General features: G+C 46.3%; 1 protein-coding gene across 1 annotated transcript; it reads right to left on the bottom strand.

Moving 5' to 3' along the window:
- Positions 1-25,037: 25,037 nt before the first annotated feature.
- On the bottom strand, positions 25,038-47,779 carry ASRGL1 (asparaginase and isoaspartyl peptidase 1). Its single transcript, XM_047070450.1, has 7 exons — positions 47,663-47,779; positions 46,343-46,543; positions 37,163-37,305; positions 35,924-36,081; positions 27,731-27,849; positions 26,982-27,092; positions 25,038-26,339 (listed from the first exon to the last, which is right to left on the bottom strand). The coding sequence occupies exons 2-7, from the start codon at positions 46,530-46,532 to the stop codon at positions 26,134-26,136; spliced, it is 927 nt and encodes a 308-aa protein (XP_046926406.1). The 5' UTR covers positions 46,533-46,543; positions 47,663-47,779; the 3' UTR covers positions 25,038-26,133.
- Between the last annotated feature and the right edge of the window lie 23,783 nt (positions 47,780-71,562).

The following is a 71,562-nucleotide window of genomic DNA, read 5'->3' as shown; positions in this document are numbered from 1 at the left end:
GGGGGCACAGAGCAGATCAGAGAAAGGTAGAGAATGGATGCGTGGGGTGAGTGTCAAACAGAGAATAACCTGCACATAATGGTCTCATTCTATACATACAGCTCTGGATCTTGCTTTTTTCACTTAATATTATCTGTCAGATTGGGGCACCTGCGTGGCTCCGTCCATTAGGCGTCCGACTCTTGGTTTTGGCTCAGGTCATGATCTCATGGTTCATGAGTTCAAGCCTCGAGTCGTCGGGTTCTGCTCTGGCATTGTGGAGCCTGTTTGGGATTCTGTCTCTCTGTCCCTCTCATTCTCCCCTTCCTTGCTCCCGCTCTCTCTCAAAATAAAGAAATAAACATTTGAAAACAAAAATGTTATGTCTTGGATATCTTTTGAAACTCTGGCACTTACAGATGCACTTGATGTTTTTTTTCAAATTATAGAATATCCCTCTGTAGGATGCAGTTCAATTTGAGCTACCAGTACCTTATTGATGGATGCCTGTAATTTTCGCAGTTTTTCCCATACAAACCACAAGCATACCTCCTTCTGTCCTGGGGGCTCCCCCCCCCCCATAGGACAGATGCCTGGATTCAGATTTGCTGCCATTCTCTAGAGGCGCCGACTCCCCAGGCTGGAGTCTGTCTGTTCCAGCGGCAGAGGGGTGGTTGGTGAGTGTTCAGACTGCGGTGGTGAGAGCAAGAGGGTATGTGTGGGTCAGCAACTGTTCTGATTCTCCATGGGGATCTCGGTCACTTTCCTGGTGCAAGTTGTCCCTCAGCCCCAGGCCTGGGCAGGGGCCAGCAGAAATGTCTCCTGGACTGCTGAAAGCATCCTGTGGGTGCAAATCGCCCACTCCTGCTGGAAGGGATCGGGTGTTAGCGGTTTCTGGAGGCTGAACCTGAGAGTTTCAGGGAGGGGTGAGGGTGAGTCAGGCCATGACCTGCTGAGCATCAGAGCGCCTTCTTGGGGTGCTGGGGACGGCCAGGCAGGCAGATGTGCTGAAACTTGGGGGGTGGGAAGGTGGAGCAGGGCTGAGAGCTGGGGCTTTTCCCACGGAGCCTGGGAGAACCTTGCTCTGGGACAAGCTCCCCTGAGGGGCGGGGACCATCAAGTTGATGGAAGTCCCTGTTCTGCGGGGTGGTAACCGGTTCCCCTTCACTTAGACTCTGGGGATTTGGGGGGTTAACACAACATGTAACACGATTCACTTCTTGACATTTCCCAGCAAGCTTGCTCCCTTTCTTGCTTAATTCTGCAGGTTCTTTGTTCTGGACTGAGTCACGCAAATCCTGCCTTTTGTGTGTGTTCTCTCTCACCTTCCCTGCCCTGTGACTGTTCCCACCGCAAAGTTGGCGTGTCACCGCTCAGGCCCCTCTGGGTGGGTCATGCGGCCCTGTTCTCCGCTGTCATGGGGGACAGGCGCCAATGTGGTCAGCAGACATGGTTGGCCAGCTGCGTGGCTCTGCAGGGCTGCAGCTGTCCTAGATGCACAGGGACGGGGGTGGGGGGTGGGGGGGAGTGGGAAGGAAGGCCACCTTGAGCTCCTTCTGGCTCCTAGTCTGAGGCAAGTGATGTCCCGCCCAGAGGAGCCTGGGGAGCTCCTGGTCTCTGTCCCCCAGACATGGCCTGTGCTGTCCCGTCTGGGCACCACACCACTTTTGGTCCAGCGGGGTTATGCAGGGTTCTCAGACACAGGTGTTCGTGAGATGCAATACCTTCCCCTTGGGACGCCCGGGTGGCTCAGTCAGTTTAGCGTCCAAATCGATTTTGGCTCAGCTCAGGATCCCAGTGTCATGGGATTGAGCGCTGAGTGTGGAGCCTGCTTGGGATTCTCTCTCTCTCTCTCTCTCTCTCTTTAGGTCTATAGAGTCTACAGGACTTTCCTATATCCATCAACATCTTTTTCTACTTTTATAACTAAAATAGTTATATTCTATATTTATGCTTTATATTTTATGTAATATATATTCTGTAATGTATATTTATCTCACATACATATATAAACATGTTATATATTGCAAATGATACATAATATCTATCATATTTATATTCTAATTAATATGATGTGTAATTTCATTCTCAAGCTTTCATTCTGCTAAGGGGATGAAAACTCAGTCCCCGTCATTTTGGGGCTCCCTGTCCCCACGGTTGTGCCTAACTTCCAGGGGCTTGTGCAGGACCAAGGCATTGGTGGGGTTTGTGTTGGTGAGGACATCTGGTGCTTGATGTCACCATCATCAGCCTGTCCTTTGTCATTGGCCATCAACCCATGCAGGCCTCCTCCTGAGCCGGCCCCTGACACCGTCTGTAGGCCTCCAGTCTTTCTTTCCGCTGACTTTCTCTGTCACCTCGGCACCACTCGTGGGTGCACAGGAACCGGCTGCTGTCCCCGTGCTGTCCCTGGGCCGGGAAGTTCTGCTGTGACACCACCCAAGGCCTGTCTACCTAGATGCATCACACATTTCTTCTCTGGGGGTTCTGCTGTCTGTTCCCGGATTCGTCAAAGCCATCTGGGGTCTCTGTCACTCTGCCATCTCACTAAGGGCAGTGTCTGCAGTGGCTTAGCCGGTAGATTTGACATTCGAAGAGGATCATTTCTTAACACCGCCCTACTCTAGCCAACAAAAATTATTCTCAGCAATCACCGTGAAATAAAATGAATAAGAAAAAAGGCCAGAGAAGAAATTCAGACAGTGATGATTTATTTATTTATCCATCCAGATCAGTTTTTTCTTTTTTTTTTTAATTTTTAAAATTATGTTTATTTATTTTGAGAGAGAGAGAGAAAGAGAGCATGAGTGGGGGAGGGACAGAGAGAGAGGGAAGAGACACAGAATCTGAAGTGGGCTCAAGGCTCTGAGCTGTCAGTGCAGAGCTCGTCTCAGGGCTTGAACCTACAAGCCACGAGATCATGACCTGAGCCCAAGCCAGACGCTTAACTGACTGAACCACCCAGGCGCTCCATTATAATCTGACATATTAATAGTTTAAGTAAATACTTATCCAATTAAAAGTCACCAAGAAGTGGGTTAAAAAAATGTTTATTTATTTATTGTGAGAGAGGGGTGCAGAGACAGAAAAGGAGAGAGAGAATCCCAAGCAGGCTCCATGCTGTCCGTGCAGAGCCTGACTTGGGGTTTGATGCCACGAACTGTGAGATCATGACCTGAGTGGATATCAAGAGACACAAGCTTAACTGACCCAGGCGCCCCAAGAAGTGAGTTTTTATAAAAACTGAAATATATGTCAAAAAAGTACAAAAAAGTAACACAAAAGGATGTCAGACAGTTCATTAATAAAAGATATTATGATTCTTTGTGATGCGGTTTTGGAGTGGTGGTGGGGGTCCGGAGCCAAAGGCCAAAATAGGATTCTAGAGACGTCTTTGGTGCAAAGAGGTGATTTTATTAAAGCAAGGGGACAGGACCCGTGGGCAGAAGGAGCTGCGCTGGGGCTGTGAGGAGTGACTGATGGCATACCTGGGAGCTGGGGGAGGTAAAGGCAAGGGGAGTTTCCAAAAGAACTATCATGTGCTAAAGAAGACTCACAACAAACTAGAGGCCTTGCTACTGTTGAGCTAAAGTTATTTTTCCCTCTAGCAAAGCATTAACAAGAAGACAGTGGGAAGTCCCTGGAGGAATGTTTTATCCTGCCTGCCCCAAGTATTTGTCAATGGGCTGCAGGTTACAAAGAAATTTAATTTTATCTGTATTTTCTCCTTGCCTTTGTTCCGGTATCAGTACGGAGGGGAGGGGGATGTTAGGGCCCCGGGAAATTGAGTCCATAGGTTTCTGGAGATTGCCTTTTTTCTTGCACATCATTAAGACAGTTGCAAGCTGGTGGAGACTCTAGTCCTTCAGGACTGTGATCTGTATCAGTTAACCATTTGTTTTTCCTTTTCCTTTGTTCTTGGGCAGCCTGGAGTGCCTGAGGAATGTCACATAGATCCCACCTGGGGGTGTGGAGGGTGGTGGGGCTTTAGTTTGTATTTTGCCCTCAGCTTGCCTTAGCTCTCTCATCATTTGGGGAAAAAAAACCCTGAAATACCCACAAAAGGTCAAATTTAGGCACCCACTGAATCGTACCACTGCTGTCACGTTTTATTTATTTTTTGAGTCGTTCTTCTAAAACAATCGACAATTGAAAAAAATACATTTTGACTTCAAAGATATTAGAATCCAGTAAAACATTTCGTGTACGGACTAACACTTTCACTTCCCCAACAGAAATATTATACTTTACACTTGTTTACTGTTGTGTTACCCCCCCCCCCCCAAAAGCTCCCAGGTGGTCTCATAGGATGATGGAAAGGAAGCCACTCAGGTTCTATTTCATGGTCTTTACCATCAGTGTTTTGTGGTTCACTTTGAATTCACTGTTTATTTTATTCTATTTTAAAAAAATGTTTATTTGAGAGAGAGCTTGTGGGGAAGGAGCAGAGAGAAAGGGAGAGAGAATCCCAAGCAGGCTCCATGCTGTCAGCACACAGCCTGATGCGGGGCTCAAACTCGCGAACCCCATGAGATCATGATCTGAGCCAAAGTCGGACGCTTAACTGACTGAGCCACCTGAGCGCCCCTGAGTTTATTGCTTAAATGCAGGGAGGATGTAGCCCCTGAGTTTATTGCTTAAACGCAGGGAGGATGTAGCCCCTGAGTTTATTGCTTAAACGCAGGGAGGATGTAGCCCTCGGGAGTTGGAGACAAGAATCTGACTCTGAAGCCTGTTCCAAGGATTCTGAACCTTCGCAAACTTGGTCTTTTTTTTTTTTTTATTTTTTTTTCAACGTTTATTAATTTTTGGGACAGAGAGAGACAGAGCATGAACGGGGGAGGGGCAGAGAGAGAGGGAGACACAGAATCGGAAACAGGCTCCAGGCTCCGAGCCATCAGCCTGACGCGGGGCTTGAACTCTCGGACCGCGAGATCGTGACCTGGCTGAAGTCGGACGCTTAACCGACTGCGCCACCCAGGCGCCCCCGCAAACTTGGTCTTGACACGCTTGTGTCATCGGAGACCAACTGTACAACTGGGAGCTCTTAGAAATGACTCCCACGTGGAATACAGTGTTTATTAACAGACAAGCAATACACACGTGCTAACTCGGAGCTCACGCACGCGTTCGGAACACTCAGTAGTGACCCTAGCCAATCCTCACCACGAGGCTTAGAAGAGTTTTTCAGGTAGCCGTATTTTATCCCTGACATTGTTTAGAGCTGCTGGTGCATGGGGGTGCCTGGGTGGCTCAGTTGGTTGAGCATCCGACTTCAGCTCACGTCATGACCTCACGGTTCGTGAGTTCGAGTCCCCAGTCGGAATCTGGGCTAAGACCTTGGAATCTGTTCAGAGTCTATGTCTGCCCCTCCCCCACTTGCTCTCTCTCTCTCTTTCTCTCAACAATAAACAAACATCGAAAAAAAAATTATTGGGACTTATGGTGCACGGTGTTAACACTTGCTTTTAGTGGTGTTACCGTGGTGTTTGAATCCTTCTTACTGCGCACACCTGGAGTGGGTGGCTGCCCCTGGTCTCGGCCAGGGACCACCAAAGCTTGGTAATACTTGCTCTTTGCTTCCCAGCCAATCCTTCTCTAGGTGGGAATATTCTGGAAGCCGGGCTCTTTACACAAAATGAGTGCCTGAAGTTCTTTTCATTTGCCTTCCTCTGTCTCAGCCCTTCCTGGGGCCGCCTGAGTCAGGGGAAAAGCCAAAAGAGGAAAGGAAAATGAGAAAAAGAGTACAGGTTAATGCTTCAAAAACTATCCACCGCAAGCAGCCGGCCTGTGCCCCTGGGGAGCCGGGCGGGCACAGGGTGGCTGGTATCCTGCCGTGGTGGTGAGCCCCCGGGTGAGGTTCTCGCTGCCTCTTCAGCATAACACAGGCTGCCCAGGCCCCCGGGCTCAGAGATTCCAGGTGGTTCTCCGCAGCTGTCTCTGGCTCACCCCAAATTTGAACTCCAGGGAAATTCTGCCTCTGTGATCTGGAAGGGCCGCAGGGAACATCGGCTCCATCTGGAGAAGGGGTCTCTGGATGAGGGAGAGACTATAAGTTATGAGAGGTTGCAAACGTGAGGGGCAGAGATGGGACTTGAACCTGAGCACTGTGATGCTCTCTGCTGGGGGGCTGGGGGAGCTCCGCCGCTCTGAACCGCACAGCAGAGCTCGGCCTCCGTGGTTTATGCACCCAGATGCCTAGGAACAGACAGGGTTCTACGCATTTATGCTCTGAATCTCACGGACCCTTGGGGCCTGTAAAAATGCCGAAAAACCAGCATTGCTGGTTGTAATTCACTTTCCTCTAAAGTCATTGGTGGGTCTTTTCCGGATAGATTCAGAATGCCAGGAAACAGAGTAACTAGAGAGCTGCATCCCTCAGTCCCAGAGACTGGAGTTGGAGAGACACCCGTTGGGCAAGGGACAACTGCCAGCGCCTGTCCCATGGTGGCCCTGGAGAGGCTGTGTCTGATATGCTGCCTGGTCTGCGGGGACAGAAAGTGTGGGGGCTGCTTTCTTGGACCCCGGGCTCAGCATGGGGTTCATGTCCAAGGTGAGGGTCACTGCCTGGAGTGCCCCGCTGTGGTCCATTCTGCCCACAGCAGCCAGACTGACCTTTTAAAAATGTAAATTAGAGGTGCCTGTGTGGCTCAGTTGGTTAAGCATCCAACTTTGGCTCAGGTCATGATCTCGTGTTTCGTGAGTTCGAGCCACACCTTGGGCTCGCTGCTGTCATCACAGAGCCCACTTCGGATCCTCTGTACTCCCCCTCTCTCTACCCCTCCCCTGTTCGTGCACACACTCTCTCTCTCTCTCTCAAAAATAAAGAAACATTAAAAAAAAAATTTAAGATATACATCAGAGACCCTGTCACTCTTCTGTGTAAATTGGCTTCACACAACATTTAGGATTAAATCCAAACTCTCCCCTAGTCCACGTGACCCTGCATGACCTGTCTCTGCCTGTCCCTCCAGTCCCAGCTTGTGTCACTGCCCCTCTGACTCAGTACCTTGTGACAAACTGGCCTCCTTACCCACAAGGTACATGAGCCCTGGCTGCCACCGGACCTTTGCTCTTGCTTTCCCTCTGTCAGGAACTCCACCCCGGATTATAACTTGATCACACTCTCTGTCATTGCCACAGAGGTGTCACCCCATACACCCTCTCTGCTGATAAGATCACCGTGTGCCCTTCCCCAGTCACTCTGGATCCCAGGGTCCGGCTTTCTTTCCTTCAGAGCCTAATCCCCGTCTGAAATGATGCTGTTTATTATCTGTCTTCCTAGGACGTAGGTTCCATGCTCACCTAGGACTCCCTGGGGCCCGGCACATAGTAGGTGCTTATTAAGTATTTGTTGACTGAATGAACAGGACCCTGAGCCTTTTGCCCTGTAGTCAGGTGTCCAGTGAGCATCAGTGGGGAGGATGTGGGTAGCACTCAGAGGCACGGCCGGTGCATACTAAAGTATTCGGTGTTTTTTTTTTAAATTTTTTTTTTCAACGTTTATTTATTTTTGGGACAGAGAGAGACAGAGCATGAACGGGGGAGGGGCAGAGAGAGAGGGAGACACAGAATCGGAAACAGGCTCCAGGCTCCGAGCCATCAGCCCAGAGCCTGACGCGGGGCTCGAACTCACGGACCGCGAGATCGTGACCTGGCTAAAGTCGGACGCTTAACCGACTGCGCCACCCAGGCGCCCCAGTATTCGGTGTTTTCTAGGACAGTGATGGCACCCAGGTTCACCCAGAGACCTAGCCTCAGTCACTTCTCCATTTCCTGAAATGCACTCAGCTGTCGTCCCCCATGTCCACGACATCCTCACTGGCTGCAATCCTTCTTACCTTCAAGACCAGGGTGAAAGGCGACCTCCCACTGTCTCCTCTCACCCCTGCAGGGAAAATAGGTCATGTCGTTAGTGACAGTCACAGCACTCACCCACACCTCCCTTCTGCAGGCAGGGCGCTCAGTGTGTTCTCTCACTGAACTCGTGTAACAATCCTCCCAGGAAGGTGCTAGGCCCGTCCCCATTTCAAAGATGGGGACACTGAGGCTCAGAGAATCGCCCAAGGTTATTAGTCAGCAAGCGGGGGAGGCAGGATCTCAACCTGGGGAGGGCTGACCGCAACCTGCTGAGCCCCTTTCTGCTGGGCCCGCCTTCACTCCCCTTGTTTGTTGTGCTGGTTTCAGTTACCTGCCTGCGGGGTCTCACGGACTGTCCCCATCCCTGGGCTCTGTATCTTCCTTGAGGCTTCTGGAACTTCAGCACATCGTGAGTCTCCATAACCATCGCTGGTGGGATCGAACCTAATTCTAGCCCTTCTTCCCTACCCCAAGCACATGTTCTTCCGGTCTCTGTTCTGAGGGGGTGGTGGAGGAGACACCCTAACTTTCTTATCTTTTATTCTATACGTGGGTTATTTACTTATGTAGGTCTAAGTGACCTACGGCATTATGTTAGTTTCAGGTGGACAACATAACGATTCAATATCTGTATATGTTGTGAAATGATCACCCCGAGAAGTCTAGTTAACCTCTGTCACCACACAGAATTAAACACTTTTTTTTCTTGTGATGAGAACTTATTTTTTTTTATTAAAAATTTTTTTTTTTTTTAACATTTGTTTGTTAACAAGAGAGACAGAGCATGAGCAGGGGAGGGGCACTGAGAGAGAGAGGGAGACACAGGATCTGAAGCTGTTTCCAGGCTCTGAGCTGTCAGCCCAGAGCCCGATGCGGGGCTCGAACTCACAAACTGCGAGATCATGACCTGAGCCGAAGTCGGACGCTTAACTGATTGAGTCACCGAGGCGCCCCTGAGAGCTTATGTTTTAAGTTGATTTGTTTTGAGAGAGAGACAGAGAGCGTGCACAAGCAGGGGAGGGGTGGAGAGAGAAGGAGAGAGAGAATCCCAAGCAGGCTCTGAGGCTGTAATCCCAGAGCCCGACTTGGAGCTCAATCTCACAGACCATGAGGTCATGACCTGAGCCGAAATCGAAAGTCGGATGCTTGGCTGACTGAGCCACCCGGGTGCCCTGAGAACTTTGAAGTTCTTGTAGCAACTTTCAAATATACAGTACAATATTATTATTAAACCAAGTTTTTTTTAAAATTTGATTTTAGAGAAAGAGAGAGAGCATGAGTGGGGGAGAGCGGCAGAGGGAGAGAGAGAGAATCCCAAGCAGGCTCCAAGATTTCACACCCAGCAGGGAGCCCGACGTGGGGCTCAATCCCATGACCCTGGGATCATGACCCGAGCCGAAATCAAGAGTTGGACACTCAACCGACTGAGCCACCCAGGTGCCCCAATGTTTTCGTTTTCTTTGAATATATCCAGAAATGGGATTGCTGGACCACATGGCAATTCTATTTGTAAGTTTTTTGGAGGAACCTCCATGTTGTTTTCCCCAGGGGCTGCACCAGTTCCCACCAACAGTGCACGAGGGTTCCCTTTTCTCCACATCCTCGCCCATACTTACTGTTTCTTGTTGTTTTGCTTTTAGCCATTCTGACGGGCGTGAGGGGGTATCTCATTGTGGGTTTGGTCTGTGTCTCCCTGATGATGAGTGATGTTGAGCGTCTTTTATTACAGTAACTATTTTTGCCAATAAAAATTGGTTCATAGAATTAGACCTGACAGTTCTGAAGGGAGAGAAGATTCTGTGCTGGGAAGGGGTTGACAGAACTCTGGCAAATAGGAAGTAAATTCGGTAAATGTCACCTTAATGTTTTCGGGGAGTAACATCCTTCTCGGTGGTCCTAACTGCTAAAGAGTAAATTTTAATTAAAAAACATTTTTTTAATGTGTATTTATTTGTGACAGAGACAGAGAGAGAGAGAGAGAGCGCGAGCATGAGTGGAAGAGGGGAGGAGAGAGAGGGAGACACAGAATCCGAATCTGGCTACAGGCTTGGGAGCTGTCGGCACAGAGCCCTTCGTGAGGCTCGAACTCACGAACCATGAGATCATGACCTGAGCTGAAATCGGAATCTTAACCGACTGAACCACCTAGGAGCCCCAGTTTCAATTTTTTTGAAGTTTCTTTGTTTATTTTTGAGAGAGAGAGAGAGAGAGGAAGACGGAGTGCGTGCGAGTGGAGGAGGGGCAGGGAGAGGGGGACAGAGGATCCAAAGTGGGCCCTGTGCTGTTAGCCCAGAGCCTGATGTGGGGCTTGAACTTACAAACTTCGAGATCATGACCTGAGCGGAAGTCAGAAGCTTAACTCACTGAGCCACCCAGCTGCCCTGAGAGTAAGTTTTTTAAATTAATTAATTAATAAAGTTTATTTACTTATTTTGAGAGAGAGAGAGAGTGCAGAAAGGGTAGAGACAGAAGGAGAGAGACAGAATTCCAAGCAGGCTCCATGCCATGAGCACAGAGCCCTACACGGGGCTTGAACTCACGAACTGTTAGCTCATGACCTGAGCCGAAATCAAGAATGGAATGCTTAACCGACTGAGCCACCCAGGCACCCCAAAAGTAAGTTTTAAAATGCAATCCTGACTGAAGTGATTAAGTCCTCTCTTTTTCTCTCTCTTCTGGAGGGTTGGACCCTTGTGTGCAAAGGCGGGTGCTTCTGGGGCTCCTTCCTCTCAGCAGGCCCCACGGCGCTGAGTGTGCGGGTGTTTAGAATCATGCAGAACTTTGAGCCTTTTCCCTCTTAGCCTCAGAGGTCTCCCCTGTGAGTTAGGGCTAATGGAGGCCACCAGCCCTGCCTCTCAGAGGCTGTTGGAGTTCAGTCAGTGATGAGAAAAAGCCAAGGCTTTCCTGAGGACGCGGCTTGTGTGGGAAGAGGGGTGCAGTGGGCAACTTGGTTGGCCGGGCCTAGGGCGCCACCTCGAGGGTCTCCCAACCGTGTGAGGAGGCAGATGGACAAAGGTGACCACGATTCATGGGCAGTCCTCAGAGGAGGAAAAGACGAGATCCGAGTGGGAGCAGAGAGGCTTCCTGGAGGAGGTGTCTTTGCGCTGGATCTGGGGGGCACTGGGGGCAAACAAGGTCAGAGCCGGGGGAGGCCGGCAACTGCATCACCGTTCTTTCATTCAGCCCTCATGTGTGAAGGCCCTGCCGGGTGCCAGCCAGGTACCGGTTCTGGGGACCGTGTCTAGAGTGACACACAGATGTTAATCCCCAGGATGACAATTTCCACGAAGGAGAGATTTGGGTGTGCCAGAAGAGAAGAATCTCCGGGTCGGGTGCTGGAGGAGGCGTCCCTTGGGTGAGCTCTGTGAGATCGGCAGGCCTTGTCTAGTGAGGGGCAGGGGAGAGCACTTGGGACAGAGGTGGGGTGTGTGAAGCTCGGGGCCCCCGGGAGCGGGGCCACAGGCGACGCCAGCATGGTGGAAGCTGATGCACTAAGAGAGAAGGCTTGGGACCTCGGGGCAAGAGCCTGACATCCACACAGAGCCTTGATTGTCCGAGGGACGTTCGAGTTTACCTTGGTCGCAGGACACAGATACAAAAGGCATAGAAGTGGGGTCTGGGCCCGGCTTCGTGGGGAATGGGAGCGACGGGGGCGGTGGGCCTGGATGGAGCACATCCGGTGACCGGTGGACGTTGGAGAACAGGCTTTGTTACGACAGGGGAGGTGGACAAAGCCAGGTACCGATCCACAGTTCAATTCACCGCGTCTTCTAGAAGACCCAGGCTGGGGTGGAGTTTGAGTTCACTGTTGCTCTACTTTGTGGCCACGGCTGTTATGTTTGTTGAAGGCGTGTGAACAGTCCCCCCGACTGGACTCCTGAGCTTGGATTCGTTCACACAGACACCACCCCACACTCACACCTCAGCCGCGCAGGCCCTCCTTTGATCGAGGTGGGGGAGTCAGCTAGAGAAATGGCCCCCTGGGCGGGGGGAAGCCTGGGCTCTTGAGCTGGGGCGCCCTAGGCGTGGACTCCCTCGCTGTCTGTCCTATCCTCAGTGGGTCACCACACCCATCCTGCCTCACCCTGCCCCACTCCCATTCTGGAAGCCCCTGGCCAGCTGGAGACTGCCAAGAGGGCCTTCACCGTGGCTGGGAGGTGACTCCTCTCCCTCGATAGCAAGGGGACCCCGAGCCCACTGAACCCAATACTGAGGCCCTGCGGCATCCTGGTGGGCCCGGCCTCTAACTGTGGGTGGGGAGGGGGTTGTGACCGGGGCTGGGGCAGCACGGGCTGTAACCCAGCCGTCCTCAGGCATCCCTGCTTGCGAGTTGGAGAGGTCGCATCTCTCCAAGCCTTGGTTTCCTGTCTGGAAAACGAGAGTAGCACCTGGCTGGCTAGGTTGGTGGGGTTAGAGGGGTCAGTGGCAGCACGGCTGGCCTCGGCCACTCCTTCTTCTGAAGCCCACAGTCCGGCCCCAGCTCTGGTGAGAGGCTTTCCTCAGTGAGGTCTTTCTGCCAGGAGCTGAGCTCGCGGGGCGGGCTGGGCTCGGGGGCCACATATCAGTTGCTCTTTCGGTCCTGGGAGCTGGCCCAGAGACTGGGGGGTGGGGTGGGGTGGGGGGAGAGCGTCTGGTTTTCATCGGGCCACTGTCTCGAATGCCTGTGGCATCCCAGGTCCTCAGGAAGGTGCACCTCACTGGTTGTGACTCCAGCCTGGTGCTGAGGAAAGGGCGCGGGGCCTGGAGTCAGACAGAGCTAGGCCCGAAGGCTAAGTGGGCCACTTTGGAACATGGCAACAATGATTTCTGCTCTGCCTATTCCACAAAGGCAGAAATAGACGTGAAAGTGCTTTGTAAACCCCGCAAAATAGGAAACGGGGCTTATCCTTTGTGCTGGCACGGCCACACAGGCACAGACAGGCCTGTTGGCTGAGTGCCTGGCCCCTCGTCCCGAATGATCAAAGCCAACTTTTGGGTCCGTGAAACAGAGGCCCGTTTCAGGAGGTGACCCCGAAGAGTGGTAGGGGCTCAGAAATGGAAGGCTTCACTGCGGTTGGTGTGGCTTGGGAGCAAAATAACACGATAGCAATAGCTAATGGTTACCGAGAGTTTGCTATATGCCAGGCACACGTCTAAGAATTTTCCACGGATTAAGTAATTGAACCCCACAACAGCCTTCTGAGGGAGGTTACTATTGTTCCCCCTTTAAACATGCTTTTTTTTTTTTTAATATTTTAAAATGTTTATTTACTTTTGAGAGAGAGGGAGACAGAGTGCTAGTGGAGGAGGGGCAGAGAGAGAAGGAGACTCAGAATCCGAAGCAGGCTCCAGGCCCCGAGCTGTCAGCACAGAGCCCAACGTGGGGCTCGAACCCATGGACTGTGGGATCATGACCTGAGCCGAAGTGGGACGCTTAACTGACTGAGCCACCCAGGTGCCCCTAAACATGCCTTTTACGGGTGGAAAGGCGTACTGGGGGAGGGAATAGGACGTGCAGAGGCCTGAGGAGCCTCTCCCATCCTGAGGGCAGTGGGCTGCCCCCCTGCAGCCAGGAGGAGTTGGCCTTCTGGGGTCTTAGAAGCCAGTCAGGGGGTTTAGGTTTGATACAGTCAGCAGAGGAACGGCTGGAGGCTCTTGTGTGACCTAATCCTTGAGGGTGGGCGGGATGGGGCTCCTGGGAGGAGGACAAGGCCTCGATGGGCTGGCTTCGGGGCTGTGAGCCCAAGGAACAAGGAGAGGGGTTCCTCATTCTGTCCTCATACTTGAGCACAGGCCCAGCTGCCACCCAGGCAGCCCCCTTGGGAAACCTCGACTTGGAGATGGGCTCAGAAGCTGGGCTGTGTGTGGCCCAGGGGCCTGGGGCCTCAGAGCCCGGGAACCCTAGGGCTGCAGCCATGTGGCCTGACACGGGTCCTGCGTGTGCCAGACCGCACCCCGTCACGGAGCTGACCCCAAGAAGGGCAGGGCAGCCTTGCCTGCCGGCTGATAGAGGAGCCTCGAGCATTCTGCCCAAACTGGCAGGACAATGGTCTGAGTCCCCTGCCCGGTCAGGGGGCTGGCCCAGCTGGGGAAGGGGTGGCTGGGCCATGATCCCAGTGATTAGAGACAGGAAGCAGGTGCTGGAACCTTTTCTTTCAAGTAAGATGAAGCCCAGGGAGGCCACCACAGAGCTGGCCACGGTGGAGGCCTTCCAGCCTGACAGTTCGGGGGTCCATACACCGGTAGGGCTCACTGGTGAAATAAAGGCGGCCGTGTGGCACTCCCGGGGAGGGACTGGCGGCCTGTTTTCTGCAGCACATCCGTGTGAGGTCTTGGAGCCGGGAATGCTGAGCGTGTTGGGGGAGGGGGCAGATTCTGTTCTGGAGGGTGCCCCACCCTGCGTCCTGTCCATCGGGAGCAGCGGACAAACACGCTGGAATTTCTAACAAAGACAGGGACAGGGTAAGAAGAGACTTCGGCGGGGGGGGGGGGGGGGGAAGAGCGCAGAGTTTTTAGTCACGAGGCATCCAGGGTGTGATATCTGTGCAAGAGCCAGAGATTAGATGAGCAGAGATGGCCAGGAAGATTGGGGAGGCTCCGGGCGGAAAGGCCAGATCCAGGGTGAGGTCACCGGGGAAGCACGCGGGCCCACAGCGCGCTGCAGGCTGAGTGGGCCCAGGGGGAGGGAGGGGAACAGGCGGAAGGGAGGAAGGGAAGAACTCACTGTGGCCTTTCTTAACTTTTTAAGTGATTCAAATATTTGGCGTCTGAGCAGAACGTTGCAGGAGAGAGTTCAGGAGTTCAGCCCCCCAGGGATCTGGCGCTGGGTGGACGGTGGGACATTGGGGGGGAAGGTGAGAGAACCCCAGTCTCTGTTCTCATTCTGCTTCCACGGTAAATGTTCTTGGATTTGTTGTGAGACCGGCATCCACCTGTGCTAATTAATCAGTAAATACTCTGGAAAATTGCCCTTTGCCTGAGAGGCCCTTGGGGTACCTCTTGTTCCTCCTGTGCCTGGGCTGGCCTTGGGAAAGGTCGAAGGTGAGCCCAGCTGGGAAGGGAAAGTGACCTGGGAAGGGTGGCCGCTGTTCCCGGTGGCCGCACGGGGTGAACTCGATCCCCACCTGCTCTTCTGACGCCAACTTACTCTCTTTGCCAAACTCCTGGGTGAGGCCTTGTGCTTTTTGGCACAGACCCCCATTTCCCCTTCCAAAACTTGAGCCCAGTCCTGTTCCCACAGCCCGGCCCTGGAGGCTTTTTCAGCAGAAGGGACATCCACATTTGTGTTCGGTGTGGCGGGCCAGGCCCCCAGTGTCCCTGTGACGACGTGAGAGAGAGAATCCCAGCCTGGTTTCCTCTGTCAACCGCGTCCATGCCTGACCTATCTTACTCATGCTCTGAAAAATCCATCTTCCCTTGAATAGTGGGTTGGGGGGAAAACGCAGACTCTGAAGGATAAAGTTGTTAAAACGTGGTGTCCTGCCCTTCCTCTCACCGGCAGTGCTCTCGGGAATGGTCACCCCTACGTAGGTCCTGGGGGTGGGCACTGGGAGCCAGAGAGAGGTGATAAGGACGCTTCAGGATTTGGGAACAGAGAGGCGGAGATAAACCTCTGTTTACCCTGAGCGGAATGAATGCTCTGGGGTGGGTGGGGGGAGCGGGGTTGGGGGGTAACCTCCGGTTTCTCTGAGCCTTTTTTCATCTTTCAAAAGGGCAGGGCCATCCCTGTGCCCCTCCCCTCATCTTTAACTTCCTGCAGGAGACCAGCTATGTGTGACTGTGCTCAGCTGTTTTGGGGTGTCCGGAAGTGGGATGGGGCACAGGAGGAAGGTGCTTTCCCACTGAATGGTACTTACATTCCGGGTAGGACCACTAATGCACTCACACCTACTCCTGGCCCCGAGCCTTCCTGTGTTCCAGCCCCAAATCTCCTCCCAACTGTTTCCTGGGCCTGCTTCGCCTCCGTCCTTCAGCCCAGTCCCCGTTCCTTTGGGGGCCACATAGAGAGGAGGAAGGGGACACCTGGTTTTCCTGAGCTGGACACGGTCCTGTGGGGGCTCATCCCAGCTCCTTGGTTGCTACAAAGTCTGAATGCAGTGCTGGTCTGTGCATAAGTGAAGGCTGCCCAGAGGGCCGCAGAGCTGGAGTTGGGCTGAAGGGCTGTGTCCCCTGCCAGCTTCCCCGAACACCATCCACTTCGGATGACAGGGACCCTGACAAGGACCAAAGCACATCCACTCCACTTCCCTTTGCCCTCAGGGTTTGTGATCTCTCATGACAGAAAAGAACACGTCTAGGAAGGACATTATTGGAAAAAACAAAACCCAAACATTTATTGTGCAACAGCTATGAGGTTAAAGGCCCTTCCTTCCCAGGACTTTTCTCTTTCAGCTCAACAGGATGGGCTGAGCGCAGCATCCGTGGGGGGCAGACACCCATCCTCGGCTCTGGGCCCCTCTTGTGCTCCTTATCCCACAGTTTTGGCGTTATCCACAGTTTTGGAGTTTAGGCCAAATACAGTTTATCTGTCTTCCTGGTTGGAAGGAGCAACCAAGGGCAGAGGCTGGGGGGCCTGGCCATGCTCACCTGGGGTCCCTGGCATCTGGCAGCAGGTGCACAACAGGTATCTGCCGTTTTAAGAGTCAGAGACTTGATTTCGATGGGTTCTTTGGGGAATTTGCTAGCATTTTTTTTTTCTTGACCATGCTGCTCTAAAACTGTAGTATTTAGACAACAATGAAGGTCGGGACGCCTGGGTGGCTCAGTTGGTTGAGCATCTAACTCTTGGTTTTGGCTCAGGTCACGATCTGGCAGTTCGCAAGTTTGAGCCCTGCATTGGGCTCTGTGCTGACAACGCGGAGCCCGCTTGGGATTTTCTCTTTCCCCCCTCTCTCTTTTGCCTCTCCTGCCCTCTTTCAGAATAAATAAACTTAAAAAAAAGAAAATGAAGGTCAGGAACAGGAACCCTCCCTCTTTTGCTTCCAAATTTTCTGATTATTCTCACGCAGTCCGGTAAGTTAGCTTTCTCTTGGGCCGAAACGATGGACGTTTTATAGTTTGCTGCCCTCTTGTGGTATGGAAGTGGTAAAAAGATTCTCATTCTCTTTCACAGCGTCCCGCTCACTGGATAAAGTGTGGAGCCGCACAGAGAAACACACACCGTCTCTGCTGAGGGAATCCCGGGCTAGTGCAGGTGACTTTCTCTCTTTTTTAAAATTTTTTTTCCTTCAAGTTTTTATTTAAATTCAAGTTGGGGGGCGCCTGGGTGGCGCAGTCGGTTAAGCGTCCGACTTCAGCCAGGTCACGATCTCGCGGTGCGTGAGTTCGAGCCCCGCGTCGGGCTGTGGGCTGATGGCTCAGAGCCTGGAGCCTGTTTCCGATTCTGTGTCTCCCTCTCTCTCTGCCCCTCCCCCGTTCATGCTCTGTCTCTCTCTGTCCCAAAAATAAATAAACGTTGAAAAAAAAAATTTAAATTCAAGTTGGTTAACATACAGGGTAATGTGAGTTTCAGATGCAGAATTTAGTGACTCGTCACTTACATACAACCCAGTGGTCATCATCACAACTGCCCTCCTTAACCTGTCACCCATTTAACCCATCCCTCCTCCTTTCCAGTAACCCTCAACTTGTTCTTTTTTTTTTTTCAATATATGAACTTTATTGTCAAATTGGTTTCCATACAACACCCAGTGCTCATCCCAAAAGATGCCCTCCTCAATACCCATCACCCACCCTCCCCTCCCTCCCACCCCCCATCAACCCTCAGTTTCTCAGTTTTTAAGAATCTCTTATGCTTTGGCTCTCTTCCACTCTAACCTCTTTTTTTTTTTCCTTCCCCTCCCCAATGGGTTTCTGTTAAGTTTCTCAGGATCCACATAAGAGTGAAAACATATGGTATCTGTCTTTCTCTGTATGGCTTATTTCACTTAGCATAACACTCTCCAGTTCCATCCATGTTGCTACAAAGGGCCACATTTCATTCTTTCTCATTGCCACGTAGTACTCCATTGTGTATATAAACCACAATTTCTTTATCCATTCATCAGGTGATGGACATTTAGGCTCTTTCCATAATTTGGCTATTGTTGAGAGTGCTGCTATAAACATTGGGGTACAAGTGCCCCTATGCATCAGTACTCCTGTATCCCTTGGGTAAATTCCTAGCAGTGCTATTGCTGGGTCATAGGGTAGGTCTCTTTTTAATTTTTTGAGGAACCTCCACACTGTTTTCCAGAGTGGCTGCACCAATTTGCATTCCCACCAACAGTGCAAGAGGGTTCCCATTTCTCCACATACTCTCCAGCATCTATAGTCTCCTGATTTGTTCATTTTGGCCACTCTGGTGTGAGGTGATATCTGAGTGTGGTTTTGATTTGTATTTCCCTGATGAGGAGCGACGTTGAGCATCTTTTCATGTGCCTGTTGGCCATCTGGATGTCTTCTTTAGAGAAGTGTCTATTCATGTTTTCTACCCATTTCTTCACTGGATTATTTGTTTTTCGGGTGTGGAGTTTGGTGAGCTCTTTATAGATTTTGGATACCAGCCCTTTGTCTGATATGTTATTTGCAAATATCTTTTCCCATTCCGTTGGTTGCCTTTTAGTTTTGTTGGTTTTTTCCTTTGCTGTGCAGAAGCTTTTTATCTTCATAAGGTCCCAGTAGTTCATTTTTGCTTTTAATTCCCTTGCCTTTGGGGATGTGTCAAGTAAGAAATTGCTACGGCTGAGCTCAGAGAGGTCTTTTCTTGCTTTCTCCTCTAGGGTTTTGATGGTTTCCCATCTCACATTCAGGTCCTTTATCCATTTTGAGTTTATTTTTGTGAATGGTGTGAGAAAGTGGTCTAGTTTCAATCTTCTGCATGTTGCTGTCCAGTTCTCCCAGCACCATTTGTTAAAGAGACTGTCTTTTTTCCATTGGATATTCTTTCCTGCTTTGTCAAAGATTAGTTGGCCATACGTTTGTGGGTCTAGTTCTGGGGTTTCTAGTCTATTCCATTGGTCTGTGTGTCTGTTTTTGTGCCAATACCATGCTGTCTTGATGATGACAGCTTTGTAGTAGAGGCTAAAGTCTGGGATTGTGATGCCTCCTGCTTTGGTCTTCTTCTTCAAAATTACTTTGGCTATTCGGGGCCTTTTGTGGTTCCATACAAATTTTAGGATTGCTTGTTCTAGTTTCGAGAAGAATGCTGGTGCAATTTTGATTGGAATTGCATTGAATGTGTAGATAGCTTTGGGTAGTATTGACATTTTGACAATATTTATTCTTCCAATCCATGAGCACGGAATGTTTTTCCATTTCTTTATATCTTCTTCAATTTCCTTCATAAGCTTTCTATAGTTTTCAGCATACAGATCTTTTACATCTTTGGTTAGATTTATTCCTAGGTATTTTATGCTTCTTGGTGCAATTGTGAATGGGATCAGTTTCTTTATTGGTCTTTCTGTTGCTTCATTATTAGTGTATAAGAATGCAACTGATTTCTGTACATTGATTTTGTATCCTGCAACTTTGCTAAATTCATGTATCAGTTCTAGCAGACTTCTGGTGGAATCTATCGGATTTTCCATGTATAATATCATGTCATCTGCAAAAAGCGAAAGCTTAACTTCATATTTGCCAATTTTGATGCCTTTGATTTCCTTTTGTTGTCTGATTGCTGATGCTAGAACTTCCAACACTATGTCAAACAACAGCGGTGAGAGTGGACATCCCTGTCGTGTTCCTGATCTCAGGGAAAAAGCTCTCAGTTTTTCCCCATTGATGATGATGTTAGCTGTGGGCTTTTCATAAATGGCTTTTATGATCTTTAAGTATGTTCCTTCTATCCCGACTTTCTCGAGGGTTTTTATTAAGAAACGTTGCTGAATTTTGTCAAAGGCCTTTTCTGCATCGATTGACAGGATCATATGGTTCTTATCTTTTCTTTTATTAATGTGATGTATCACATTGATTGATTTGCGAATGTGAACCAGCCCTGCATCCCAGGAATGAATCCCACTTGATCATGGTGAATAATTCTTTTTATATGCTGTTGAATTCGATTTGCTAGTATCTTATTGAGAATTTTTGCATCCATATTCATCAGGGATAGTGGCCTGTAGTTCTCTTTTTTTACTGGGTCTCTGTCTGGTTTAGGAATCAAAGTAATACTGGCTTCATAGAATGAGTCTGGAAGTTTTCCTTCCCTTTCTATTTTTTGGAATAGCTTGAGAAGGATAGGTATTATCCCTGCTTTAAACGTCTGGTAGAACTCCCCTGGGAAGCCATCTGGTCCTGGACTCTTATTTATTGGGAGATTTTTTTTTTTAATATTTTTTTTCAACGTTTATTTATTTTTGGGACAGAGAGAGACAGAGCATGAACGGGGGAGGGTCACAGAGAGAGGGAGACACAGAATCGGAAGCAGTCTCCAGGCTCTGAGCCATCAGCCCAGAGCCTGACGCGGGGCTCGAACTCACGGACCGCGAGATCGTGACCTGGCTGAAGTCGGACGCTTAACCGACTGCGCCACCCAGGCGCCTATTGGGAGATTTTTGATGACTGACTCCATTTCTTCGCTGGTTATGGGTCTGTTCAAGCTTTCTATTTCCTCCTGATTGAGTTTTGGAAGAGCGTGGGTGTTTAGGAATTTGTCCATTTCTTCCAGGTTGTCCAATTTGTTGGCATAAAATTTTTCATAGTATTCCCTGATAATTGCTTGTATCTCTGAGGGATTGGTTGTAATAATTCCATTTTCATTCATGATTTTATCTATTTGGGTCATCTCCCTTTTCTTTTTGAGAAGCCTGGCTAGAGGTTTGTCAATTTTGTTTATTTTTTCAAAAAACCAACTCTTGGTTTCATTGATCTGCTCTACAGTTGTTTTAGATTCTATATTGTTTATTTCTGTTCTGATCTTTATTATTTCTCTTCTTCTGCTGGATTTAGGCTGTCTTTGCTGTTCTGCTTCTATTTCCTTTAGGTGTGCTGTTAGATTTTGTATTTGGGATTTTTCTTGTTTCTTGAGATAGGCCTGGATTGCAATGTATTTTCCTCTCAGGACTGCCTTCACTGCATCCCAAAGCGTTTGGATTGTTGTATTTTCATTTTCATTTGGTTCTGTATATTTTTTAATTTCTTCTCTAATTGCCTGGTTGACCCATTCATTCTTTAGTAGGGTGTTCTTTAACCTCCATGCTTTTGGAGGTTTTCCAGACTTTTTCCTGTGGTTGATTTCAAGCTTCATCGCATTGTGGTCTGAAAGTATGCATGGTATGATTTCAATTCTTGTATACTTATGAAGGGCTGTTTTGTGACCCAGTATATGATCTATCTTGGAGAATGTTCCATGTGCACTCGAGAAAAAAGTATATTCTGTTGCTTTGGGATGCAGAGTTCTAAATGTATCTGTCAAGTCCATCTGATCCAATGTGTCATTCAGGGCCCTTGTTTCTTTATTGACCGTGTGTCTAGATGATCTATCCATTTCTGTAAGTGGAGTGTTAAAGTCCCCTGCAATCACCACATTCTTATCAATAAGGTTGCTTATGTTTGTGAGTAATTGTTTTATATATTTGGGGGCTCCTGTATTCGGCGCATAGACATTTATAATTGTTAGCTCTTCCTGATGGATAGACCCTGTGATTATTATATAATGCCCTTCTTCATCTCTTGTTACAGCCTTTAATTTAAAGTCTAGTTTGTCTGATATAAGTATGGCTTCTCCAGCTTTCTTTTGACTTCCAGTGGCATGATAAATAGTTCTCCATCCCCTCACTCTCAATCTGAAGGTGTCCTCAGGTCTAAAATGAGTCTCTTGAAGACAGCAAATAGATGGGTCTTGTTTTTTTATCCATTCTGATACCCTATGTCTTTTGGTTGGCGCATTTAATCCATTTACATTCAGTGTTATTATAGAAAGATACGGGTTTAGAGTCATTGTGATGTCTGTACGTTTTATGCTTGTAGCGATGTCTCTGGTACTTTGTCTCACAGGATCCCCCTTAGGATCTTTTGTAGGGCTGGTTTAGTGGTGACGAATTCCTTCAGTTTTTGTTTGTTTGGGAAGACCTTTATCTCTCCTTCTATTCTAAATGATAGACTTGCTGGATAAAGGATTCTCGGCTGCATATTTTTTCTGTTCATCACATTGAAGATTTCCTGCCATTCCTTTCTGGCCTGCCAGGTTTCAGTAGAGAGATTGGTCACGAGTCTCATAGGTCCCCTTTATATGTTAGAGCACGTTATCTCTAGCTGCTTTCACAATTTTCTCTTTATCCTTGTATTTTGCCAGTTTCAGTATGATATGTCGTGCAGATCGATTCAAGTTACGTCTGAAGGGAGTTCTCTGTGCCTCTTGGATTTCAATGCCTTTTTCCTTCCCCAGATCAGGGAAGTTCTCAGCTATTATTTCTTCAAATACACCTTCAGCATCTTTCCCTCTCTCTTCCTCCTCTGGGATACCAATTATGCGTAGATTATTTCTCTTTAGTGCATCACTTAGTTCTCTAATTTTCCCCTCATACTCCTGGATTTTTTTTATCTCTCTTTTCCTCAGCTTCTTCTTTTTCCATAATTTTATCTTCTAGTTCACCTATTCTCTCCTCTGCCTCTTCAATCCGAGCCGTAGTTGTCTCCATTTTATTTTGCAGTTCATTGATAGCATTTTTTAGCTCCTCCTGGCTGTTCCTTAGTCCCTTGATCTCTGTAGCAAGAGATTCTCTGCTGTCCTTTATACTGTTTTCAAGCCCAGCGATTAATTTTATGACTATTATTCTAAATTCACTTTCTGTTATATTGTTTAAATGGTTTTTGATCAGTTCGTTAGCTGTTGTTATTTCCTGGACGTTTTTTTTGAGGGGAATTCTTCCGTTTTGTCATTTTGGGTAGTCCCTGGAGTGGTGCGGGACTGCGGGGCACTTCCCCTGTGCTGTCTTGAATGACTTGCGTTGGTGGGCGGGGCCGCAGTCAGACCTGATGTCTGCCCCCAGCCCACCACTGGGGCCACAGTCAGACTGGTGTGTGCCTTCTCTTCCCCACTCTTAGGGGAGGGATTCACTGTGGGGTGGTGTGCCTCGTCTGGGCTACTTGCACACTGCCAGGCTTGTGGTGCTGGGGATCTGGCATGTTAGCTGGGGTGGATCGGCAAGGTGCACGGGTTGGGAGGGGCAGGCTCAGCTCGCTTTTCCTTCAGAGATCCGCTTCGGGAGGGACCCCTCTTCCGTGGGCCTCTTGTCTGCGCTTGGCTCCGGAGACTCCATTCTGCTAGTCTTCTGGCGGTTTTCTGGGTTATTTAGGCAGGTGTAGGTGGAATCTAAGTGATCAGCAGGACGCGTGGTGAGCCCAGCATCCTCCTACGCCACCATCTTCCCAGGATCCCCCCCTTTTTTTTAATTTTTAAATTTTATTTTTTAAAATTTACATCCAAATTAGTTAGCATATAGTGCAACAATGATTTCAGGAGATTCCTTAGTGCCCCTGACCCAGTTAGCCCACCCCCGCCAGTAACCCTGTTTGTTCTCCATATTTATGAGTCTCTTCTGTTTTGTCCCCCTCCTTGTTTTTATATTATTTTTGTTTCCCTTCCCTATGTTCATCTGTTTTGTCTCTTAAAGTCCTCATAGGAGTGAAGTCATATGACTTTTGTCTTTCTCTGACTCATTTCACTTAGCATAATACCCTCCAGTTCCATCCACATCGTTGCCAATGGCAAGATTTCATTCTTTTTGATTGCTAATACTCCATTGCATATATATACCACATCTTCTTTATCCATTCATCCATCGATGGACATTTGGGCTCTTTCCATACTTTGGCTATTGTCGATTAGTGCTGCTATAAACATTGGGGTGCACGTGCCCCTTCGAAACAGCACACCTGTATCCCTTGGATAAATGCCTAGTAGTGCAATTGCTGGGCTGTAGGGTAGTTCTCCTTTTAGTTTTTTGAGGAACCTCCATACTGTTTTCCAGAGTGACTGCACCAGCTTACATTCTCACGCAGGTGACTTGCCATTGAACCAGGGCTGTACAAGGGGGCTGACGAACCCTTACCTAACTGGACTGCCCGGCCAAAGAGGTCAAACCCAGGAGGTTCCCAAGCCGAGCCTTCAAAGCCTCCAGCAGTGTTTGAACTAGGGTCGCTCCCCTTTTGAAAGGCTGGACTGATGAGCACAGACTGAGGTCCTTCAGCTGGCCTTGCTCCCTACCCCTTCCTCCTCCCTTCTCTCTCACTTCTTCATTCTCTCCTTTTCCAATCCCTAATGTAGTTCTGCTTTGTCTCCTTTGTGGGCTGACTCGTGTCCCCTCAAAACCTTTAAGTGGAAGCCCTAACACCCAGTACTTGAGCATGTGACTGCATGTGGAGGCAGGGCCTCTGAAGAGGTGGCTGAGTTAAGATGAGGCTGTTAGGCCCTCACCCCATCTGACTTGGGTGTCCCCATCAGAAGAGGAAAGTTGGCCACAGATGCGCATGGAGAAAAGACCATGTGAGGACACAGTGAGAAGGCGGCCATCTGCAAGCCAGAGAGAGGTCTCAGGAGAAACTGAGCCTGCTGACACCTTGATCTTGGACTTCGAGAACTGTGAGAAATAACTTTGCTGTGTAAGCTCCCGTGCTGTTTGGCTGTTGGCCGGAGCAAACTAATCCGCCTCCCTCAAAAAATCCTCATTGCCACAGCGTCATTTTGGTTTTTTAATGTTTATTCATTTTTGAGAGAGAGAGAGAGAGACTGAGCAGGGGGTGGGGCAGAGAGAGGGAGACACAGAATCTGAAACAGACTCCAGGCTCTGAACTGTCAGCAGGGCCTGACGTGGGGCTCGAACTCACGAACTGTGAGATCATGACTTGAGCCGAAGTCGGTCGCTCAACCGACTGAGCCACCCAGGCGCCCCTAGAATGCTCCATCTTGTAGATGAAAACTTTCCTAGCAGTTAACTTGTGCAGGGTCCCCTGGGCAGTGGGGGCCAGTCAGGATGCAACTCAGTGCTGCCTCCACGCACCACCTCCGCCTCCAAGGCCCAGAGCGGCCGCCTGTCCTTGAAGGTCACAGCCGGGAGCGGGAAGCTGGCGGCTGTCTGGCAAACCGTGAGAATGCTGATCATTAGCCCTGCTGATCCCCGTGAGCGGCGGTCGGGTCTCTCCCTTACCTGTTCAGAAAAGGCTCCTTTCCTCTGAACACCCTCCAACATGCCCAATATGGACATTCTGGTCTTTGTCAACAGTGACTCCTAACCACACTGTTAGTCTTTCAAAATAGATTTTATTAGTGGCACATGGAATTTTAAGTTAAGCAGTTTCTTTCCAGAGAGAAGACCTGACAAGACTAAAAAATTGTCACAGCAGAAATACCATTTCCAGTGTAAAGAGAGATTAACAGAAGTAGCCTCCACTGAGGAAATTACTGTTTTCCCTGTGCCGGCCACGTTGTGCACACGCCCACCAGACAGCGCGAGGATGCAGGAGGCCCCCGTGCAGCCCTGTGGGCTGGGCGCCCCCGTCATGGCCGAGGCGGGGAGGTCCGGGGCCCCGTTACCCAGCACAAGGACCTGGAGGGCCTCCAGCAGGCGGAGGCTGGTGGCAAATGCCAGATGGGCGGACTCCCGTGGGAGTCCCGGAGGGCCCTCAGGCTGGCAGGAGCTCTGCAGAGGACCTCCCCCCCCCCCCGGAGACCCCTCACCTCCAGGGGGCACTTTTGAAGTGTCTGCAAACAGGTCTACATTAGTAAGTCAGAGGAGACCCGAACTTTCTTAGAAAACTCAGTTTATCCTCTTCCAGGTTCTTTCCCCTGACATTCTTCTGACTCAAAGTGAATTCCACAGCATTCTGCGGTTCTCTGGGACTTGGCCCACAAGCTCTGCTGCTTCTGTGTACTTTCAGATATGCCGCTGGGTCCTTTCCTTCCTGCCTTGCCCTTCACTGGGTCCCGTGGAGAGCCTGCAACCGTGGGAACCCCGGGAGCGTCCGTCTGGGCACCCCCCCCCCCCGCTCCGCTGGGGGTCTCCCACTACCAGATAGCGCTCCCTGCGCGCAGGCGGCTGCTGTCACATCAGATGACGTCATTTCTTTCTAACCTAAGACGCTGGGGCCGATTCAGGAGAAAGACTCAGGACTTGGTCATGTGGACTAGTCTTACTTTGACCTTAACAGGGGGATTTCTCTGAGCACTTTCGGATCTGCCCCTCAACCAAACACTCAGATACTCATTGATCAAGGCGACAAAACAGTGACAGACTGCAGAATTTTCCATTTCTAGATCTAATTAATTAAGCTAAATCTCCACACCAGGAAGCTGGACTTTCCCTTCAGGATAGCACCTAGAATACAATCTTCACGGCCCTAGGGCAGGTCAGTGACATTGGTCTCATCAAGGTCAATTCCAGAGTGCAGCTGGCAGTCCTTGGCGGCCGCCCAGGGCATGGAGGCAGAGCTCCACTTCACTGCCCAGTCTCCTGCTTTGCTGACCAAGATGACGCCGCCTAAACCCTTCAGCTTTGACTTCATATAACCCAACGACATGTCGGCAGCCTCTTCCAGTGTCTTTCCTGAAAACAAGGAGAGGCTGTGAAACAACCTTTCAATAAAAAGAAATCTGATGGGAAAATCATTTGTAGTATGAAAAACCAAAGTGAGTTAACAAAGATTCTGGGCAAATGATTTTTTTTCTTTTTTTTAAATGCTTATTTATCACGAGAGCGAGTGAGCGAGTGTGGGAGCGCATGTGCCTGTGTGAGTGGGAGAGGGGCAGAGACAGAGGGAGAGAGAGAATCCCAAGCAGGCTCCATGCTGTCAGCTCATGACCTGAGCCAAAATCAAGAGTTGGATGCTCAACGGACTGAGCCACCCAGGTGCCCCCAAACGATTTCTATGTGAATGCTTCTTAGAAGGGTCCTCACCGTAAAAGACCCTCTGTGCACTGAGGCAGAGCCTGACATCAGCCTAAGCAGACCTGCTTTTCTCCCACACCCAGGCTCAAAGTCTCTCTACTGCCCGAGATGCCCAACGCAGACAATATTCTAAATGCACTTCTTTCCAAATCCTAACAGAAGGTGGGAAGAAGTCAAAGTAGGTAACAGCCTGAAAGGAACATCTAAAGCAAATTAAAAAGGGTTTCATCTACTTTCCCTCCTATTTACGAAGACCTTCCGTTCACTCGTCTTCAGACAGTATGCATTTGTTCCATGTACCTTGTTCTACGTGGAAGAGAGTGAGTCTGGCCAGATTCACCTTCAGGATGCTCTCCCCGTGCCCCGTTGTTGAAATGGCACCAATGTCATTGTCAGCATAACCTCCAGATCCTGCCCCAAAAAAGTGACAAACTGAGCAACAGTGAAGAAAGTCAAACACAGATCAAGTCTAAGGCTACGTAAATACTAAATCCCAAAGAGTGCCGAAGTGTGGACAAACATCAGTAGCTGTGACGCTTTAGTGTGAACAAAGCACCAGGTGATGACCCTGAAACCAGGGGGATGAAGGGAGCCCCGGGAGGGAGGGCAGGCCTGACCCTTCATGGAACAGCTCCCCGACGGCTCGCGGGTAGTCTGCGCAGGGCGAGGCATATACAGCCACGCCTACCCCCGCCCCTCACCCCGCGTCCAGAATGAGGCCATGTGCTTCGGTGTCCACGCAAACACTTCCACTCGTAACGTCGCTGTAGCAGCAGCGTGTGCCTTTCACGCCACTCAGATCCAGTAACTGCCCACTGAAATTCTTAGCTTTTTCTGTTTGTGAATTTGAGCCCAGGCCTGGGAAGAGGGTTCGTGTATGTAACCCTCTGGGACGAAGTCTGCAGATCCCGAAAACGGGGCTAGAGGGAAGAGGCCCTCGGGGGCTCACGGGGGACAACTGGAGCCTCCCCCGTCTCCCTCTCCAAGTCCTCCCCAAAGCCAGGTGGGTGACTGTGGATGGGAAGGGGCAGAGCCATCGGGGGGCCCACCTATGCATGGCGTGTCCCCAACCCGGCCGACCATTTTATTCACGATGCCCCCCGTCGAGGTGGCGTAGGCCACGTTTCCGTTGCGGTCCAAGGCCACGGCGCCCACGGTTCCTAGGTTTCTGCCAAAAATAGAGAGAGAAGTGACAGGCTGAGACGAGAAACACTCCCACAGGTAACAACGTAACTTAACAGCACTTACATTCCCACATTAGAGGTTAATGGCAAATGGGCCACACTTTGATCCCAGTATTCCTGACTCACGGAAATGGCAAAGAAAGCCCGTTTGCCTTTTATTCTGCAGGTCGGGTAGATTACTAGACACTCTTCTAGACCTCGGCTTCAAGAGCACTTCTGATCCCAGCACCTCTGACCTCTAGCTGTGACTTACTTGCTAAGTTTTCTTCTCTGGGTCTCATTTTCCCCACCTATAAAATGGGGACAAAGCAACTGGGTGCTGGGGCACCAGGGTGGCTCAGTTGATTGAGCGTCTGACTCTTGATTTCGGCTCAGGTCATCATCCCGGGGTCATGGGATCGAGCCCCTCATCTGGCTCTATGCTGAGCATGGAGCCTGCTTGGGATTCTCTCTCTCTCTCTCTCTCTCTCTCTCCCTCTGCCCTTCTCCCCTGCTCAGGATTCTCTCTCTCTCCCCCTGCCCTTCTCCCCTGCTCATGCGCATGCTCCCTCAAAACAAAAGGCGCATCTCAAACTTCAGTGTGCATAAAAACCCCTTGGATCCCTGAGCCCACCCCAGAGATCCCGAGTTGGTGGGTACAGGGCGGGACCGAAGACCCTGCATTTCTCACAACCTCCCAGGTGAGGCTGATGCTGCCCGTCAGACCCCACTTTGCCTCTTTCATGGCACTTGCTGCAAAGACGAGATAGGTTATTGTTTTCTCTAACGTTTTATTATACATTTTCAAGTAAAAAAGTGAGAAGAATATAATACAGTGCAATCACAGCTCTATACCTGCCACCCAGGTTCTATAACGAACTATACTTGAGGCACAAAGTGCCGGGCACAGCAGGGAGCTGAATCGACCACGTCCCTTCTCCTGTGCAGCTTGCGTTTGGGGGGCAGAGGGCAGCAGAGCAATACAAATTTGCTTTATGGAACGACAGTAAAAACTACCACGAGTCCAGAAGCATGGAGACACCTCGACACAGGGCCTCTCTGAAGGAGGTGAGGGCAAGCTGTGCCGATCGCTGGGGAGAACGCTCCTGAAGCAGGAACATGATTGCTAAACTCATGGAATCTGGAGGGCACTGTGGCTGGAGAGAATAAAGTGAGGGAGAGTGAGGAGGGACGGCCAGCACCCAGACCATGAAGGCTCTGATGGGCGGGGTGACCGTGCACCCCGGTTACTTATGACAGTCCTGATTTATGCCTTTTGTCCCTGCTTGTTTCACCTTCGCTCTCAAGATCAAGTTCCAATTTGAATACTAAATCACATGGTTCTCCTACGTAAAGGCCGTCGTCAGGGCTTTCACTCGGAGGCGGGGATACACTGGAGCACTTGAGCCAAGGCTCATCTTGTCACAAGACGAGTTAAACTTTAAAAATACTATTCTTACCACAACGCACGTCCACCAGGGTGGCTAAAATGAGGAAGACTTGGTACCAGGTGTGGCCAGGATGTGCAGGGCTGGGATGCCCCGTCATTCCTGCTGGAAACGTAAACTGGTGCCCACACCCCTTTGGAAAACCATCTGGTGGAATCCACTGAAGCTGACTTAGCAACAACGCTCCAGCGTTTCTACAGTCACCCGGCAGAAATGTGGTGTTCACCAAAAGAGGACACCCAGATGTTCTCAGCAGGACTGTTCGTAGTAATGGAAAACGGAAAACGACACAAATGTCCAGCAGAGGTGGAGTAAATGAGTGGAGACACAGCCATGAAACAGAATGATGCCGGCGGGGGGTGGGGGGGGTGGGGGGGTGGGGGGGCGGTAAGCTGCCGCTGCAAAGCTGCAAACAATACATGGATGAATCTGAGAAACCGGACGATGAAGAAAAGGAATGGCGATGTGCTGTTTCCTGATCTGGGGGCCGATTGCATGGGTGTGTCCACCCTGTGAAAACTCACTAGGGGTACATGAGATTTATGCACGTCTGGGGTGCCTGGTGGCTCAGTCGGTGAAGTGTCCGACTTCGGCTCAGGTCATGATCTCATAGTTCGTGGGTGTGAGCCCCGCATCGGGCTCTCTGCTGTCAGCTCAGAGCCTGGAGCTTGCTTTGGATTCTGTGTCTCCCTCTCTCTCTGCCCCTCCCTGGCTCGTGCACTCTCTCAAAAAGAAAAAAAAAAATTAAAAAATTTCATGAGTTATTAAAAAAGATTTATGCACCTCTGTATGTATGCCACATTTGTACACAAAGTCTCTCTTAACACGATTATTCTAGCAAATGTATGTTGGCAGAGGGAGATGAGACTGGAACTAGAGACTGGTCAGGGGGTTTGAAGAGTCGGTGGCCTGTGTGAGGGTGGTGCTGTGGTGTGGAGAAGCAGGCTGGGCTGGAAACATTTTTTTTTAATTTTTTTTTTTCAACGTTTATTTATTTTTGGGACAGAGAGAGACAGAGCATGAACGAGGGAGGGGCAGAGAGAGAGGGAGACACAGAATCGGAAACAGGCTCCAGGCTCTGAGCCATCAGCCCAGAGCCCGACGCGGGGCTCGAACTCACGGACCGCGAGATCGTGACCTGGCTGAAGTCGGACACTTAACCGACTGCGCCACCCAGGCGCCCCTGGAAACATTTTTTTTAACAGAGAAGACAGCCTTAACACTGAGGAGGAGGGACGCAACGGCAAGGAAGAAAAAATGATCACAGGACACAGGCACATTCACAGAAACGAATGAACCACAGACAAATGCCAAATGCTCAAACTTGTTAATAGTCCAAGAACAGCAAATTAAAGCAACAAGTTTAGGGCGCCTGGGTGGCTCAGTCGGTTGAACATCCGACTTTGGCTCAGGTCATGATCTCACAGTTGGTGGGTTCGAGCCCCACGTGGGGCTCTGTGCTGACAGCTCAGAGGCTGGAGCCTGATTCAGATTCTGTGTCTCTCTCTCTCTCACCTTCCCCTGCTCGTGCTCGGTCACTCACTCTCTCAAAAATGGACGAATAAACATTAAAAATACCCTACTAAATAAAAAAAAAATTAAAGTGACAAGGTTACCCTTCTCATGTCAGAGGAAGAGAGGCAGTCCCGGTCTCAGCTGGTGGCGGACCCACGTTGAGGCAAGATTACAAATACAAATGGAGGCCCATACCCCATGTTTACTTCTGGGAAGTTGTAAATACGTTCTATTCTCTTAGAGCGATGCATAGGCTTTTAAAAATATTGTAAAGCTATGGCTCTTGTGTGGCTGAAAGTTGGCAAACTACCAGCGGTGACTTAATTTCATTATGATCGTGCCCATCTGGGTTCTCTGTTGATGGCTGGATGATGGGAAAAAAAGATGTGCGCGCACACACACACACACACACACACCCCGCCCCGGTAAGTGATTGCATGTCTACTCCACGAGACTGGCTCTCCTGCTTTGCTTTCAGTTTGGGAAGCCGTTGCTCTTGTAGCCGTGTGTCCGTACAACATTCTGTTCTGTTGACCGACTGCCAGATAAGACAGATCTTTTTGAGTCGGTGTAGTTCTTAGCAGGTTTTTAGTTAATTTTAATTTGGCGAAGCTTCACTCTGCTGAGGCAGTAGCAGCTGGAATGACCGACAAAATTCCTCAAGCAATCCTTGGATTTGGAAGCGCCTCCGGATTTCAACACTGGCACACTCACATGCTCGAGGGCAGCATGTGGTAAAATGCTGTAACAGAAGATTCTACTAAATATTTTAATCTGATCAAATAAATCACAATCGCTGCTGTAGTCGTTTCTGTCACCTTAAACAGGAATCTAGATCCACGCAGAGTATCTTCGGCGTATTATACAAAATCTTAAAGCACAAGTATGTTCTTTGACTGTATGCAAATCTCTCTTCAAATGATACTCTGATACGTAATAAACAGAAAAACAGCCTCTATGGGAGCTGGTCTTGGGGTTATTTGTACACGAATCTTCTCCTTCAAGTCACACAAGTATTTTTGCTTCCTTCTTTCGGTTTCCTCTTATTGGAATGTCATTTTTCTTGCTTACTTCACATCCAGTTTTATTTTGTTTCCCTAAACTTCACATGTTTTCAATCCTTTTAGACATAAAATAGCCAAAAAGATTTTTAAAGGTTTTATTAAGCTTATCAATAGAAATGAACAGTTCCTACTAAGTGACTATAGACAGCACAAATTCAAAATTAATTTCACTGTCAAAGTCCATAATTTTCTCCTTGAGGATCTTGTGTGGTTTCACTGAACTCTTTTTATCAATGTGATTCTCGGATCGGACCCTCTCCTGTCCCACAACATTGATGCTATCGGCACAGCAGGGGCATACCTTCTAGAAAGAGATTTAAACTGTGAGCCTACCTGTCACATGGAATACTTCTGGATTCTTGGCCAAACTTCACAGTATCTTTTATTTACTAACCATGTTAACTCCATTATCACAGGTTTGCTTTTGACAGTCTTTAAAAAAAAATTTTTTTTTTTAATGTTTATTTGTTCTTGAGAAAGAGAGAGAGAGAGAGACAGAATGTGAGCAGGGGAGTGGCAGAGAGAGAGGGAGACACAGAATCCGAAGCAGGCTCCAGGCTCTGAGCCGTCAGCACAGAGCCCGACGTGGGGCTCGAACTCACGAACAGTAAGATCATGACCTGAGCAAAAGTCCAATGCTTAACTGACAGAGCCACCCTGGTGCCCCTTGACGGTTTTTTAAATTCACGACCAAGATGGAAAGTTTTCCACTTCTCTTAATCCAAAACACCTACTTCAAAAAGCAGGTATAAAGCCAATAAAATGTCCACTGACTTTGACTTGTTTTTCTTAGCTGGCTAGCATAGTGATACATGTAATAAATGTTAGCTGCTCAAGAGGTCTTCTGACCATGGTACATTCTAGCTGAACAGAGTATTTTGTTAAAAAAAATTTATGTATTTGATTTCATCTCTTATTACCCATTAAATTAATCTGTCTGAGCTCAGAGCCTGGAGCCTGCTTTGGATTCTGTATCCCTCTCTCACTCTGCCCCTCCCTCGCTCATGCTCTGTCTCTCTCTCTCAAGAATACAAAAACAGGGGCGCCTGGGTGGCGCAGTCGGTTAAGCGTCCGACTTCAGCCAGGTCACGATCTCGCGGTCCGTGAGTTCGAGCCCCGCGTCGGGCTCTGGGCTGATGGCTCAGAGCCTGGAGCCTGTTTCCGATTCTGTGTCTCCCTCTCTCTCTGCCCCTCCCCCGTTCACGCTCTGTCTCTCTCTGTCCCCAAAATAAATAAATTAAAAAAAAAAAAAAAAAAAGAATACAAAAACAAAAAAACTAAAAAAAAAAAACATAAAAAAAAAAATCTGAATTCTCTATCCTAGACAGTGAACATATTAGTTTCGTTATTTTTTGTCTTAATTACATGTTCGGTGTTTTATCAACTTTTGAAATAATTTTTACCAAGCCCAGAAATTTTCTACTGGGTTCTGTCAACACTGTGCTGACAGAGTGCCATGCAAAGCATCATCCGCCCTCGCTAAATATTGGACACGCGGTATTACTCTTCCAAGAACCTCACATCCATGTTCCATGTCGTCTTTTCCTTTTTCTGCTCTCATCTATTGCCTGTTTCCTCCAATCCTAGTAATTGCGTCCTTTCGGTGTGTGAATCTTCATGATGAGCAATGACATCATCTTCCTTTAGTCCAGAATGTGACACTGCTGGGATTTCATCTGAACTACTCAAATTGAGGATGTAGCAAGAATACTATGCTCGTTAATTTTCACTGTCTTGATGGGTAATTATATCTTCATTGAACCAAGAAGCTGGAATGTCCTGCTTATGAACTTTCAGTGGATTGTCCTGGAAGGAGGCCGCTTACTTTACTGTTTTGTTTTTTAAAATGCACACGGAGTGTGTCCTGGAAGATTGTTTTCCTTTTTTTTCCTTTCAGCTTTTTGTTTTCCTTTGTGAATTCCACTTTTGTATTCTTTTTCGTATCAAAATCTTGACTTAACACGCATTTTCAATTGTCTAGGGATTAAAAAAGATGTGATTGTCTTGAAAGTGTACAAAATTAGGATGTATTTTCATCAAACATGAAGAGCAAATAAAACTGAATCAATATAAATGAACTGCAGATACACTTTCAAGTGTATCTTGAAATATGCCAAATTATCTATTTATAGTAAATATCAATATTAAAGTCAGACATGAATTAATTACCCTTAGCAAACACAAGATTTTGAAACAAAACTACTTAAATGTTGAAAATGTTAACATATTACAAAAATAAAACCATTCCGAATTCTAACATTCAGCATCCATTCAGCTGCCAACATAAAGAGCTGGTTCCTCACGCAGGTTCTGTCCAGACCCTCACTGTCCAATGCGGCAGGTGCGAGCTACCTGTGCCCCTGGCCTCTGGAAGCGTGGGCAGCCCCCAGGGAGATGGGCCGCAGGCGTAACATATGGGGCAGGTTTTGAAGATTTAGTATGAAAGAAGAATGTAAAATATCTCAAATAATTTCTTATACTGATTACATGCTGATATGGTACTTTGGATATACTGGGTTAAACAATATTAAGTTCACCTGTTTCTTTTTAGGATTTTTAATGTGGCTACAAATGTAGCCCTTGTCTTTCTACTGGACCGTGCTGGTCTAGGCCTACCTACCCGCGAATTTAAGAGTCACGGCAATCAGTCCTCATGTGCAAGTCTCACAGACATTGTACTAATTCATGAATCATGAATCCCGCCAGAACCACAGCATAAAACATGTAAGGAGGCAGGAAACTGAATATCTGGCACTATTGGGAAACAATACTTTGTTGCTTAAGAATTTATTTGACAAGTTATTAATTTGTCTTTTTCTCTTACCTAAGTCCTTCCGCTGCTCCATTCTTCCCCCACTCCGAAGCAGTGTCCATTTCTGATATCAGCAGTGGCACAGTCCACAAATCTTTAGATTTAGGTGCTCTTTGGTTCCAAGACACAGAGCAAGATGCAGAGAAGCATTTCCCTGGGGGCTGAATGGTGTTAATCACAAGAGTGGATGATGAGGGTTATGGGTCATGCAGGCCACTGCTGAGTGACAGAGGCGCCCCAGGTGACTGTAATAAGCCAACTGTTTTGTGTATTTGTGACATGGGGGTCCTCTGAAGTGTAGAACCCGGGGCAGGGTCTCTCTTGCTTATATCTAGGGGCGATGATGGCTGGTGGAGAGGTGTGCTATTGCAGAATTTTTGGAAAGCAATGTGGCAACATCTATTAAAACACCCACGAACCATCAATAAAGCAACCCCATTCCTGTGACGTACAACCACACACTTGGTTATCAACAGCTACCAATATATGGCCAATTGTGTAAAATAGATTCTTAAGCTGGGGACACATCAGGATTACCTGGACACTTTTTCCTAACACACCTGCCTGGCCTCTTCACTTCTGACCTCTTAGGTTAGATTCTTTGCAGAGGTGGGCCAGATGTGCGTACTGTGAAAAAGCTCCCTAGGTGATATTAAAGTATACCGCTGGTTAAAAATGATAAATCTTAAAGAGTATGCAGGGTTAATAGATTATATCCCATTACAAACTGCCAGGCCATACTCAAATTTTACTTTTCAAATGTTGCTTTGAATAAGGGGGCTTTTATTTGGGATTTTGAAATCTAATATAGAAAACCGTAATTCAGAACATATGACTAATTGAAACTTGTAAGAGCTGTCCTGATTTCTCTGTACTAGGACAGAGTGTTTAAGTAACTTCAGAGGATAGATCATAGAGAGCCTGCCTGGTCTGCTTTCAATAACAGACTGATCAAGAAGCATCCAGTAGTTAACACATTAACACAAGGCGCTCTTCCATTCAGTCATCTTGGAGAAGGAAGTCTCGGCCTAATTTGAGTGGTTATTCACAGAAGTAATAAATGAGGTCAAGTTTAAGAGTCAGAAGAGCAGTGTTTCCATTCTGTACTATAAATTATTTTGTACAAACACTGAAACTACCAAGTGATTCTTGACTTATTTAAGAACTGTAGGTAATCAGAGATTTGTCAAACTTCCACAGTCGAGTAACTCCCCAGACTGTGAGCCGCAGATACACTTACTTTTCACAGTCTGGCTTTGGAGCACCTTTCTCATGCTTCTCTTTCTCTAGGCGCTTTATGTTTCTCTCTGTCACCAGCTGCTCTTTAGGAACTGTGGGAATCCCCATGGCTGTCGCAAATTTTGCTGCACCTTGGTCAGTCAGAAAGCAATGAGTTGTCTTCAGCCAGAAAGAAATGGGAAATGGTTAGATTTCTGAAACAGTTAAAATCTTCTTAACTGCTTCAATTGTATGGCTATAATTAGTTCTCTCTGGGTATAAAACCTCAAAAGTGCAAATTCCACTGGCTTGCTTCTCCAAATGCTGAGCAGCCTGGCGCTCTCGAGATTTTGTATTTTCAAAAAAAACCCCAAATGATGGAATATTACTAGGATCTTTTTTTTTTTAATTTTTTTTTTTAAATTTTTTTTCAACGTTTATTTTTATTTTTGGGACAGAGAGAGACAGAGCATGAACGGGAGAGGGGCAGAGAGAGAGGGAGACACAGTATCAGAAACAGGATCCAGGCTCTGAGCCATCAGCCCAGAGCCCGATGGGGGGCTCGAACTCACGGACCGCGAGATCGTGACCTGGCTGAAGTCGGACGCTTAACCGACTGCGCCACCCAGGCACCCCTCTAGGATCTTAAGTTTAGAGAACAGAATTCATTTTTATTTAACACACGCTGTTTGTTTTTGAATTTTTAAAAAAAATGTTTATTTATTTTTGAGACAATGTGAGAGACAGAGTGCAAGCAATGAAAGGGCAGACAGAGGGAGACACAGAATCTGAAGCAGGCTCCAGGCTCTGAGCTGTCAGCACAGAGCCTGACGCGGGGCTTGAACTCACGGACTGTGAGATCATGACCTGAGCCAAAGTCGGACGCTTAACTGAGCTACCCAGGTGCCCCAGTTTAACACATGCTATTAAACAAGGTCTGTTCCGTTTGTATGCGTTAAGTCATATGCATTGAGAGAAAACTGAAGAAAATACAGTAAGACAACATGAAAACAGTAATTACTATTAAGGGATTACTAGTCAAACTACACTGTCAACAGAGTTGGAGTCTTGGCTTATTTGACAAATTTAAATAGATTGCTTCTGTTCTTTTATATGACTTTAGGAGAACAGTGCTTGCAAGCATTTCCCTAGAGCAGGAAATTTTAGTCACTGAAGTACTAAAGTACTTAAAAAGTCCTATTTAGTCACTGAAGTAGAGCGGTAGCAATTTCTTGCAAAAAAGGATGCTTTAGTCACATACCTTTTCCATAACAAGCCGTGCAAGTTTAATGGGATTTGCTATGCCCTGGACTGCAGAGACAGCTCCTGCAGACAGGTCTTTTCCGTTCATGATACTAGCATCCATTTCCACATCACCATTTACATTCAAGACAGATCCACAACCTAAAACCAAAGAGAAGTTGAAAAGCAATAATTAAGAACTTAGAAATGACTCCCAGGTTTCTTCTACGCTGCTGACTTTGTTTATTTTTTATTTTTTAAAATGTTTTATTTTTGAGAGAGAGAGAGCACAAACGGGGAAGGGGCAGAGGGAGAAGGGGTCAGAGGATCCAAAGTGGGCTCTGTGCTGACAGCAACAAGGCTGACACGTGGCTTGAACTTATGAACCATGAGATCATGACCTGAGCCGAAGTCGGATGCTCAACCGACTGAGCCACCCAGGCGTCCCTAAGCTGCCAACTTCAATTCATCTTCTACTTGCTGCCAGAGAAGCATGTTTGAAAACACAAATCTGGCTTGGTGCCCCATTACCTACAAAATAAAAAGGATGAAACCCTGATCTGGTCTCTGATCTCCTTTGCTGGTTTTATCTCCCCTCCTTGGCTACACTTTACTGAAACACTAGGTTTCCCTGAAAGTATCGTAAGTTCTCACTACTCTGGGCTCTTGTGCGTGCTCTTCTCCTTACCGCCAGCATGCTTTCTCCAACTTTTTTTTGCCTAGATAATGCCTATGAGTCTAGCTATGCTTAACCTCTTGTGCCTGTTTTCTCATCTGTAAAATGGGATAAGAACAAAGCTCAAGAATATTTAAAGGATTATAAAACTATCCAGTACCTAAAAGGTAAAATTTACAATGTCTGGTATCCAATAAGAAATTTCCAGGCACACAGGGAAATAAGAAAATATGACTCATAATAGGGAGGAAAAAGAACCCACTTAATAGGAATGGATCATAAATGACATAGATAACAGAATTAGCAGACAAAGATGTTAATAAAACAGTTGTTATAACTATATTCTATATGTACCAGGACATGGAGGAAAACATAAAAAGGACCCAAACAGAACTTCTAGAGATGAAAAAAAAAAGTCTGAAGTGGAAAATACACTGGATGGGATTAAAACAAAGTAAGACACAACAGCAGAAAATAGTAATGACTATGAAGAGATAGCAATAGAAACTATCCAAAATGAAAAAGAAGAAAGGATAAAAACCCACCAAACAGAGGATCACTGAGCTTGGGGACAATTTCAAGCAACCCACTCTATGTATATAATTGGAGTCTCTAAAAGGAGAGGGGAGACAGAGGGACAACAAAATATTTAAGAAAAAAAATATATACAAAAATATCAAATTTGATTAATACTATAAATTCACAGATCTGAGAAGCTCAATAAACTCCAAGCAAAAGAAACATGAAGAAACTACATGCAGGCACATTATGATCAAACATCTTGGTCTAATCAGATAGAAAATCTTTAAAAAAAATTTTTTTTTTCATGTTTACTTATTTTTGAGAAAGAGAGAGAGAGAAACAGAGCATGAGCAGGGGAGGGGCAGAGAGAGAGGGGGAGGCACAGAATCTGAAGCAGGCTCCAGGCTCTGAGCTGTCAGCACAGAGCCTGACATGGGGCTTGAACTCACAAACGGCAAGACCATGACCTGAGCCAAGGTTGGACACTTAACCAACTGAGCCACCCAAGAGCCCGGAGACAGAAAATCTTAGAAGTAGATAGAGCGAGACATGTTAGGAAGTGAGAAAAAGATGAGAATGAGAATACATTTCTTGTCAGAAATGATGCAAACCAGAAGACGGTGGAGCAACATCTTTAAAGTCCTGAAATTAAAAACAACAACCCCCCCCCCCAAAAAAAACCTGTCAAGTTGGAATTTAATACCTAGTGAAAGTATCTTTCAAAAACTGAAAACAAAGACTTTTTCAGATACACAACAGCTGAAAGAATTCACCCGTAGAAGACGTGCAATACAGGAAATGTTAAAGGAAGTCTTTCAGGAAAAAGGAAAAGGACAGTGGACAACAGTCATGATCCACACCAAGGAATGAAAAGCACTGGAAATGGCTAGTATGTGGATAAGCAGAAATACTTTTCCCCTTTATTTAACAATATCTTTAAAATATAACCATTTAAAGGAAAAATAATAACAACGTATTAGGCAATTTATAACATACACAGAAGTAAAATACATGACAATAATGGCACGAAGGCTAGCAGAGGGAAAACAAGTATGCTGTTATAAGGTTCTTACATTATGCGTGAAGTATGATATTACTTGAAGGCAAACTGTGACAAATGAGTGATGTATAGTATAAACTCTAAAATACCCTTAAAAAACTGTCTAGCTACTAGGCCAACAAAAGAAGACAGAATCATAAACAACACTCAATTGTCCCAAAAGATGACAGAAGAGGAAAAAAAGGAACAATGAATGGATTGGACAAATAAAAAACAAATAACAAGATGACAGATTTATACCTGATTGTATCAATAATCACATTAAATGTAAATGGTGTAAACACCCTGATAAAAAGAAGAGATGGTCAAATTGCATAAAAAGGTAAGATACAACTATGTCCTCCTGAAAAAAATCCACTTTAAATATAAAGATACAAATAGGTTAAAAGTAAAAGAACAGAAAAAGCTATGCAATGCTAAAATGGATGAAATGAAAGTGTGAGCAGCTACATTAGTATCAGGCAAAGTAGACTTTAGGACAAGGAATGTTAAATAATAATGATATTACATAGTGATGAAGGGATCAGTTCACACAGAAGACAGCAGTCTGTGTATCTAACAACAATTTCTAAGCATATGAAGCAAAACTGATGAAGTCAAAGGAGAAGAGAAATCGCGAAATCCACAATTACAATTAAAGACCTCCTCATTCCTCTCTCAAGAATCAACAGAAATAGAAAATCAAGGTGTAGAAGATCCAAATAACATTATCAACCAACTTGACCTTACTGAAATTTATATAACTTTCAATAAACAATAGCAGAGTACATATTCTTATAAATGCAAATGGAATATTTACCAAGACAGACCATATTCTGGGCCAAAAACCAAACCTTACAAAGTTCAAAAGAATGTACATCACACAAAATATGTCCTTTGATTGTCACATAATTAAAATAAAAATGAGAAGGATATTTGGAAAATCCACAAATATATTGAAATTATCACACTTGTAAATAAACCATGCTTCAATGAGGAAGTCACAAGGGAAATTATAACATGTTTTGAACAGAATGAAAATGAAGAGACATGTGGAAACTTGTAGGATGCAATCAAAGCAGGACTTAGAGGAAAATTTAAAGCATTAAGTGCTTGTATTAGAAAAGACTGGTCTCAAGTTATGATCTAAAAAGAACAGTAAATTATTTCCAAAGTAAGCTGAAGAAGGAAAATAACAGAGATAAATCATTTAAATTCCGAAGAGAAAAAGAATAAGAGAAAAAACAATTCAAAATCTGCAAACCCTCCTAAAACCACAAGCTACTGTTCTTTGAAAAAGAAACAAAAGAAAAACTTGATAAACTCTAGCTAGACTGACCAAGAAGAAAAGACAGAAATTCAAATAATCAAGAATGAGAGGACCTCTCTACAAACCTTACAGACGTTAAAAAATAAAGACATATTGCAAATAACTCTTAAGCCTATAAATTCAACATCTTATTCAAAATAGCAATATTCCTTGAAAAACATAAAAAGCTCAAAGAAGAAACATAACTTGAATAGTCCCACACCTGATGAAGAAATTGATTTCTTAGCAAAAAACTTTCCATTAAAGCAAAACAAAAAGCCAAAAGAAATTCCAGGCCCAGATGGCTTCACTAGAAAATTCTACCAAACTTTTACAAAGAAATAATACTGATTTTATAAAAACTCTTCAAGCAAAACAGAACAGGAGGGGTACTTTCCAATTCATCATTTGAAGCCAACATTACCCTCCTATCAAAGCCAGATGGATGTTAGAAGAAAATAAAACCACAGATCACTATGTTTCTTGAACATAGATGCAAAATCCTTAAGAAAACACTATCAAATCTAATCAAGCAATAAATAAAAAAGATAACACATAATGACAGAGGGGTGTTAACCCTAGGGATGCAAGCCTGGTTCAAAATTCGAAAACCAATCAATCGATATCCACCATCTCAACAGACAAAAGAAAAACCATATGGTCATTTCAATAATGCAGAAAGAGGATGTGATCAGCTTCAACATTCATACCTGATAGAAAGTCTTGGGAAACTAAGAATAAGGAAACCTCCCCAACCTGATAAAGGGAATCCATAAAATCCTACAACCAACGTTCTATTTAATGGTGAAAGACTTTCCCCTTAAAATTGGGACTAGCACAGGATGTTTGCTCTCACCACTCCTATTCAACCTAATATTGGATGGTCTAGCCAGAGGAATATGCGAGGAAAATAAATAAAAGTCATAAAGCCTGTAAAAGAAGAAACAAAACGGTCTCTGTTTGCAGATGACATTTACTATAAAGCAATGGTAATCAAGAAAGTGTGGTATTGGTGAAGAACAAATAGATCAATGGGCCAGAACAGAGAGCCCAGAAACAGACCCACATACATATATGGTAAAATGATCTGTGACAAAGGAATTGTGACATCGTGATTTATAACAAACACATGTTTTGGTCTTTGCCCATGGTTCCCGGCTCTCAGCTCCCAAAACCCTTGGAATTTCCTAGGGGTTGAGTGCAATGGGAGGATCTTTTATTACGACTTTTGGTCTTTCGTCCTCAGTTCCATAAATCACTTCAGTGTCACAAAGGTGAAATGGATATCTTGTCGCATGACAAGCTGCTTTCACCCATAACTCAGTTTATGTTAATGAGGTGACTTTTGGAAACCCTCTAAAGATGGGGGGGGGCTGGTTGCCAAGGGAACCAACCATAGCTGGAGGGTTAGAACTTTCAGTCCAGTCCCCGATTTCCAGGGAGGGGAGAAAGACTAGAGGTTGAATCAGTCACCAGTGGCCAAGAACTTAATTAACCATGTCTATGTAATGGAGCTGGCATGAAAACCCAAAAGGATATGGTCTGAACAGTTTCCGGGTTAGAACCAGAATGCTTCCATGTGCCACTGTGCCAGGCCCCAAACTCCAAGGAGACAGAAGTTCCTTTGTTGGGCACCTGTCTCTGTACCCCTTCATCTTGCTTTTGATTTGTATCTTTTGTAATAAACTGGTGATCTAATGAGTAAACTGGTTTCTTGAGTTCTGTGAGCCTCTCTGGCAACTGACTGAACCCAAGGAGGGGGTTGTGGGAACCTCTAATTTATAGCCAGTAGGTCAGAAGCACAAGGAACAACCTGAATTTATAGGTGGCGTCTGAAGTGGAGCACAGTCTGGTGGGACTGAGCCCTTGACCTGTGGAATCTGATGCTATGTCTAGGTAGATAGTGTCAGAAATGAGCTGAATTGTAGGATACCCAGCTGGTGTAGGAAAAGTGCTTGGTGTGGGAAAACTCATACACACTGGAATTGGGTTCAGAGTCTTCGGACAAAGGCAATCCAATGCAGCAAAAAAGATAAGTCTGTGAACAATAGTGCTGGGCACTCATATGCAAAAAAGCCAAATCTAGACATAGACCTTACACCCTTCACGAAAACCACTCAAAATGGGTCACAGATCTAAATGTAAAATGCAGAACTATAAAACTCCTAGAAGATAACACAGGAGAAGGTTTAGATGACCTTGGGTTTGGCTTTTTAGATACCACACCAAAATCACCATCCATGAAAGAAAGAAATTAAGCTGGACTTCATTAAAACAAAAAATTTCTGCCGTATGAGGGACACTATCAAGAGAATGAGAAGACAAGCCATAGACTGGGAAAAAGTATTTGTAAAAGGCACATCTCATAAAGGCCTGTTATCCAAAATACACAAAGAACTCTTAAAACTCAATAATAAGAAAACAAACACCCTGATTAAAAAATCAGGCAAGGATCTTAACAGACACCTCACCAAAGAAAATCTACAGATGGCAAGTATGAAAAAAACTCAACTGTGTTTTCATATATTAGCAACACATACTGCTAACTGTAATCTTAAAAAGTAGCATTTACAGGGGCACCTGGGTGGTTCAGCCAGTTGAGCAACTGAGCGGCCAACCGACTCTTGATTTTGGCTCAGGTCATGATCTCATAGTTCATGAGATCTGCATGGGGCTCTGCACTGACAGCACTGACCCTGCCTGAGATTCTCTCTCACCCTCTACCCCTTCCCCCCACTAGAATGTTCTCTCTTAAAAAAAAAAAAAAAAAAAAAAAAGTAGCATTCACAGTAACACCAAAATACATGGAAGAAGTATAAATCTAACAAAGCATTTGTAAGATATGCATGCTAAAAACTACATAACACTGATGAAAGAAATAAAAGATTTACTTTTTTTATTTTTTAAATGTTTAATTTACTTTGAGAGACAGCATGAAAGTGTGGGGCAGGGGGGCAGAGAAAGAGGGAGAGAGAATCCCAAGGAGCGTTCTCACTCTCAGCATGGAGCCTGCCTCGGGGCTTGATCTCATGAAGTGTTAGATCATGACCTGACCTGAAATCAAGAGTCAGATGCTTAACTGATTGAACCACTCAGGCACCACAGAAATCAAAGATTTAAATAAATGGAAGTTTATACTGTGGTTTGGAAGTATTGGATTGAAAGGCTCAGTCTTGTTAAGATGTCAGTTTGTCCTAAACTGATCTATAGAGTCAACACAAATCCTAGCAAGATTTTTTTTTTTTTTTTTTGGTAAAAACTTGACAAGGTGATTCTCAAATTTGTGGGAAAGACAAAGGGACTAGAATAGTCAAAACAATCTCTCTCTCTCTCTCTCTCTCTCTCTCTCACACACACACACACACACACACACACACACACACACACACGACTCTTACTACCTGATTTTAAGACTTAATATAAAACTATAGTAATCAAGACAGTGTTGTATTGGTGAAAGGCTACACATACAGACCAAGGGAATAGAATCCACCAATAGACCCATACATATAAAGTCAACTGATTTTGACAAGGGAGGAAGGGCAATTCTATGGAGAAAGGTTGATTTTTCAACAACTGGTACTGGAACAATCATGCAGAAACAACCTTGACATATAACTCATACCTTATGCCAAAAAATTATTAAAATTGGATCTGAGGCCTAAATATAAAACCTAAAACTATAGAATTTCTAGAAGACACGTAAGAGAAAACATTTGTGACCCTGGGTTAGGCAGATATTTCTTAAGGTATGACACAAAAAGCACAATCCATTAAAAAATGGGACTCCTCCAGGGGCGCCTAGGTGGCTCAACTGGTTGAGTGTCCAACTTTGGCTCAAGTCACGATCTTGGAGTTTGTGGGTTCGAGCCCTGCATCGGGCTCTGCGCTGACAGCTCAGAGTCTGGAGTCTGCTTCGGATTCTGTGTCTCCCTCTCTCTCTGCCCCTCCCTTGCTCACGCTCTCTCTCAAAAATAAATAAACATTAAAAAAAATTATTAAAAAAATGGGATTCCTACAAAATAAGAAACTTCTGTTCTTTGAAAGACACTGCTAAGAGAAAGAAAAGACGAGCCACAGACTGGAAGGAAATATCTGCAAATCACGTATCTAATAAAATAACAGCATCTAGACTATATAAAGAACTCTTAAAACTCAATAATAATAAAAAACACAATAGAGAAGTTGACAAAATACTTGAAAAGATGTTAAAATAAACATCATTTGCCAGAAATTACCACCAGAACGAGGTCCCACCACACCTCTACGACAATGGCTAAAATAAAAAATACTGACAATACCAAGTGCTTGTGGGGATGTGGAGTCATTGGAGCCTTCATACGCTGCTGGTGGGAATGGAAGTGGGAGTCACTCTGGAAAACAGTTTGGCAGTTTCAAATAGTTAAATATATACTTGCCACATGACCAACTTCAATATTAACCCAAGAGACACAAAAACTTACATTCACACAAAAACCTGTATGTAATTGTTTATAGCGATTTGTAATGGCCCCAAATCGACCATGTCCTTCAGCTGGTGAAGGACTGACACTGTGGTATATCCATTCAATGGAATACTACTCAACAGTAAAAACAGATGGACTATTCGTACTTGTGTCAACGCGGATGGCCCTCCAACGCATTATGCTAAATGAAGAATCCAGACTCAAAAAGCTACATGTTGTCAGACTCAAAAGGCCATGTATTGCATGATTCTACTCTCTTTTCCCTTAATGTGCTGCAGAGCAGACACCTGGGACAGTAGAAGCAAGTCACTTAGAATGGCAGGCTCTGGTACAGGGCAAAGAGATGAGAACTAGCCACTCCAATTCTGAATTCATACTTCCCAGTTCATGCAGATGACTGATCCTGGTAGTTTAGAGAGGGTGGGAGACCAGAAGACCTGTTCCAAATCAAAGTCCTTTGTGAATAAGTGGGTGTTCTGTCAGCCAGAGGGCCCTGACTGCTAACTGTATGTAATTTAACAAGCCTCCCTCTGAAACAGCAAGCCACTCCTCCTGCTGGCAAGGAGTAGCATCTAGTAAATTCTGGCTCAACCAACAGAGCCATAACGATGCATTTACGCCTCATTCTATGGTCAGGCAGACTTCAGAAATTTTGTGTAAGTGTTCAAGAGCGCAGAAGCAAGGGGATGAACAAGACTCAGGAAGTATTTGATGACTAACTGGTTCAGATTTCCTGAAATTCTTTTCTCTGACAGATGTTGGGCAGGTGGGTATCATCCCCCAAAGTATTTTAATCCCTAGATTTCAGGTTCTCTATTTTACTTTTATGTATGTATATATGTTTATTTATTTTTGAGAGAGAGAGAGAGTATGAGCGGGAGAGAGGCAGAGAGAGAGGCAGACACAGAATCTGAAGCAGGCTCCAGGCTCCGAGTTGTCAGCACAGAGCCCGATGCGGCACTGGAACCCACAAACCTGGAGACCACGACCTCAGTGAAGTTGGACGCTTAACTGACTGAGCCACCCAGGCAACCCTGAATTTAAAAAATTCTTAAAGCAACTTGGTCAACTTAAAATATGAAGTTATACTGAAAAGCTTCTTAGATTGACACTTTAGATTCGATGTATTTAGGGGGGAGAAGATTAACTTGATTTGGCATCATTTACTAACTGCAGTGCAAGTTTACCTGCGTTGAACTCAGGATCATCTTCCAGGACGGTCACAGCTCCTTCCACAGCATCAACTGCGCTCCCTCCGTCCTTCAGGATTTTGTAACCCTCGGTAGCAGCTCTGATGATGCCCTGTCGCACCCGCTCTTTCCTGTCCTTAGAGATATTACTGGCTCCGCCACCGTGGACCACGATGACGGGATTCATGTCGACAGATCCTAGGGATCAGGAAAATGAAAGTGTCATTTTGAACACGCCCAAGAAAACTACCCTGGATGTAATCTCCTGGGGGAGATTCCACTGGAGACTATGTCCAGTTTCTACCCCTGGAAGGGAAGCAAGGTTTACAGCCTCAAGCAACTTCCTGCACCCAGAGAATGGGGGATGGGGGCGGGGGACAGAGACAACTTGCTTTGAACTTTACACAAAAAGTCCAGAGTGCCCCATGGTCTCCCTCCCCCTTCCCCTCCAACCCGCACCTCCAACACCTTCAGGCTTTGGGCCAGGGCTTTGGGACCCCCTCCCACCGGCTGCCATCTGGCCTCAGGAGAACCCCAGCCCGTGACCTGTGCCAGGGCCTAGCCTCCAGGGCCAGAGCTCCAGCCCTACCAATGGGCTCTTTCCGGTCTCGGTTTCCCCTGGGATGGTCCCTTTTCCAGGACTGTGAGTCCTGCATATCTGCCGATAGGCACCACACTGTGGGCCATGTAGGGATAGCCCGGGACACAGGTGGGGCCTCTGGGAAAGACACCGGGCTGTCAGGGTCCAACCAGTTTCAAAGCAAAGTTACTAGAGCAGCCAAATCTTGCTGGATATCAGAAGCCATCTTGGGACTGTTAGAGCTTAGGACTGGGAGGGTGCTGGCAGCCATGATCGCCAGACAGGCCTCAAAGAAAAAGGGTCTGAGGGCAACCACAATTCCAACCTCCTCATCACTCCTGCAGCGGGAGGAAACGCTGGCCTCAGGATAATTCCTGGTGGGGTAAGACAGGCCCTATCTAACAGGTCTGGAGGGCTGCGAACCTAGGGCAGGTGCGCTGGTGTGAACTGCGCATGCCCTTGCCAGCGAAACTGAGCATCGAGGCTCCCCGGGGTCGTCCCTGGTCCAGGCCGTGTAGGGACAAACTGGGCTACAGGCACGGACTTCTAGGGGATACACCACGTTGCTGAAGCCCAGTCCTCCCAGCTCCCCCAAAAAGAGATGCGCCACATCTCACTGGAATCCCTTAGCCTTGACATTCCCGTGTAGTGCCAACTCGTCGGTCCCACCCGCCACGTCCCAGACCCCGGCACCGCGCAGTGGGCTTTCCCGGACTCCGGCAGGGCGGTCGACTTACCTAGGACACCGCGGGCGGCGGACGCAGGGGCTTCAGGCTGGGCCGAGCCGCCCGGCCGGCCTCCGAACCTGCGCGGCCCACCGCCTCCGCGAGCCCTTCCGGGAGACCGCTGGGTTCGCAACCGCTCCGCCACAACGGCCCCGCGCTTGCGCACGAGGGCGGGGCCGGCGCGCCGCGCAATTACCGTAAAGCCCCGACCCGGGGCCGCCGCGCAAGCGCCTCGCAACTGTGCCCTTGTCTGGGCTCCCGGCAGGACCCCGGCAGGCTGGCTCCCGGCTCGGGTACCACGCTGGCCCTCCACCCACCTGAGCTTCCTGGTGGGCTTCGGGGAACCTCCTCTTCCTCCTTTGGGGCTGGAGGCGGGGTGTTGGTGGCAAAATGCGCGAAGTGAGGTGCCAAGGTTTTGCCACCGAAGATTGAAAAGCAGTGCTGCGCGCGCGGAGATCCTTCCTCTCGGCCCGAGGTGTTTCTCAGGCTTGGTATGTTTCAATTGAAATCTCTTCTTTTTCATCGTCTTTCTTTTTAACCTTTCGTAAAGAACAGAAAGAAAATAAACTATAATTGGTCCGGTTCCGTGCCAGGGGCGCACCGAAGCGTCTGAAACCCCCAGCGAACTCCCTCGGAGCTTCCAGGAGCCCAGTGCTACATTCCTTGCTTAAACCACCTGTGCCCTTATCTTTTTGCGGTTGTTGACACATTTTCTCCAGCCTGCCCCAGAGAGTTCCTTTAAGGCTCTGACCAATCCCCCCACCACCCCCCCATTCCTAATACCAGCGTCCTTCCAATAGGAGTTTACATTTTTTAAACTTTATTTAAATTATTTAATTAACACGGGGCTGCTGTTATGCCATTATTTATTATTATTATGTTTATTATGTTTATCATTCCCTTACCTCCACTTCCCCAGGAAAGAGGAGTGACTAGTTCTGTGTCTTCCATCATTAGAAGTTCCTTAGTGAGGCGTCTGGGTGGCTCAGTCAGTTAAGCCTGCAACTCTTGATTTTGGCTCAGGTCATCATCTCACGGTTGGTGGACAGGCTCGCGTTGAACTCTGTGCTGGCAGTGCTGAGCCTGCTTGGGATTCTCTCTCTCTCCCCTTGTCTCTGCCCCTCCCCGGATTGTTCTCTCTCTCTAAAAAAAAAAAAAAAAAAAAAAAAAGATTGAAAAACAGTGTAGAGGAAATGAATGCACAAGGCAGAGCTGTGTCAAAAGCAATTTGCTACTATTGAAGATTAGGAATACAAGCTTCCTGGCTTGTATTTTCTGGCTGGCTTAGTCAGGAAGCATGCAGCCCTTGATCCTGGGGTCGTGAGTTCGAGGCCCACATTGGGTGCGGAGCCTACATTAAAAAAAAAAAAACCAAAAAACACAATACAAGCTTTTCTTAAACATTACAGCAGATTCAGCCACCCCTATAGCAAAGTTACTGTCAAACACTCACATTCTGATTTTATGTTCCTCAGAGGAAGAGAAAGAGGTGATGTTGTCACTGGCTGAAAGGAACTGCACATGGCTGGGGATAGGTGGGTAGGCAGGCACCAGAGGCAAAAGCCCGAGGTAAAGGTTTGGTGTGATGCTCTGATTCCCAGAGCTGAAGAAGGCCAGCCTCTGCTCCAGGGTCCGTTTTAATTCAGAGCTTGCTATAGCCGAGGAATCAGCTACCATTGCTTGTGTTTGGCAGGGACTCAATGACAGGCAGGGAGAAAATGTCAGGTGTGCTCTGACTGGAAGTTATTGGTGGGGGGAAGCTGGAGGCGGGCTGGCCGGAAGTGGACATCCTATTTGATTGTTTAGGGGAACATGTTTGGCCTTCTCTGGTTGGTCTTAAGTTGGAAGTGGGGACAAAGACTGGGGAAGCTGGTATTTATTGACCAAGTCCTGACCATATTCATTCCCTTTTTTTTTCCTGGTTATAGACCTTGAATCCACAGCCATTGGCATGGACCCATAAACCCAATCTGGGCAATCATGATACTCCATGATTGTTTGGCAACAGTAATTGGCTCAAAAGGTGACCGTGTGATCCAAGCAGGGCCCAACTATGTAACTTCTCTAGAACTGAAGTTTGGATATCAGAAGAAAGAAGTTTTGTCCACTGCAGCTGCTAAATAGAGAGACTGTCGATTTGGGGCTGCTGGCGGTCATCTTTTCCACCACGCGGAGAGTCTGTTTACAGAGTGAAGTTTGTGTAGTAAAGGACTAACCTTACCCAAAGAAAGATGTGGCCTTTGCCCTTTGCTCCTGGGAGAAGCTCTTTAAACCCCTGGCAAGTCCTACCTGACAAGAGTGTCTCTGTGTACCCCGGGGACTTGGGCCTCACCAGGTGGCCTAACAATGTGATGATAAGATGGAAACTGGGACACAGAGAGGGAGAAGACCATGGGAAGGTGGAGGCAGAGATTAGAGTGATGCGTCTACAAGCCAGAAAACCCGAGGATTGTCAGCAGTGTCCAGCAGCTAGGGAGAGGCAAGGGAGGGTCCCGGCCTAGAGTTTTCAGGGAGAGCCTGGCCCGACCAACATCTCCATCTTGGACTTCTAGCTTCCACAACTGTGAGGCAATATACCTCATTTTTTAAGGTTCCCTGGTGGTTTTATGGAGGCGCTCCTTACAATCACAATAAGAACTGCAGGGTTGGACTAGTTACCACATAAGCTCCAGTTAGAATGTGTCTGTGAACCATCAAGCAAGCGGCCCTGGGCCCAGTGAGTGCCCCAGGCACTCCTAGTCGATAGCGGCACTATCGATATAGGCTTTGACCATCACAAAGCCGACTGAAAGGAAAAGGCCTCACTGAGGACGTAATGTTTCAGCCCATATCTGAAGGAGGTGAGGGAGAGAGTGTGAAGTGTCTGAAAAACGAGCATTCCTGGTGGAAGCACTTTCTAGAGTGTGGTCAGACAGTTCTCTTAGTTTTTCCATAAACATGTACGGTCTTCAGTTATTTTAGAGAACACATTCCAGAAAATAACACACTTAGGTTCTGTTGACCAACGTGTGGAGCAACTATCAGAAGACCCTGGGCAATGAGCGTTCGCTTTTTAACCTTCCATTCACTCCTCATCCCCATGCAATCTGGCTTCTGGACATGTGATGTTGCAACGTTTAAGACTGAAGCAAATAAGTAAAACCAGCTGTCTTCTATTGAGCCCGACATGGAGACGTGGAGAAATCCAAAGATTTTCTCACTGAGAGAGAGACATCTGAGTAAAGACCAAAGAGGTGAGAGAAACTGAAAAGAGAGTAAAACAGGATTTAAGAATTGCTGCACACTGCATATTCGTATGTGTTAAAAATGCAATTAAAAGTAATTCTTTAGGGGCACCTGGGTGGCTCAGTTGGTTAAACATCTGACTCTTGGTTTTGACTCAGGTCATTATCTCACCATTTGTGAGTTTGAGCCCCATGACGGGCTCCGCACTGACAGCGCGGAGCCTGCTTGGGATTCTTTCTTTGCCTCTCCCTCTGCTCCTCCCCTGCTCACTTGGACTCTCATTTCTCTCTCTCTCTCACAATAAATAAATAAACTTAAAAAGTCAGTTTTCTGGGTTGTGTATTTTTGGAAAATACACTGTTCAGAGATAGTGCAAAGTGGCAATCTATTCCATTTGGTTGCAGAGGTCATTTTAGAGTCTCTGATCTTTTTCCTTTACCTCCAAAATACATATATATCTTCAATTTTTTACTTGCTTTCTACGATCTCAGTGGGTTAAAATGGTGGTTTATTATTAGTGCAGCTCAGTACTTGGCCAGGACGGGGAAGATGCTGTGTGCTCCCACAGTGAACCAAAGAATGGGTGCACTGTCTGTGGAGAATTAAAAAAAAATTTAATGTTTATTTATTTATTTTGAGGGAGAGAGAGACACAGTAAAAGTAGGGAAGGGGCAGAGAGAGGAGAGAGAAATCCCAGGCAGGCTCCAGGCTGTAAGCACAGAGCCTGATGTGGGGCTATAACTCACGAAATCGTGAGATCGTGACCTGAGCTGAGATCAACAGTCGAACACTTAACCGACTGAGCTACCCAGATGCCCCTGCAAATTTAAAACTGACTCTGGGGTGCCTATGTGGCTCAGTTGGTTAAGCGTCTGACTCTTGATCTTGGCTCAAGTCATGATTTCATGGTTTCGTGAGTTCAAGCCCTGCATGGGGCTCTGCACTTACAGTGCGGAGCCTGTGTGGGATTCTCTCTCTCTCCTTCTTTGTCTGCTTCTCTCCCACTTGCATAAGCATGCACTCTCTAAAAATAAATAAATAAACTTAAAAAATATGACCATGAAATGGAATAAAAGTCAACTGCTTTTAGTGATCACCATGAGCTAGTGTGTCTAGACAATATCATAGACAACTTGCTCCACCTTGCTGGACATTCTAAATAATTGTTACATTGACCTAGAGCAGGGTGCTCTCAGTGGCTTGTCCATGATGCACCATGACCACATCCAGTCATTCAGGAACCCAGACTTCTCCCATTGAGTGGCTCCAGCTTCTCTAAGGGTCTTGGGGCCTTACTGGATCTCTGCATTCAGTGGCAGACATTCTGGAAGTGTCAAGACTATGGGGACATTGAGAAGAGCAGTGGTTCTCAGGGGTTGGGGAGAGGAAGGAACAAACAGGCAGAGCTCAGATGGTTTTAAGGGCAATGAAATTCTTCTGTACTGTAATGGGGGGGGTGCACATCACATACATTTCACAAAAGGCATAGAGTGTATGACACCAAGAATGAACCCGAATGTACACCATGGACTTTGGGTGATAATGATGTGTCCATAGAGGCCCATCAGTTGTAACCAATGTACCATCTGGTGGGGATGTTGATGCTGGGGGAGGCTGTGCATATGCATGAGTAGGAGATCTATGGGAACTCTGTGTGCATTCGGCTCAACTTTGCTGTGAATCTCAAACTCCTCTCAGAAAAAGCTCTATTAAAGACCAAAAAAAGGAGGAAAGTACATTGTTGAGAATATTCTCTTCGACCATAAAAAACAAATAATCTTTATTTATTTATTTATTTATTTATTTATTTATTTATTTGAGAGAGAGAGAAAATGCAAGTAAGCGAGGGTAGAAAGAGAGAGAATCCCAGGATGGAGCGGGGGGGGGGGGGGGTGGGTGGGTGGAGAGAGAAGCAGGGCACACCCAAACAGAACTCGAACCCACGGAACGTGAGATGATGACCTGAGCCAAAGTCAGATGCCTAATGACTGAACCACCTAGGCACCCACAAATAATCCCATTTGTCAATGGGCAGAAGATATCCAGATGGCCAACAGATACATGAAAAGATGCTCAACATCGTTCATCATCAGGGAAAGAATGAAGAGTCTGTGCTCATCACAATACGTTTTTGCCTCAGGAATGCAGTTTTTAACTTTGTCCTTGGAAATAACTTCAGAGTTACACAAATGGTGTAGTGGTGTAATGCAGGAGGAGAATATCCGTACACCTTTACCCTTAAGTACATTTTTTGATGTACTACTGGATTTACTTTTCTATACAATCTCCTTTTTTCTTTTTCCTGTTCTAGTTCTAGATTTAGTACTATCTTTTCCAATGATTAATCATCGGGCATCCTTTCTCTTCCCGTTCTGCTGCCCCAGTCCTTCAATCATCTTCATTATCAATTCTTGCATGAAATTGACTCTGTTCCCTGGGTAGACTCATTCATGAAATGGGCCAGGGTCCTTCTGGACAGAAGCAAATTTCTGCATATCTATGTGTCCATCTCCAGTTCCTATGGCCAAATGTCTTCCTTTTCCTCTCCTCTTATGGTCCAAAAGAGAAAGAGAGGGTGGACTGAGTTTCCCATTATTGAGAGGCAGAGAGAGGGGTGGGCTTTCTTCCCCACTGAGGACACACCCAAAGCACTGAGAACTGAGTATGGCCCATGAATTCTTAATAAATGTGTGTGTGTGTGTGTGTGTGTGTAATAGGGGGGATCTTTTAAGATGTGGAAATGGGCAAGGGTCCATTAGCCTGGGCCTAATGGAATCGCTGACCCTGAGGTGTGTGGGGGAAGGTAGATGGCAGGGATCCATTATGACTTTTGTAGGTCTTAGGTCCTTTTGGCCAGTTTCCATAAAAACCATATTAAATACCATACCTTACAACTCCACTAATAAACAAGAGTATGCTCCACTCTGGTTTATGGGTCTATATTCATTATGATGACGGTCACTTTTGGTTGTTTTAAAGAAATTCTAACATTTTTTGGGGGGGGGCCTGGGTGGCTCAGTCAGTTAAGTGTCTGACTCTTGATTTCAGCTCAGGTCATGATCTCAGGGTTGGTGGGATCGAGCCCGACATCAGGTTCTGTGCTGACAGCTCCAAACCTGCTCGTGCTCTCCCTCTCTTCAAATAAATAAATAAACATTACAAGAAAAATAAATTCTATGGGGCGCCTGGGTGGCTCAGTCAGTCAGGCGTCTGACTTCAGCTGAGGTCATGATCTCACGGTTCATGGGTTGGAGCCCCCGGTCAGGCTCTGTGCTGACAGCTGGGAGCCTGGGGCCCGCTTCAGATTCTTTGTCTCCCTCTCTCTCTGCCCCTCCCCTGCTCATGCCCTCTCTCTCTCCGTCTCCCAAAAATTAAAATTAAAAAAATAAAATAAATAAAATAAAATCAAGCCAGGATTCACTCCTGCTTTGGATAAGTCACATCTCTCCCTGGCTCTACTCCTGACCCCACTCACTTGGGTCAGGTGCAGGGGGCTGAGAGCGGGGCCTCGCTGCACCAGTGGATCAGGGGTACTGCATGCAGCCCAATCAGCAGAGCCTAGGTCTTGAGGACTTCACAGATAGTCCCAGGGAAAATGGGGGCCACGAGGATGGAAAAGCACATTTCCAGAGAGAGGACCCCTGTTGTGCTACACGTGGGAAGGAACAGAGCGTTTTTTCAGATTCCTCAGTCCTTCACCCATGTGTTCTCCAAGGAACAGTTCCCTATGAGCGTGTGTGTGGGCGTGAGCTCAGGCACGGGAGGCTCTCCACAGCCTCCATTTTGATCACATCACATGAAAAGAATTTTCCATTTGCAGATGCTTTATTGAAATGAAAATGTATTTGAGGTTTCAACAGTTGTCTTGCAGTTTATAGATGAAAAGAGAAAGAAGGAAGAAAAGTCGTGGTTTATATTCACCGGCTGTCAGTTGCTGACCATTCTCTGTAGTCCTCGGGGTCTCCGGTCTCCGGGAAAGTTAAAAAGAGGCACACGGCTTACTGGAATACATTATTTGCTGGAAAACAAACACAGAGACATCACTCCGATGTTCAGCTCTCTGTTCCAAAGTCAAGAGTTGAAAAACGCGCATTTCTTCTTGGCTTCTAGGATTTGTCCACACACATCTGGTATCCAAGAAGGATTTTGCTGGAGTCAAGATCAGAATGATCTCGTCTCTCATGGTAACGATCAGGAGACTTTACTGATGCAAACAGGTGCTGGTGTTTCCAGATCTCTTCCCCATCAGGGATCCCTATGCTTATCAGGGTGCATTTATTTCAACAAAGAATCGTTAAGTCTCAGCCCAAATACAAGAAATGGGTAGTTTTTGAGTTCTGGCGTGGCCTTACGTGTTAGAAATACCGAAAACGGTCTGACACCGAGAACTTTACCTTTGACACTTACAAAACATTGGAGATGTGCACTCCAAGCGATCGGTCTAATTGACATTTTTAAAGAAAACATTCCAGGGGCACCTGGGTGGCTCAGTCAGTTAAGCGTCCGACTTAGGCTCAGGTCATGATCTCACAGTTTGGTTCATGGTTTCGAGCCCCATGGGCTCTGAGCTGCCGTCTCGGAGCTGGAGCCTGCTTCAGATTCTGTGTCTCCCTCTCTGCCCTCTCTCCTCTGCTCACACTCTGTCTCTGTCTCTCTCTCTCCAAAGTGAATAAACTTCAAAACAAACAACAACAAAAACCCCCATCCCATTATCCTTGATTGAAGGGAATTTCACTTTTTAAAGTGGTTAGTTATGCTAAATACACATAAGATAAAATTGACCATTTTCATCATTGTAAGTATACAGTTCTGCAGCATTAAGTCTATGTATGTTGTGGTGCAACCAATGTCCAGAACGTTTTCAGCTTGCTATTGTTGAACTCTATACCCACTGAACAACCCCCATTTTCCATACCAGCCAACCCCTAGAAGCCACCATTCTACCCTCTGTTTCTAGGAGACTGGCTACTCTAGAAAACTGATATAAATGAACTCATGCAACATATTTGTCTCTTTTTTTGCTGGCTTATTTCCTTTGTCATAAGGTCCTCAAGGTTCATCCATGTTGGCTCTTCTGAGTGATGAACACTTTTATCTTTAGCTTTGGCAGTATTTCTAAATTGCCACCCCGGAATGTTTCCATAGGAGTATCAAGATAGGGAATACATTATGGAGAACGAAACACTGCTTGTTGTTTTCAACAATTCCATCCCCCAAGGCCGATTCATACCCATGATCTGTCCTTGTCATCTATGGGGTCTTTAATTAATAGTCGAGGAATCCCATCATTTATACTGACAAATTTTGATTGCTTGAAAGCACACTTTAAATTCTGTTAGTAAGAGGTACAGAATCTTCTTCATAATGGATTCTTCTGAACTCTATTAAAACATTCTCATGAACATTTTATTATTTGTTCCTACAAAGAAGGGGATCATTGTTGCCGGTCACTTCTACAAGTAAGGGACTTCTTGAGAATCAGATGTGTTTTACCTTGATAGAAAATGAGTGTGGAGGTGCCTGGCTGGCTCACTGGGGAGAGTCTGTGGCTCTTGATCTCAGTGTTGTGAGTTCGAGCCCATGTTGGGTGGAGAGTGTACTTAATAAAAAGCAAGAAAAAAAATTTCAAAATAAAGAAAAAAAATGAGGGGTGCCTGCGTGGCTCAGTCGGTTAAGCATCCGACTTTGACTCAGCTCATGATCTCGTGGTTCATGAGTTTGAGCCCCACGTTGGGCTCTGTGCTGACAGCTCAGAGCCTGGAGCCTGCTTCCAATTCTGTGTGTGTCTCTCTCTCTGATCCTTCCCCCACTTGCACTCTGTCTCTCTGTCTCTTTCTCAAAAATAAATAAAGAATAATAAAAAAAAAAGGAAAATATTGTGGCTCCTGGGTGGCTCAGTTGGCAGGTCATGATCTCCCAGTTCCTGAGATTGAGGCACGTCTGTCTCTGCACTGATAGGGCAGAGCCTGCTTAAGATTCTCTCTCTCTCCCTGTGTCCGCTCCTCCTCTATGCGTGCTCTCTCCCCCTGCCCCTTAAAGTAAATAAATAAACTCAAAAAAAGAAAAAAAGAGAAAGTTTGTGTGTGGATGTGTGAGTGTGTACTAGGATACTGAAGGGTAGTTCAGCCTTTATGTGAATATTGTCCCTCATTTGCCTTTTTCATTTATCATTCACTAAAGATTCCAAGAAGTGCAGAGGCAAATCACCACTGGGACCTTGGCTGGCTTTCTTGATGTCAAAGTACTCACATGCAGCCACAATTACATTCACTGAAATAAAATAAAGCACGTTGAACACTTGCTTTGGCATCATTAGTGACAAACGTAGAGCCTACTAGTCCCTGCCCCGTGGTTTGAAAGCACATCAGAAGAAACTGTAATTACCATCATCTGTGCAAAGTTGTGCAGAGTTTCGTTTGACTGGTTGAGAAAACACTGCTTCGCATCAGCCAAGGCCTTTTCTTCCTCAGTCTCCCAAACAAAATCCTGAAGAAAATTTTGGTATTCACTAACGCTCACTTCAGGACTGATTGTTTTGTTAACCACTTCCTCTAGAAACGGGCATCCAGAACCTGAAAGAAAACACATAAAAGCGATCTCAGTTCCGTAGCCCTGAAGCCCCTTTTTGGGAGCACCTAGGATGTTGGTCATCCAATCTGCATCCCAGTAGACTCATACTTTCAGAAAGATGGTGGTGAATGGTCTTGAGTTCTCAGTTCTCAGAGACTAAAACTCAGGACCTAGGGTTTCCTTAAGCTTGAAAACATCTGTGCCCCTTCTCCACCCCAGCACTACCTCCACAGCCCAGAGAAGCCAAACACTACATAACCATGAAAAACAAAGACACTGGAGAAATGAGGTGGAGCCTGTTGGCCTGAATTTGGGGAACAGGGGGTCTTCCAGAGGGCCCTGACACCACCTTTAGCCCCGAACCCTGTCCTTGCTGCACAGAACTCACCAGCAAAGCAGTAAAGGGGGAGGGCAATCAGCACAAGGACTCTCAGCAGCTTCATGGTTGAGGGCAGCTGGTGTTAGCCGGTCAGTCCGACGTGGCAGGGAAGAAAGAACTCACTTGGGAGCTGAGCACCCAGAACTCCTCCTTTTATTCTCCCGGCCGTCACCTTAAGCCCTCCCCGAAGTGAGGGACTGAGTCACACAGTAAACGTGGCACTGGGCCGGGAAATGACAGCCAGAATCAGCCCAGCCAGCCTGTGCCCTGTTTGTAGAAACCAAGGAGACAGCTTGTTGGACCCAAAACTATTTTGGAACTGCAAGAATGATAACATTATTGCATTAATTTAGATGAAATTAATGCAAAAGTGCTTGCTAGCTAATGAAACGACGACAGAGTGTGCCTGTGTTGTCATCCTTGTTGTTTTATTGTTGCGGACTTTATTAGTCTCCTTCCACCTGTCCGCCTTCTTCAACAGATGGATAGCTTCGTATCCTGTGTTCCCATGGGCTCACCACGCATCTGGGCTCGGTGCAATACCAGATAGCTCCTCAGGAGGGCAGACTTCCCGTGTCCATAGACCCTTTTAACAAGAGGCTGGACGTTTAGGAAATCCTAACAATGTCTAACTTTCTCTAAAGGCTGTTTGTGCAAAGACTATCTCAATTGATTAATTAATTTCATAAATTCATTCTATTCTGAATCTATGAATAATCTTTTTTTTTCGTTGTTTGGGTTTTTTTTTTTTCCCATCAGTTAAAGGGTGATGTGAAGAAGCAGAGCAACTGATCGCTCAGCAGAGGCAGTCCTGAATGGAGGAATGGTGGTAGGGACTGGGCTCAAGCAGAGGTGGATTTATTTTATTTTTTTAGTGTTTGTTTCTGAGAAAGGGAGAGAGAGAGAGAGAGAGAGAGAGAGAGCGCGAGCGCTCACACGAGCGGGAGGAGGGGCAGGGGGAGAGGGGGCAGAGGAACCAAGCAGGCTCTGAGCTGACAGCAGCCAGCCCAACATGACACGGGGCTCAAACTCACAAACTGTGACATCATGACCTGAGCTGAAGTTGGACGCCCAACTGACTGAGTCACCCAGGTGCCCCAAGATGTGGATTTAAATTCTGGATGCAGGAAATAATCATGAAGTTTCTGAGGGCTAAATTGCTGGTTATTTCAAGCTTCTTTTGCCTCATTTCTAAAATGTGCATAAACCAGACCACACCTGGTTTGCAAGGATGACAGACACTCTGTAAAGAACTTACTGCGGGGCTTACAACAAGGTAATCATGAATACATGGGAGGTACCATCCATCCATCCATCCATCCATGCATCCATCCAAGCATCCATTGTTCAAAGGTAACCATGAGCTTCCCCCATGAGTGGATCCTGTGCTGCATGCCCCAGATTCAGCTGTCAGACCAGGACCTTGCTCCTGTGGAGCTTACCTCTTACAAGGGAGGCAGCAAAAAGCCCCTAACTGGGGGGCCTGGGTGGCTCAGTCGGTTAAGCACCCGACTTAGGATGAGGTCACGATCTCACAGTTCATGGATTTGAGCCCTGCGTGAGGCTCAAAAGAATTTCACAAAACCATAAATAAAAAGCTCATAACTGAATGAGTGAACTCAGAAAGTGATTTGTAGGGAACAAGAAAACAACCATGAGGGGCAGCATCCTGTACAGAGGGCCAGGCCAGCTATAGGAGGAAGGGCTTTAAAGCGTAGATGAGTGGACAATGATTATCAAGGGGAAGATCTTGGGACAGGTGTTCTAGGCAGAGAGCACAGCAGGTACAGGGGTTCTCTCTAGAGCAGTTGGTACTGGGCAAGAGAATGACAGCAAGGATGGTGTGCCTCTTGGTGTCAAGAAAGATAGGACAGCCTCATAGTTTAGAAAAGCCACATCAGTTTAAGTGGAGATGATATGAAGGTGAAAGGAACAAGAGAAACTAGGTTGGCTCAAGTAAAAAAAAAAAAAAAAAAAAAGAAAGAAAGAAAGAAAAGAAACTGATGAGTGAGCCAGACAGATGAGTTGATTATTTGTGAATGTCATATTTGCTGTTTAGATGATCTGGGACTTCCCATCACTCAGCCGGAACATAAGTTGCCAAGAAAAATACTCCTTTAGGGACAGGCTAGCAATAGGGAAGAAGGTTATGTTCTTCTGTGCGTACTTTCTCGCCCAGTTGACCATTGATGCCAATCTCCATTCCAAACGACAATGTCCAAATGAAGAACTTTACTGATGAAATGGGAGACGTTTTGGCTAGGACAAAATGGGGACTGTCCCTGGTGCCCCAGTTGTTAGGGACTTGCCCTGTTATCTGCTGGGATGCCGGTCTCTTCAGAGGTTTCGTACCCAGCTCAGCTAGGCTACAATCCCACCTCGCGTGCTTGGTGCCCCCAAGAAAGAGGTGTATTTTTTTTGTTTTACCTTGATGTTTCCTCATTCTTAGGTGAATCCAATAACAATAACTCAGCCCACAAAGAACTCATTTGTGAGCCAGTGGTTACAAGGATAAATAGAAGAAACCACAATGCTTGTGTAGGCAGCCTGACTTTTTTTCTCTTCCCCGACGGAGCTTTCACTCAAGTCCCCAAGTGAAGGTCAGAAATTAGCCTTCAGCTTTGGTGTTTGGGTGACACTTGCTGGTCACCTATTATGACAAACCATGGTATGTGGGTGAATTTGCACAGGTACTCATTTCACTGTGAATACCTTGTGTTGTGGGAGAGAAAGTATGTGGCATGACACAATTATGTTTGGCCTGTTCTTGGGCTCATGCAAGACCTGAGATGTATTCACACCAAGTTGATCATTTGAGGCTTTGCCATCCTTAATAAAAGTGACAACAGTCTGTGAGAGCCATTTCCCCCCCAGTGATTCCTGCATTGGCAGCAAAGCCTAGGAATGAGTTATTTTGACATTTAGATGGTCTTTAGGCAGTTTTAAATTGTAGGTTTCTGATACTGATCCACTTGACAGTATTTAAGGACATGATAATCCATATGTTTTTGCCCATTCATTCTGCAACACTGGTTCTGCCCCTCCCCTCCAAGGCTGCTGGGACATTAACCTCCGGCATGTTTTTTGAAAGTGAACCTCTTCTTCAGTAAGATCATGCCAAAGTCTAAGACTTGGATGGGAAGGTACTTCCATGGGCCAGAAACTTTCAGAAAGGTGCTGGCCTTGGAGACATCTGGATGGCAGTGCAAGGTGGGTTGTTCACATTACCTGGGCCTTTCCAGGTACACCTCTTGCCTTGGGCCAATCCTGGTCTGGAGATTTCCCAGCTGTGTCTCTTTATACAATGGGAACATCCTGGGGTTGTCATATGTCCTCAGAACGGGTTTGGGCACAAAGCTGGTGCCATGTACCTGTCAGCCGCCAGTGATTAATTTCATAAAAAGGTGAAAGGCCTTATGCTAACACTTGGATGTCTAGGACCATTGGAGACCCCTGGAAACTTCCTTCAACTTCACATTCTCTGAAAGATCTGGAGAAGATCATGTTCAGAGCACAGGCAAAATCCTACGTTTGAGCCCAGAGCACGGTATTTTGATCCGTGCTTACTTGATACTGTTCTGACTTCCTGGAAGAGTTTCATTGAGACATAACTTACACGTAGAGTCTCTGTCAAACATATTCTACATCCGGTTGGTTTATTAATCTTCTCAAGGCCCAAGGCAATGAACAATTACCCGTTTTTAAAATTCAAGAAAACATAAGAGTAAAAAAAACATTTTTTTTTTTTTAAAGTGGGGGCAGGCACCTGGGTGGCTCAGTGGGTTAAGTGTCCGACTTCGACTCAGGTCACGATTTTGAGTTTCGTGAGTTTAAGCTCTGCATCGGGCTCTTTGCTGACAGCTCAGAGTTTGGATCCCACTTCGGATTCTGTGTCTCCCTCTCTCTCTCTGTTCCTCCCTCACTTGCATTCTGTCTCGCTGTCTCTCTCTCAAAAATAGATAAAGAATAAAAAAAAATTAAGAAAACATGAATAGCAAAGCATGGTGAACACTCACTGGATGCACTGGATTAAAGGAGGTGCAAACCTCCTTTAATCGGATGACAACACAATGCGTCGGATGAGGATGAAATTTGTTGGCCAAATGGGGATGCTTTGGAGTGTGAAAGAGGTCACAAAATGGATGGAGTGCCAGGACAACAGCATAAACCAGGATTCTCCGGAGGAAACTGAGATGTGTGGTCACACTCCATTGGTGGCAATCTCCTCTCCGGTTTCGAGGGTCTAATCGGAAACCAGTCCCTGTATGCAGAGGGCAGGGAGAGACAGAAGAAAAGGTGGCCACTCCAGGTTGGTAGGTGGCAGGTTTAATGAACAAAGGAACCGACACAGGAGGGCACCTGCGTGGCTCAGTTGGTTAAGCGTCTAATTTCAACTCAGGTCATGATCTCACAGTTTGTGAGTTCAAGCCCCACGTTGGGTTCTCTGCTGTCAGCACAGAGCCCGCTTTGGCTCCTCTGTGGTCCCCACTCTGTCAGCCCCTCCCCCGCTGGTGCTCTCTCTCCCCCTGTCTCTATCTCAAAATAAATAAATAAACTGAACATGAGGGGCACCTGGCCAGCCCAGTCGGTGAAGCGTCCGACTTCAGCTCAGGTCTTCTGCGGCTCAGGGCATAATCTTATGGTTCGTGAGTTTGAGCCCCACGTGGGGCTCTGTGCTGACAGCTGGGAGCCTGGAGCCTGCTTCAGGTTCTGTGTCTCCCTCTCTCTCTGCCCCACTCCTGCCTGTGCTCTGTCTCTGAAAAATGAATAAACGTTAAAATAAATTAGGAAAAAGAAAGTAAAGACAAAAAAGATGGATAGATCTTCACACCTATGTTCCAGAGTCAGAAACTTTATACAGAGGCAGTAAGTGGGTTCAGTCACACTGAACACAGTTCAGATGGTCTCAACACGACATCATAGTGTCTCAAGGCATTGTGGTTGGAGCAGCTTCTGGGGTGGAATAGGGCTAAGTGGAACCCACATTCCAAGAACAGGGCAGGTGGGTGAGGAGCTCCCAGTTTCCAGGGTCCAGCTCATGGGTCAACTGGAGGTCACATCCTGTCCCCCAACCCCTCCCGATGAGGAGTGTGTGTCATTTCTCCCTATATGTAGATAATGGGACCAGAGAGGTCACGTAACTTGACCAACGGCACACCGCTTATGGTTGGCAGAGCTCCTTAGGGACGGAGCCTGGTGTTTCTGACTGAGAGATAGCTCCTGACACTATTGACCTCCTTGGTTTGACCCTTGTGGACGTCCACTTTAGGGCTCCAATGGATTCTGGTGATCTTGACTCACACTACTGCCCTATGTGAACTCCAGGTTGAATTCTGTGTGCACCGCCCCCCTCCGCCATCCACCCAGTTTTCTGCTGGAGGCCTTTGCTCCCTGTGGACTCCCCTCCCCACACTCCTTGCCTCAGTCCTACAGGGTTGAAACTCCTCATTCACTCCTGATGCCACATCCAAGACCGCCCGCCCACTGCTGCCCTTCCCTGGGCCCTGAATCTCTAGGGATCTCCCTTGTCGACACCCCTTGGCACTGTGGGAGCAGCTCTCCCCTGACATCTTCAGAATCCCGATCCCATGGTCCCTCCTCTCTGTTAGGCTCCCCGAGGGCACTGCCTGTGCATTGCTGGCCATTGTGTGATGGCAGCGATAGAGTGGTGCTTAATTAATTGTTGTGTAACTGCTTTTCAGGGCAGATGTTGGATTTATACGAAGATTCTACTGATGATATTACATGTTTTATCATTAGGTCTATTTCGAGAGAGAAGCACGTTTACATTTGACTCTTCAGTAAAGTCAGGGATCAAACCCAACACTAAAACCAGTCATCCACCTGTCATTCTGGTGCTACCTCCACTTTCTTTGTGTTCCTGAATGAAGACTCCTTTCTCCTCTCTCCTTTTTTAAGCATTATTTTTTAATTGATTTGTATAAAATTTTTTTTACGTTTTATTTATTTTTGAGACAGGGAGAGACAGAGCATGAATGGGGGAGGGTCAGAGAGAGAGGGAGACATAGAATCTGAAACAGGCTCCAGGCTCTGAGCTGTCAGCAGAGAGCCCGACGCGGGGCTCAAACTCATGGACAGTGAGATCGTGACCTAGGCTGAAGTCGGACGCTTAACCGACTGAGCCACCCAGGCGCCCCTAATTGATTTGTTTTACATTTACATTCAATTTAGTGATCATATACTGCAACAATGATTTCAGGAGCAGATTCCTTAATGCCCCTTACCCATTTAGCCCATGCCCCCTCCCACAACCCCTCCAGTAACCCTCTGTTTGTTCTCCCTATTTAAGAGTCTCTTATGTTTTGTCCCCCTCCCTGTTTTCGTATTATTTTTGCTTCCCTTCCCTTATCTTCATCTGTTTTGTATATTAAGTCCTCATATGAGTGAAGGCATGTGATATTTGTCTTTCTCTGAATGACTAGTTTTGCTTAGCATAACACCCTCTAGATCCATTCACATAGTTGCAAATGGCAAGATTTAATTCTCTTTGATTGCCGAGCAAAATCCATTGGGTTTATATATATTATACACACACAATATATATAGCTTCTTTGTATATATATATACACAATATAGATCTTCTTTATCCATTCATCCATCGATGGACATTTGGGCTCTTTCCATACTTTGGCTATTGCCAATAGTGCTGCTGTGAACATTGGGGTGCATGTGTCCCTTTGAAACAATATACCTGTATCCCTTGGATAAATACCTAGTAGTGCAATTGCTGGGTCGTAGGGTGGTTCTGTTCTTAACTTTCTGAGGGACCTCCATACTGACTTCCAAAGTGGCGGCACCAGCTTGCATTCCCACCAACAATACAAAAGATATCCTCTTTCTCCGCATCCTCGCCAATATCTGTTGTTGCCTGAGTTGTGAATGTTAGCCATTCTGACATGGGTGAGGTGGTACCTCACTGTGGTTTTGATTTGTATTTCCCTGATGATGAAGGCTGCTGTGCAGTTTTTCACATGTCGGTTGGCCATCTGGATGTCTTCTTTGGAGAAATGTCTATTCATGTCTTTTGCCCATTTGTTCACTGGATGATTTGTTTTTGGGGTGTTGAGTTTGAGAAGTTCTTTATAGATTTTGGATACTAACCCTTTATCTGTTATGTTGTTTGCAAATATCTTCTCCCATTCCGTCAGTTGCCTTTTAGTTTTGCTGATTGTTTCCTTCGCCGTGCAGAAGCTTTTTATTTTGATGAGATCCCAATAGTTCATTTTTGCTTGTTTCCCTTGCTTCCGGAGATGTGTTGAGTAAGAAGTTGCTGCGGCCAAGGTCAAAGAGGTTGGCTTGCTTTCCGCTCGAGGATTTTGACGGCTTCAGCCTTAAATATAGGCCTTTCATCCATTTTGGGTTTATTTTTGTGTCTGGTGTAAGAAAGTGGTCCAGGTTTATTTTTCTGCATGTCGCTGTCCAGCTTTCCCAGCACCACTTGGTGAAGAGACTGTCTTTATTCCTTTGGATATTCTTTCCTGCTGAGTCAAAGATTAGTTGGCCATATGTTTGTGGGTCCATTACTGGGTTTTCCATTCTGTTCCATTGATCTGAGGGTCTGTTTTTCTGCCAGTACCAGACTGTCTTGATGAGTACAGCTTGGTAATACAGCTTGAAGTCTGGGATTGTGATGCCTCCTGCCCTGGTTAAAGTTTCAAGATTGCTTTGGCTATTCGGGCTCTTTTCTGGTGCCATACAAATTTGACGATTGCTTGTTCTAGCTCTGTGAAGAGTGCTGGTGGTACTTTGATAGATATTGCATTGAATATGTAGATTGCTTTGGGTAGTATTGACATTTTAGCAATATTTGTCCTTCCTCTCCAAGAGTATGGAATATTTTTCCATTTTTTGTGTCTTCTTCATTTTCTTTCATAAGGTTTCTATAGTTTTCAGTGTATAGATTTTTCACTTTGGTTAGATTTATTGGTAGGTATTTTATGCTTTTGGTGCAATTATAAACCTGATCAATTCCTTGATTTCTCTTTGTGTTGCTTCATTGTTGTGTATAGGAATGCAACCGATTTCTGTGCATTGATTTGTATCCTGAAACTTTGCTGAAATCATGGATCAGTTCTAACAGTTGTTTTGGTGGAATCTTTTGGGTTTTCAATATAGAGTATCATGTCATTTGCACAGTGTGAAAGTTGGACCCCCTGTCCTGGATGAGGACTTTGATGTCACAATAGGGAGAGGGATGTGGAGTGCAGGAGGAAGTGTGAGCCCCTTCCCTCCATGGACTGGGCCACCTCAGTCTCCCTGTTCCTTAGAAGTAACCATTATCTTGATCCAACTGAACTTTGATCCAATGTAACCCGGATCTATCTCATGACTTGAGGCTTCACACCGGATTTGGAAGCCACGCCAGGATCAGGTGTTGCCTGCAGTTAATTCTCCTTGGCTCATTCACCAAAACCCTGAACTTTACACAACTTGACATTTCCAAGAGACATGTGGTTAGCCATTTACTCCCGACACACGTGGGACAGTTCATATAGCTCATTAGATATCTACACCATTATCTTCTTGATTGACTTAGTAATTTCCCTCCACTATGTGCCAAGATTTTCTTGCCAACCATAGGCAAGCACAGGTGTGAACCTCTGGTCCTCAGGGGGTACTACAAGAAGGACATGGGCGAACTGATATAAAGCATTTCCACTGGAAGGACAGGATTTTCAACTGAATCTGACTGACTCCCTCCTTCCACCCAAGCCTGTGGACATTTGTCAATGTCGGGAGATGTCTTGGGTGTCCCCACAGGGTGAGGGGGATGCCACTGGCATCAAGTGGTAGAGACTAGCCGATGCTCAGGTGGTCTACTCAAAACAAGAAGTTTTCAGCCTCAATTGACAATAAGGCCTTGATTCAGAAATCTAGTGCTAGAGAAATATCTAAAAACAGTGGTCTTTGTAGTCAACGATGAGTAGTGCTAGGTAGCCTCACGTTAGGTGGACAGTGAGCAGAGCCCCAGTGCAGACAGGTGCCAGTGGGAGCGTCAGCATCTGTGTTGTTTGGTGAGCAGAGCTCAGTCTCATGTCATGTCCAGGGCTTTGCCCAAGTTTGTTCTTGGTCACGGAGGACCTTGGCTTCATTCTGTCATCCACATCCTCGTTTTCCTTCAAAATCCAACTCAGTCATCAACCTCTTCCTATAGTCTGCCTTCAGGGAGAATGCGTAGCTCATAAGGGTCTAGTTCTTTGGTGAATGTCTACAGGCCTTTGATTTCTATGATAGAATCTCCCTCCCAGGAATATACTTGATATTGTTTTTTCACTTCTCTTTTGTCTTGTCTTTTGACCTGATCATGAGTTCCTTAAGGAAATCCATTAATTCTTTCCATAAAAGACACAAGTTGCTCCTAAGTTTGGTACAGTGCACATTCCAAGTTGACCTGAGATAATTTGCCACATCACAACCTATTTCTTGCCAAATTTCCACCTGACCATATCTTTGGCCCCTCTTTTTCTATCCTGTCGTTTCTTTTCATTTCTAACAACGTCCTGTGTTTTTCAAAATTTGCATTTTAAAATAGGGATAAGGAAGCACTGTTCAAAAAGGAGAATAGTGAGAAATGGCTTCCACTGAGAAGCACTGGAGCCATGTCTCTCCGTATCCACACCATGTAGCCTCATACTCAGCTACCACTTCTTTCACTGTGTCTCCTGGTTTTGACGTGTTCGCAATATTGTTAAGTGTTCTCTATTGATTCATTCATTAAAACCTGTGTTATAGCCTGTGTTGACTGGATCTCATGCCTTATCTTTCCTCATCTAGTCTTTTTTGGTAAAGCATATCCTCCCATGCCTTTTGAGAAAGCGCTCAATGGAGATAAAACTTTTGAAGATTTGCACTTCGGAAATCTCCATTCAGCTTCATGCTTAAATGACATTTGGCTGCCCAGAGAACTCCATTCATATACAATGAAAGGTTTAAGGCTGTGAATTTTTACTATTACTCCTGTGTCTTCCAGTCTCTTGTTGAATAGATTTTTATTCCCCATCCTTGGATATGACCTAGTATTTCCTTCAGAAAAAATACCTTTCTTCTGAGTGATGTCCAAAAAAAAAAAAAATCACAGATATGTGTTTTCATGTGAGGAGTGAGTGACATACTCAATTTCATATTTTTCATTTATAGGAAATTTTCTTGTAGTCTTCTTTGAATTTCTTCCCACCATGATCTGTGTCATTCTGGAAACCTGATAGCTGGGTCTCATGGACTTATGCTTTCACATGCTTTTCTTTTCTCCAACATTTGTGTTCTCTACTTGTGTATCCGTAATACATACATTATTTTTGTTCCAAGATTCTGCTTTGTCCTTCAACTCGTTATTTTTTTCCAGCTGTCATATTTTTAATTTTTCCAGAGCTCTTTGTTTTACTCTGAATGTTTTTTAAGCCATAAAGAGATGAAGAGATCTTGGTAATCTGGGTTTTCTGAAGATCCATGAAAGAATCCATGGGAGAAAGAGCTGCCTGGCCCAGAAACTATGGACTAATTGCAAAAGAGTATGAGTCAGTTAAGAACTTTCTTGTCTTCTTGTGTCTCCTCATTTTAGGCCCCAGCTCTGTCAGAAACTATGGTTAGCTGCTGGGGGGCAGAGAAAGTAGTAGTAAAGGAGAGAGAAAAAGGAGAAATCTCCATTTTGGAACAATAGGAGGTTTTGATTATTATACAGCCTGAATACACTAATTTCAGAAGAGAGACATTAAACTTCATATCCTACAAAATGGAGAACCTTCGAACGTTTGCTCAAAGTAAGCAATGGCAAAAGCAGAGCTTTGTGTTCAGAGTGCTGACCTTGTCATAGAGAGGAAGATGGATGTAGGGAGAAACCTAGGAGGAGGGGGTCCCTGGGCAGAGAGTGGTCATCTGTGTTCAGGGGGACAATGAGAAGCCTCAAGGACAAAGTCAAAAGACTCTGCGTACATCAATCCTTCCTACTTAGTGTAACTCAGTTGTGAGTTCGAGTCAGAGTTTCCGGAAAATTAGATGTATCTCAACCAAGAAGAATCTAGGAGGCAAATCAAACAGAGAGTTGACCCCAGACACCATTTGAGTGTGAGGCTCAGCCACTCTGGGGAAGTATGTCCAGTGGAGATTGCATTACAGGCCTGCTCCCATTTAGTTATCTTTCTCCTGCCTCAGAGAGCTATAGCATCTGGAGTGTGTGTGTGCACGCACACATGTGTGTATACATGTGTGGGTGCGTGTGGGTGTTTGGTAAAGTAGACATAACATAAAAGTTACCATTTGAACCACGTTTAAACGTACGATTCAGCTGCATTAAGTGCATTCACAATGTTGTCATGGCTACCCATTTCCAGAACCCATGTCAGACAGAAACTCTGCCCTCAGTAAACATGAATTCTTTCAACTTCTCTTCTCCCAGCCCCAGCCTTTACAGTCTTTCTTGATCTAACTTCACACTCTTGATTAGCAGCTCATGTAGGAAAATGTTCCCATATGAGACCCTGAGTTTATTAGTTTTATAACAATGTACCCGATGAATACACCTGAAACTACTGGGCTAGAAGGGCCACAGAAGTAGCTACGGAAAGGTCTTAAGGGAGACGGTGGCTCGCTGACTCATTGGGAAGAGCACGGGACTCTTGATCTTGGGGTCATGAGTTTGAGCCCCCTGTAGCAGGGAGAGACTACTTCGATAAAAATAACACTTAAAAAAGGAAAAGAAGGTTCTCAAGGTGAGCACTGTGGTGATGCTAGGGTCATCGGAGTCTCATGGAGGTCCTGCCTTTCTTCCTGGTCAACAGGTGGCACCTGCTTCCCTAGTCACTGAGCAGCTGGCACCCGAAGGAGTTGGAGATGAGGAAATGAGGACTGCATGGGTTTTACCTGCAGAGATATCTACATGTGTGTACAGCAGCTGGGGGGAAGTCTGGGCATCATTTTGCTTTTTAGGTCTTCCTGGGTGATTCTAACACAGAGCCAGGGGTGAGGAACGCTTGAGTAAGACATTCTTCCTCCTCACATTCGATGGTGGTAATCATCTTTTCCCTTCCCGGATACTAGCAGGGACTGACACAGAACATGTAAACCTTCTGGGATAATGACCCACCCATAAGAGTGCTCGGTAGATGTAAGTGCTCACTATTTGATCAACAATAATGATTGAAACAATTTGTTGTTCTGAATTATTGATTTCTCTCACTCTCAGTTCGAACCCACAAACCGTGAGATCAGGAGCTGAGTCGACATCAAAAGTTGGACGTTTCTCAGAGTTTGCAAGAGCTCCATGATCCTTGTGTCCACCGAGCATAGTTCGTAGGCTGACTATGGAATGTGTTTCACACAATGGGGACCTATTTCAGTGTGCGTGTTTCCTGATGTGTTAAAAATACACACCTACTCTAAAGGCGTTGCTAAGAATTGATGATACTAGATAGCTATTAGCTTCTGTTTCTCGGTCAGAGGTAGCATCAACTACCTAGTATGATTTGAGAGCTAGGTTTAAGATTCACAAAGTCCTCTTACTCATATCATAGCATTTGGAAGCCCATGCCCTCTAGTAGTTCATGGTTATAGTAGTGAGATCAGATTGACAGCTTGAGAGGAGGGTGGCTGTGACATCGATGAGGAGGATGTACTACAGGAAGGGTATCGCATACCCCAGAGAACCATGTAGGAGACGTAAGCCAAGTTGGACAGGACTGGATTTGGACTGTGATGACAGCCCTGGGGATGGCAAGGAAGGGAAGCTCAGAAGTGAGGAAGTGGGAGCGGAGGGGGCAGAACTCAGTGAAGTTTTGTATGTCGGGGTGGGGGGAGATGAATGTAGTAAGCTACCAAAAAGATACACACATCTTTTTTTTTTTGAGAGTGAGAGAGAGAAAGATAGAAAGTGGGGGGAGGGGCAGAGAGGGAGGGAGACAAAAATCCCAAGCAGGCTTTGCATTCTCGATGCACAGACCAGCACAAGACTTGAACTCACAAACCGTGAGATCATGTCCTGAGCTGAAATCATGTGTCGGATTCTTCACCAGCTGAGCCACCCAGGAACCCCAAACCATACCCACATCTTATTCTCTGCAGCTTGCAATTATGCCCCTCATGGTTAAAAAAAAAGGGGGGCGCCTGGGTGGCTCAGTCGGTTAAGCATCCGACTTCAGCTCAGGTCACCATCTCGCGGTCTGTGAGTTCGAGCCCCGCGTCGGGCTCTGGGCTGATGGCTCAGAGTGGGGAGCCTGCTTCCGATTCTGTGTCTCCCTCTCTCTCTGTCCCTCCCTCATTCATGCTCTGTCTCTCTCTGTCTCAAAAATAAATAAACGTGAAAAACAATTAAAAAAAAAGAGGACTTTGTAGATGCAATAAAAACTAGATTCTGACATGGGCAGCTTCTCCTGAATTTTCAGGATTTCTAGGATATATGCAACCCCATATGTTTTATATGAGGGAGACAGAGGGAGATTCAGAGACACAGAAAAGGAGAAGGCCCTGTGACGTCTGAGGCAGAGATAGAGTGGTGGGGGCAAGAGAGGGAAAGCTGGTTTCTAGCCATCAAAGCTGGAAGCAGCCATGAATAGATTTTCACCTCAATCTTCCAGAGGGATGTGGCCCTGCTGACACACGACTACTGCCAAGTATTACAGAATGAGGACCTCTGTCACCCAAACTCTGATAAAATAATTGGTGTAAACCACCAAGTGTGGGGTAGTATGTTTCAGCGGCCACTGGAAACGAATCCAGGAGCCTAGGA

This window comes from Lynx rufus, unplaced genomic scaffold (genome assembly GCF_022079265.1).
Source record: "Lynx rufus isolate CCGP_SWC_20201006 ecotype Redwood Valley unplaced genomic scaffold, mLynRuf1.p SCAF_9, whole genome shotgun sequence".
Taxonomy (NCBI): Eukaryota; Metazoa; Chordata; class Mammalia; order Carnivora; family Felidae; genus Lynx; species Lynx rufus.
Note: the sequence above shows the minus strand (reverse complement) of the source record. Positions and strands in the feature narration are given on the sequence as shown.

Excerpts from the sequence above, each read along its gene's own strand:
- ASRGL1 (XM_047070450.1), bottom strand. The coding sequence starts at position 46,532 with ATGAATCCCGTCATCGTGGTCCACGGTGGCGGAGCCAGTAATATCTCT. Across the intron at positions 36,082-37,162 it reads CACGGCTTGTTATGGAAAAG|ACAACTCATTGCTTTCTGAC; the intron begins GTATGTGACTAA and ends TTCTGGCTGAAG. Across the intron at positions 27,850-35,923 it reads CCAAAGCCAGACTGTGAAAA|AAACCTAGGAACCGTGGGCG; the intron begins GTAAGTGTATCT and ends TATTTTTGGCAG.